This window comes from Schistocerca piceifrons, chromosome 9, assembly GCF_021461385.2.
Source record: "Schistocerca piceifrons isolate TAMUIC-IGC-003096 chromosome 9, iqSchPice1.1, whole genome shotgun sequence".
NCBI lineage: Eukaryota > Metazoa > Arthropoda > Insecta > Orthoptera > Acrididae > Schistocerca > Schistocerca piceifrons.
In genome coordinates, this window is record NC_060146.1 from 82,180,354 (window position 1) to 82,241,301 (window position 60,948).

General features: G+C 45.0%; 1 protein-coding gene across 1 annotated transcript; it reads right to left on the minus strand.

The window, feature by feature from the left end:
• Positions 1-20,319: 20,319 nt before the first annotated feature.
• LOC124717100 (ankyrin-1-like) lies at positions 20,320-60,514 on the minus strand. Its single transcript, XM_047243806.1, has 3 exons — positions 60,442-60,514; positions 39,058-39,655; positions 20,320-20,897 (listed from the first exon to the last, which is right to left on the minus strand). Exons 2-3 carry the CDS (start codon positions 39,642-39,644, stop codon positions 20,384-20,386), a joined length of 1,101 nt encoding a protein of 366 aa, XP_047099762.1. The 5' UTR covers positions 39,645-39,655; positions 60,442-60,514; the 3' UTR covers positions 20,320-20,383.
• Positions 60,515-60,948: the final 434 nt, after the last annotated feature.

Here is a 60,948-nt window from a genome sequence, read left to right on the forward strand (position 1 = left end):
TAGAATCACCGTAGTTAAGAAACTGAAGATGCGGCAGGACAATGGAATATATCACATAAATCTTCATTCGTCAAGAGGAGGGTGTCAAAACAGGTTTTCCAGAGATGGACATGTTTCATTACGCATGTGTTGGTAGTCCTCTGCTGATTGTGGTATGGAGAGGTTTCCTGTTAAAGACCGCGGGTAGATAGCGCTCTGGGTGACACACAGAATTGTATACAAGTGGAATGCAGGTTATACCACACAACGGACATTCAGAGCAAATTCACCGCAACTGCAAAATACACTCCTGGAAATTGAAATAAGAACACCGTGAATTCATTGTCCCAGGAAGGGGAAACTTTATTGACACATTCCTGGGGTCAGATACATCGCATGATCACACTGACAGAACCACAGGCACATAGACACAGGCAACAGAGCATGCACAATGTCGGCACTAGTACAGTGTATATCCACCTTTCGCAGCAATGCAGGCTGCTATTCTCCCATGGAGACGATCGTAGAGATGCTGGATGTAGTCCTGTGGAACGGCTTGCCATGCCATTTCCACCTGGCGCCTCAGTTGGACCAGCGTTCGTGCTGGACGTGCAGACCGCGTGAGACGACGCTTCATCCAGTCCCAAACATGCTCAATGGGGGACAGATCCGGAGATCTTGCTGGCCAGGGTAGTTGACTTACACCTTCTAGAGCACGTTGGGTGGCACGGGATACATGCGGACGTGCATTGTCCTGTTGGAACAGCAAGTTCCCTTGCCGGTCTAGGAATGGTAGAACGATGGGTTCGATGACGGTTTGGATGTACCGTGCACTATTCAGTGTCCCCTCGACGATCACCAGTGGTGTACGGCCAGTGTAGGAGATCGCTCCCCACACCATGATGCCGGGTGTTGGCTCTGTGTGCCTCGGTCGTATGCAGTCCTGATTGTGGCGCTCACCTGCACGGCGCCAAACACGCATACGACCATCATTGGCACCAAGGCAGAAGCGACTCTCGTCGCTGAAGACGACACGTCTCCATTCGTCCCTCCATTCACGCCTGTCGCGACACCACTGGAGGCGGGCTGCACGATGTTGGGGCGTGAGCGGAAGACGGCCTAACGGTGTGCGGGACCGTAGCCTAGCTTCATGGAGACGGTTGCGAATGGTCCTCGCCGATACCCCAGGAGCAACAGTGTCCCTAATTTGCTGGGAAGTGGCGGTGCGGTCCCCTACGGCACTGCGTAGGATCCTACGGTCTTGGCGTGCATCCGTGCGTCGCTGCGGTCCGGTCCCAGGTCGACGGGCACGTGCACCTTCCGCCGACCACTGGCGACAACATCGATATACTGTGGAGACCTCACGCCCCACGTGTTGAGCAATTCGGCGGTACGTCCACCCGGCCTCCCACATGCCCACTATACGCCCTCGCTCAAAGTCCGTCAACTGCACATACGGTTCACGTCCACGCTTTCGCGGCATGCTACCAGTGTTAAAGACTGCGATGGAGCTCCGTATGCCACGGCAAACTGGCTGACACTGACGGCGGCGGTGCACAAATGCTGCGCAGCTAGCGCCATTCGACGGCCAACACCGCGGTTCCTGGTGTGTCCGCTGTGCCGTGCGTGTGATCATTGCTTGTACAGCTCTCTCGCAGTGTCCGGAGCAAGTATGGTGTGTCTGACACACCGGTGTCAATGTGTTCTTTTTTCCATTTCCAGGAGTGTATGTAGTTGGAAGACTGGATGGATTTGAATACAGTGCTGTACTATACCATCTGACCAAAAAAATAGTCCATTTGAGCTAGGTGTTCACAGCTGTACTAGATTAAAAAGCAGTTTTAGAATATGTGGCGAGAAGTGATATCATGATCGCTTGGGTAGAAGTGACATAAAATCACTTACAATTGTGAAAATTGATGGAAAATACATAAAAATTGAGGGCAATACGCTGAAATGTGAGTCTGTCCACTAGTAAGCTGTTTATTACCACATAATAATTGACTGCTACCACTTGTTTGAGATAGAGAAAGTCTTGGTGGGAGCAACACCTTCCGCAGCTGGCGAGCACAAAAACCATGTTTGCATACAAGCTGCAATATAAGGAATCAATCGAAACGGAACACCGAAACATCTGCCATCCCATCACTGTGGAAGATGAGATTAAATACAGAAATCATCACCTATGGACAGCTGTTTGGAAACGCTCAACAAAGCAACAAACTATTATACACTGGTGGCCACCGTAAATGCAACACCAAGAAAGACAAGAGGTAGCACAACAAAATTTATTTTGTAGATAACATGTTGACCAAGTATCAAATGATTACGTTTACAGACGTCTGTGACATGTGGTTCCTGCCAGAATCAGTAGCCAGAGTAGCCGCCATTGTTGGAGATCACCGCTGCCACACGTCTCGACATTGAGTCAAAGAGACGTTGGGTGTGTTCCTGGGGTACATCAGCCCAAGCAGCTTCCACACGTTGCCAAAGATCATCTGGTGTGGCAGCTAGGGATGTAATCTGGGTCACTCGTTGAGCAACCATGGACCACATGTTTTCTATCGGCGAAAGATCCGGAGAGCGAGCCGGCCAGGGAAGCAAGTCAATCTGGTTGTTGACGAAGAACCTTTGGACAATGCGCGCCACGTGTGGTCGCGCATTGTCCTGTTGAAATATGGCTGTGGCCGAGCCCTTAAGGTAAGGAAGGACAACTGGCTCCAGCACCTCGGATATGTAGCGCCGGCTATTTAAAGTACCGGCAATGCGTACTAGAGGCGTGCGAGAGTAATATCCAATACCGCCCCATACCATAATACCCGGTGCAAGACCAGTGTGGCGGTGCATAATGCAGCTGTCCAGCATCCTCTCTCCACGGTGTCTCCACACTCGAATCCGACCATCGTGGTGCTGCAGACAGAAGCGTGCCTCGTCAGTAAAGACAACGTCATTCCATTCTGCGGTCCACATCCGTCTGTCATCACACCATTGGCGACGGAGACGTCTGTGGTTCTGCGTCAAAAAATGGTTCAAATGGCTCTGAGCACTATGCGACTCAACTTCTGAGGTCATCAGTCGCCCAGAACTCAGAACTAATTAAACCTAAGGACACCACACACATTCATGCCCGAGGCAGGATTCGAACCTGCGACCGTAGCGGTCACGCGGTTCCAGACTGAAGCGCCTTTAACCGCACGGCCACACCGGCCGGTGGTTCTGCGTCAATGGCAGATGAAGCAATGGACGTCTTGCGGACAGACCACTCTGCTGTAAACGGCGTCGAATGGTACGCGCAGACACTGGATGATGCGTTACAGACGCAATGTGCTGTGCTATGGTTCGGGATGTCACTGAGCGATCCGTCACTGCCATGCGCACAATTTGCCTATCAGCACGTGCAGTGGTGCACCGAGGTGAATGCGATCGACCACGTCGGTCCGTCGTACCCTCCTGCATCCAACGGTGACATATCCGCATTACAGTTGTTTGGTTTCGTCCAACACGACTAGCGATTTCTCTGTATGATAATCCACAATCTCGGTAAGCCACTATCCTTCCTCTGTCGAACTCGGATACTTGACCAAACGATGTTCGCTGTTGTCTACGAGGCGTAACTGATCGTCTTGTGAAACAACCACAAGGTAAACACACGTGCCGAACGTACACTCGTCGAAATCGCCAAGCCTTAAATGGCGCTATGAGGTGGCGCCACAGGCGCGCGTGATGGGCGTCTGCGCTGAAATTCTAATCAGTTGCATATCTCATCGCTGCAAACCCATGGTGTAAATTTCACTTGATTCGGATGCTTTCTTCAGGGTGTTGCATTTACGGTAGCCAGCAGTGTAGTTCCCACATGGTGTGATGTCTTCCACATTTTTTGTCAACAAGAAACACTGGCTCTGAGTTTTATTTCAACATTTCTGTGTGTTGTGGGAGCAGCATCTGCATAGTTTGCACCATGTGATGTCCAGCTTTCTGTGAGAGCCAATGGATCGAAATGTGTTAATATCAGTTTAGTATGCAACACAGATCTCGAAGTCATGGTGGAAAAACAAAACGTATGGCGGTATACAAAGCTGCTGTCATTCACTACTTGGATGTGTAACAGCAGAAAAAAACAATGTATCAAACTACTTATTAAAACAGCACAGGGACCCGCTCTTGTGATTGATAGTCTGTGGCATATGGTCCTCCTACAGTATGGCTGACGAAATGTTACACTGGTCTGAGCAAGCAACTTCAATCATTGGCCACCTGCTCCAATGGATTATTAATAGGATCGCCACATATGTTCAATGTCAGCACACTGCTAGTACATGTTCCCGATATATCAGAAAAGAAGGATGCAGTAATATCTAGCAGGTTGTGGTAGCCGAGCTTTTATAGTTCGTAGTTTGTTGGATGGTTCAACATGACAAGGATGGAGAGTATGTTTGGGTGACAGTTATGAATGCACCCTGAGGGATGCAGATCTCCTTTGGACTGTAGTACCTGTATGTAATTTGGAGATGCACTACAATGCAGTAGCCAAATTCTCATCGTTCTTCCAGTTCCCGTATTATGTGGAGTCTTCCTAATTTTCCCAAAAAGAAACACCACTGTAACTGCTTGTGCTGTGTTTTGTTCAAATGGTTCAAATGGCTCTGAGCACTATGGGACTTAACATCTATGGTCATCAGTCCCCTAGAACTTAGAACTACTTAAACCTAACTAACCTAAGGACAGCACACAACACCCAGCCATCACGAGACAGAGAAAATCCCTGACCCCGACGGGAATCGAACCCGGGAACCCGGGCGTGGGAAGCGAGAACGCTACCGCACGACCACGAGATGCGGGCCTGTGTTTTGTACTTCCTCGTGTTGCAGGAGAAAGCTTCATTTGGGCTTACACATTGTACACAGCTGGCAGAGCTATAACAACATGTTCCCATTTCTACTAAATGATAAAAAACGCGTCCTGTCGCATTATCTCAGCTCACCTTGTTTCTCTACGGGATGGAAAACGTGGTGGATACAGTGCCCTCCAACTTCTGCGAAGTTCTGACGTAAATTTAAACGATCACATGAACAAAGCTGTGCGGAGGGTGAGGCAGAGACATTTACAAGGTGCAGAGAGACTGTCCAAACCCATTCTGAAGTTTTGCTGTATGCTTTCCTTAGCAGATACGTTCGAAAAGGTGACTCGTTTTGGGATATCAGAGTGCCACGAATACGATTCGCCAGTGGCTGTAATCATTAAAAGATATCTCCATGGGACCCAACGCAGGTATGCGGTTGGATGGAGTGAAATGATTCCAAATCGCAGACAGCATTTGCACCAGAAAGCGTAATACTATAGAGCTGAAAAGCCAGTGTATTGGTCATAGGATTTTATTCATTTGATAGTTGATATTATCTTCCTCCAGTACAGGCAAAAAACTTTACACAGGTCTGTGGAAGCGACTTCTATCACTGGCCGCCTGCTCAAGTGGACCAATGCATATATATTTAATGGTATCAGCACACATTGTTGATGCCAACACAAAGTCGGTATTTGTTTCCCGATATATCGGAAGAGAGGGAAGCAGTAATACAGAGTTCTCTACCAGGTGATGTTAGCAAAGCTTTTGTAGTTCGTAGTTTTATTCAGTTATGTGTTGCAAGAATAACGAGGAGAGAGACATTGCACTGTCAACAAAGACTCGGACGCCATCACACTGTCGTATTTCTGGCGTGGTAGTCACAGAAATACGATAAACGACATTAGGTCATGTACAGGAGGGATATTTATAGTCAGTCATTCGATATCGATGAAATGTAGGTGCTATGCTTCAGAATTTCTTTGTACAGTCCATGCATACTCTGCATGGTTTTAATTTCCTCCTGTGCGTTTGTGTTATTTTTCTCATTGTGATAGCCGTCTACCTGTCAGACCTCTAAGTGATTGAATATTGCTGTCGGAAAATGATTGGATTTTGAGAGAATTACCAGGGGTCTGTAACATGGCTGGGAGTATTTCTCTTACTTGTCGAAATCAGGTGCATTCAAATGCTGTGTATCGACAGCGGGAAGATTCGTGAGAATGCAGCAGTTAAGCGATACCGAGGCATCCAGAAGCTACAGAAGCTACATTAGTAACTAGATATTTCAACAAAGTATTATTTATTCGCAAATTAAAGAACAATGAAAGCGTTGAAAGAAAATGGTTGTTGTACTCGCCTTCCAAAAACTCTGTGCTTTTCATGCTACTTATTTATCCCCTCTGATGTAAATCTATGCTCTCCGAGTGGATGTAATGATTGGAAGCACATTAATCACATAATTTTAACACATCAAAATAGCCCAGAAGATAGGCAATCTATGATCACTTACCTGGCACGAAGTAAAGCAGCTGGTGGATAGATACAGAATTATTATCTCAACATCAAAAAGATGTGGATTACAGGAAAAATGTTCTTAAACAGATTGTAGGTGTTGTAAAAGTTTTGCCATCGAGAGGGCTTGCGTTTCGCGGTGACAATAAAATCCTAGGATCTCCCAACAATGGAAATTATGTGGGATGTGTGGAAATATTGAATGAATTCGATCCATTTCTTGCAGATCACCTACAAAAGTTGGGGAGTCCTGGAAAAGGTAACACTTGTTATTTATCAGCGAGTATCTGTAATGAGTTTATTGATCAATAGGAAAACAGGCCCTAAAAACTGTAACTGAACTTAAATTACTGAAATATTTTTCCATTAGCGTTGACAGTACCCCCTATCTGCCTCATGTTGAACAGCTAACTTTTATAATTCGATACATAAAAGAAAGCATTCCTGTTGAAAGGTTCTTGATATTTATACCTATTAAAGGCCATAAATCTGAGTATTTAACGGAAGCCAACTTGAATTTTTCAGAAAATCATGATATTCACGTAAAAGTTTGATGAGGACAAAGCTATGGCAATGCTTTATGTATAGTGGTCTACAAGCAGGCCTCAAGGAGAAATGTGAATTTGGCACCTTTGTTCCGTGTGCATTAAAATGCAAGGAGACCACATTGAAAAATTAAAAAAAGTTTCAGTGATGTAAGTACTTTTTTCTATTCCGTTCCGAGAACTTTTTAAACCACCCTCGTAAAAGAACTTTCCATATTTTTGTCGCCCCCTGCAAGGAGCACGTGCCTCAATGGTTAACCACGTGTGGCGTTGTTCCCGATGGGAGGAACAGGCCCCACGTGAAGCGGCTTAAGCCGGGTTCACACTCACACACACACACACACACACACACACACACACACACACACAACCACAAAACTAATGTGGCGTCACAACTCATGTCTGTCAGTAATGGCATAGTGAGCTACCGTTCACATAGGCCACCACTCTACGTAGCTAAACAACTTTCGATATGGCGTCAATTGAAATCTTGTGGGCGGGAATGAATTTTATAGAGTAGGTTGAGGTTTTAGAGCTGTGAAAAAGTTAAATAGAAAGAAGACAAAATCCAAATCTTGGGTCCGAAAAAAAGATTTATCACAGGGACAAATGATAAAGCATTAGTAAAAGAAGTAACACTCGGAGGCGAAAATGCTGTCTGCAATGGCAAAAAACCAAAAGCTCTTACGAGCTTTTAGAATCTTGTTGTATTCGTCGATGTAGGCATTTCTAATAACTAATTTTTAGTTTTAACAGTTGACACATCACACTCTACAGCTACACTACTGGCCATTAAAATTGCTACACCGAGAAGAAATGCAGATGATACACAGGTATTCATTGGACAAATATATTACATTTTCACGCAGTCTGGTTGCTTTGAGCCTGATAAATCAGTACCCAGAACTACCACCTCTGGCCGTGATAACGGCCTTGATACGCCTGGGCATTGAGTCAGACAGAGCTTGGATGGCGTGTACAGGTACACCTGCCTATGCAGCTTCAACACGATACCACAGTTCATCAAGAGTAGTGACTGGCGTATTGTGACGAGGCAGTTGCTCGGCCGCCATTGACCAGACGTTTACAGTTGGTGAGAGATCTGGAGAATCTGCTGGTCAGGGCAGCAGTCGAATATTTTCTGTATCCAGAATGGCCCGTACAGGACACGCAACATGCGGTCGTGCATTAACATGCTGAAATGTAGGGTTTCGCAGGGATCGAATGAAGGGTAGAACCACGGGTCATAACACATCTGGAATGTAACGTCGAACTGTTCAAAGTGCCGTCAATGCGAACAAGAGGTGACCGAGACGTGTAACCAATGGCATCCCATTCCATCACGCCAGTTGATACGCCAGCATGGCGATGACGAACACATGCTTCCAATGTGCGTTCAACGCGATGTCGCCAAACACGGATGCGACCATCACGGTACTGTAAACAGAACCTGGATTCATCCGAAAAAATGACGTTTTGCCATTCGCGCACCCAGGTTCGTCGTTGAGTACACCATCGCAGGCGCTCCTGTCTGTGATGCAGCGTCAAGGTTAACCGCAGCCGTGGTCTCCGAGCTGATAGTCCACGCTGCTGCAAACGTCGTCGAACTGTTCGTGCAGATGATTGTTGTCTTGCAAACGTCCCCATCTGTTGACTCAGGGATCGAGACGTGGCTGCACGATCCGTTACAGCCATGCGGATAAGATGCCTGTTATCTCGACTTCTAGTGATACGAGGCCGTTGGGATCCAGCACGGCGTTCCGTATTACACTCCAGAACCCACCGATTCCATATTGGTCATTGGATCTCGACCAACCCTAGAAGCAATGTCACGATACGATAAACCGCAATCGCGATAGGCTACAATCCGACCTTTATCAAAGTCAGAAACGTGATGGTAAGCATTTCTCCTCCTTACACGAGTCATCACAACAACGTTTCACCAGGCAAGGCCGGTCAATTGCTGTTTGTGTATGAGAAATCGGTTGGAAACTTTCCACATGTCAGCACGTTGTAGGTGTCGCCACCGGCGCCAACCTTGTGTGAATGCTCTGGAAAGCTAATCATCTGCATATCACAGCATCTTCTTCCTGTCGGTTAAATTTCGCGCCTGTAGCACGTCATCTTCGAGGTGTAGTAATTTTAATGGCCAGTAGTGTATTTGCTGCATAGAATCCATAATTTATACTGTGCTTGGTCTCAGAAGTTACAAAGTATATACGACTCGCTTTTTGATTTACAACTATTAAATTTATTTATTTACTTATCCAAAAATCTTTTTAGATTGTGGGATACGTCAGTGGTTTTTGCACACACACACACACACACACACACACACACACACACATTGTTGCTGCAGAAAATCGAACACAGGTTGAAGTTGTTGTAGTTCTAGAAGCTTCGAAAGTGTACCTGCCGACTACTGTTTCACTTTGTTCGGCAATAAAGGGAAAACACACTGAAATCGAATGGAGTGCAGCATCAATTACTGCACGATAACTCCGACAGAATGATTGTACAACCGAGTTCAACATTTTGTGGCAAGACAAAAATTGCATCTCTTAAGGTACGCCACCAAAATCTCGGAGTTCACGCACGCAACTGCGGTATGCCACTATACTCTGTTCATCATAAGAATAAATCTGATGTAAACAAACACAAACGCGACGATTGGTCAGAAGCCGTAGCACACGCACCCTGGTGTTGTTACGCTCTTGGAAGTAGGTCCTATTTATGTACTACATAAATTATCACCAATCTACGTTAGATGAAACTTTAAGATATTGAAATGTATTAACAGCCATCAACGTGTTTCTTCATTACGCTTTAGTTGTGTAGCTTTTATTTAAAAAATCGTGTACAGTCACAGCCTCTGCACTCTTACGCTCTGATTGTCGCGCTGTTGATGTGCAGGACGAAAATGGCTGAGGCTGCTTCGTGTTCCGCAATGAAACACACGTATGGAACAAGGTTAAAAAGTGCCGAGAAATAGGCTGTTCTAAATGTTTTTCAAAAATTTTCAGAGATAATCGGCTTTGAAGTTTTCCGAGAGAATGTGTTAGATTCAGCTGAGACACATATACCAACAGCCGAACCAGTAACATAATAGCATGAGAATTTACCATGGTTAATGGTTTGCCAATTCAAATCTCGTCTGACTCATTGTCTTTTCTCATTTAATTTGTTTCACCTACATCTCGTAATTGTAAAATTCACCATCATCTTTTGTGATTTATGAACGTCTTCTTGTTCCTAATTACATACTGCACGCGAAATTCCTGTTTTCATTTCAAATACAAGTTCTTAGTTATCTATGTTTTATGAAATACTGTTAATAAAAGTTGCTTAAATTTAGGAGACATAACAATTTAATTTCTTAAGGCAAAAATGAAAAACCAAATATTCTTTACGTTTTATACTACAGATGTAGATAAGTGTCGTAGAAAATGTGGTGTCACCGCCAGACAACACGCTTGCTAGGTGGTAGCCTTTAAATCGGCCGCGGTCCGTTAGTATACGTCGGACCCGCGTGTCGCCACTATCAGTGATTGCAGACCGAGCGCCGCCACACGGCAGGTCTAATCTAGAGAGACTCCCTAGCACTCGCCCCAGTTGTACAGCCGACTTTGCTAGCGATGGTTCACTGATGACATACGCTCTCATTTTCAGAGACGACAGTTTAGCATAGCCTTCAACTACGTCATTTGCTACGAGCTAGCAAGGCGCCCTATTCAGTTACTATAAGAACTATCTTCAAGAATGTATTCTGAATAGATAATATTGTGAATCATGAGCGACGTTCATCATTAATGGGTTAAAGTTAAGTATCAAATTAACTACGTCCGCTTTCTGAATTCTCATCCCTTGTCATGTTCCAGACCTCACGTCAGTATAGCTCTTCCCTACTCACGCCAGCCTGCGTGAGCTAAAACGCGTGCATTTCGACCTCCACTAGTAACACGGTGTTGGCTCTTCTGCTAACACAAAAGAAACACAACAAACAATCATTTTCACAGCATCGAACACACCATACAAATACTGCATTTTTACAATTGCCACTGTACCATTACAACTGAACCCAGCCAAGTTACGGGATTTGGGTGGGATGTAGAATGGTACGTCATAAAGGAACAAGAGAAAATGCGGCGCCTGGGTGGCTTCGTGGATTCTGTTGTTGATAGGCTCGTCATGAATGTAGTAGGTGACACTTCCAGAACTGAAATGTATTTCTCGAATTCAGATAAGGAAGGAGCTAAGAGACTACCAGACGACTGCCTCTAATTAATACCTTCAGTGGCTTCAGTATTCAACAGTACGGTGAAATCCTTACAGTATGCTTTTTCATCACACACAGCTCATTCAGAAAAACTACCCTGTGTATAAGTTAGAAATTTTCATCACTCTTGTTTGTAGTTAAAACACTATGTCAGGTAAAAACGAGAGTATTTTATGCTTTCCGTCTGGTCACCTAAGAAGCTCGCGGTAGTGCTGGAGTTTTGCCGAATATTATTCCATTCCTTTAAAAATTGAACGACATTCGAAGCTATATTGTTTATCTGCTCGTCTCTTTTTGCGTCTCAACTGCAACAGGTTACTTGGATCACTGGCTGGCCAGTGCTGTCCCAAGTTTAATGCGCTGGTAAAGCTGTTGTCCCGTATTATCGCACATTCTATAAGTGTAACACAGCATAAAACGTATCCATATAATTTACTTGATTGTACTGGTCACAGTTTGGCTTCTACTCCACGTGAAATGAAATCCGATGAGGTTCAAGCAAACGTGGAAGAATACATGGCGTAATGTTTACATCAGGTTTATTATTACGATGAACAGAGTTTACAAGCAGGAATCAAGGAGAGATGTCAATTTGCCACCCTTGTGCCATGTCCAGGACATTCGCTAAAGTTGGTAGGTGTCCAAGCTGCTGGGTGTGTATCAGAGGCAACGAAGTTTTTTGAAATGGTTCAGAAAGTGTACAACTTTTTGTCGAGCTCTACCCACCAATAGAATATACTGACAGAACATTTAGGTTAAAAAAAAGTCGTTAAAAGTCTTTCACAAACCAGATGGTCAGCCCGAGCTAATGCAGTAAGCGCCTTGCATGAAGGTAATGAACAAATTATAGAAATGTTGATGACCATCGCAGAAGATACAGAACAGGCAAGAGAAACTAGAGGCGAAGCTCTTAGTCTGTCCGGAGAAATGGGAAAGCTGGAATTTATTATACTAACCGAAATTTGGAGTTTTGTATCGGAAAGAATAGACAAAACAAGTAATTGTCTTCAGAAAGAAACAATAATACTGCACGTTGCAACTAGTTTGTTCCTTCACTTGATGATTTTATCATTAACCTCAGGGATAAATTTGATGACTTCGTATCGTCCGCCAAAGAAAGAAACCCGGAATCTGATTACAAGGACGTATCTCAAAAAACAGAACGTAGGAAATCACGCCATAGTTTTTTTTATGGCTCTGCACTGTCGGGTCAACTGTATGGAAAAGAGAAATTCAAAGTAGAAAACTTTCTCCCATAATTGATATCCTGAGCCTTCATCTGAAACGGCGATTGAGTTCATGTGAGAACATTAGTCAACGTTTTGCTTTATTTATTCATCTGAAAACTCTGAATTCCGAAGAGCTGAGACAAAGTTGCAAAACATTTGCTGAAATTTATTATGAAGCCATTAATGAGGTAGAAATGGAAACGTATTGTCTGCATTTAACAGAATACTTCAAATTGTTCTTAGTAAAAATGGGGAACTAATAGTGTATCGGAAATATATCACCTTTTGAAAGAAAACAAAATTGAAGATACATTCCAAAGTATAGAAACCGCATAGAGAATCTTTTTAAGCATGATGTTAACCAACTGCAGTGCGGAATGGTCCTGTTCCAAATAGGAAAGAATAAAAAGTGAATTAAGAAGTATAATGCTTCAAGAGAGATTAACCAGTTTATCGCTGATGTCCGCAGAACGTGATATGTTCAAAAATGTACGTTTTAAAAGTGATTAACGATTTTTCCCATCTCAAATCTAGAAGGATACCTCTTCAGTCAACATAGATTTTTAAACACTAACCTGTGAATGCTAAAAGTATTACTTTGTGGATTATATTATATTATCTATTCATTTAATGTGACTGTCAGCAAATGACTGTCTTTGTGTATTCTAACAAAATAGTGCTCTGTCAAGGCCATAGGCAGCCCATTATCCTAATGTGTTCAAGGCTTCCAAACGGTTCAAGATCGCCCTGGGTGGCTACTAATCATTCCCTTTCCTATTCCACTTGTCAATAACGCGAGGGAAAAAGACTGCCTACATGTCTCCCAATAACTTCTCGGATCTTATCTTTGTGGTCCTTATGCGAAATGTACGTTGGTGGCAGTAGAATCCTTCTGCGGTCAGCTTCAAATGTCAGTTCTCAATAGCGTTCCCTTCAGGGTTTCCGATTGGAGTTCTCGGATCATCCGCCCACTAGTTTGGCGGGAGGTAATAGGGACACTTCTATAGAACTGTATTGTGAGGGAAACCCAGATCTGCAGACTCACATACGTCTGGGATGTGGCTGCCAGAAGACAGGTATTTTGTTATTGCTCGTGTGTCAGCCTTCTCGGGATATTGCCAAAACACATCTCAGAATGTTTCAGTTTACTGGAGGGATGAGGGGAAGCATATTTTTCAACATCCCAGTATTTACCACATCGACATTTAAGCACCGAGTCCTTCTGGGAAGGAAAGGACAACTTTTGCGTATCTGGTATCATTAACAGCTATCCGGCAAGGCGAGCGGTACAGCCCTGAGCCCATATCTACCCCATCGAAATTTAAGCGCCGAGTCCTTGGAGCCGGCCGGAGTGGCCGAGTGGTTCTAGGCGCTTCAGTCTGGAACCGCGCGACCGCTGCAGTCGCAGGTTCGAATCCTGCCTTGGGCATGGATGTGTGTGATGTCCTTAGGTTAGTTAAGTTTAAGTAGTTCTAAGTTCTAGGGGACTGATGACCTGAGAAGTTGAGTCCCATAGTGCTCAGAGCCATTTGAACCAGTCCTTGGAAGGACAGTACAACTTTTACGGATCTGGAATCATTAATAGCTATCCGGCACGGCGAGCGGTACAGTTCTGACGCTCAGGAGGAGGTTCACGCCCTGGTGGTTTGTAAGCAATCTGGCGGTGGGAAGGATAGTGAAGCGTCCTGCTGCCTCTCGCCCCCCATAGACCGACAGGTCTCAGCAGAATTACTTTCAGAGCAGAATACCAGAATGCTAAGTGACTTACTTGCTCCAGCATGTCAGGACAACCGAGAGATAAAATGCAAATGGCGTTGGCTGCCGTCAGCCGACTGTTACCAACCATACTGGCATCAGAGTAAATGTTTACCCAACCTGTGGGAAACCTGCAAAGACATCTCGGGAGAATCTGTAATAGTTACCTGGTGAGTGTAATTCGATTGCAAGAAAAAATTACCTTGCGAAGGATCTCTCACGATCAAATGCAACACCTGCTGTGTTGGATCGCGCCATCTGCGTGTAACCTGTAAACAATAGTTTGAGTTTTATTGTATGTACTTTATTTTCAGCCTGGTTACACATTTGCGTTCGGAGAAGTGCATGGCGGTTACCCACCCCCTCACTGCAACATCTGTGGAAAGTTTTGTGTGTCACTTCGTGTGTTAAACTTCTGGCAGATGCGGTGTTTTCCGCAGTGAGATTCTCAAATTGATCAAATCACTTGTTTCTGTGATTGTTAAATTTCATTGACAAAGCACATTATAAATATCTTTAAGGAAAGACGAAGATAACAGAAGGGATCAACAACAATAGAATATTAATTATTCAATTTTCTTAATGTCTGTTTTGAACTGTGCTAAAAAATGATAACATCGTTGCATTTTCACTTGCATTTTATTAAATTTAGATGAAACTCATTACAAATGAGAAATATCTTTACAAAAAGGCAAATATGATATTAGGGCAGAGCAACAATGATGGTTTGAACACTTTGGCCGCTGTCGGAACAAAAAATTTCTATGTGCTTCAAATGGAGTCGTTTTGACTTATTTTTCTACAGTATTTTGTCAGTGTCTTTACTGTGCAGGGATTACACCTTTACCTCTCGATCCCAGATCGTTTTTCTCCGTTGTTGCTTTCGTCTTCTGCTGCTTCTTCTTCGCAATATTTTAGCCTCAGCTGAAGATCCCTGTAAATTTCTGTGGTGTCTAAGGTTCTTCACCCCAAGTGAAGTAGAGCTAATGCGTGATACAGTTGTTTGAGAAATCCTTTTCTTCTGATCGTTGCAAAAAATGTAACCATTGGGCCAAAAGCACAAGTATTTTGCAAATTTGTATGAAGCAGGTAACTTAGTGTTGTGTGATTCCCCATTCGGTACTTTTATAAAATGTTACAATGAATGGCTTGCGTTTCTCCGGTCTCAGGACCTACTGAGTTGTCTGTATGCAGAGTTGGTGCCAGGCTCACACATTTGCCATTTTTAGAAACATAGAACTGTTGACACCCCTTCCCCTACCGTTAGCAAACTCCAGAGGAATCTCGTGTTTGTTTTTCTTCATCGACACAAAAATAGAATTTTCCTTCCTAACTGTTCTGTCAGATGAATGGTACTAAACCAGTTTTCTGCTGTCACATTTCGAACTAACTGATAAAAAGTTTCACATAGTCATAGAACAACATCCAAAGGTACAGTGCTTATGTGGTGTAATCATTGTTTCTGGAAACCAGTGTATCTTTCCAATTTATACAGGTAAAATACTAGGGAATCAAGAGGAGCATATATATCAATTCCATATTTGTTTGGTTAGCGGAAACTGCACTTTGCTCGGATACTTGCAGTTTCTCATGTACCGCATCATCTGCTCGAAGCGAATAGGATTTCTGGCAGTTGTGAACAAACACAGGAAATATTTCCCGAATAGCTATAATCTTGTCCAATTGTCTCCTTTCATCGCGAGTCACACTATTGTAAAATGTAAGACACTGCAAAATGAAGTAGAAGTGCTTTTTATTCATTACAAGGCGAAATTTTTCAATGCCGCCCACATCGATTCCTCACCGATCCTCTAAGCTTTGTCTGTTAATTTTCTTAATACCAGCTGACAGCAGAAGACAGCTGAAACTTTCAGTTCACTGACATCTACTGGTTCCATGCCTCTCTCACACACCGAAATGAAGATTTGACACTCTCAATATACTGATCTGCATACAAAACTATGTATAATTGACAAACCGATGTATCTACGGGTCGGTTCCTGCAGTCCAAAGGCGTTCTCGCTGCATTCGGCACACCTATAGGCCCAAGTAACTTTCGAATAACATTCTAGGTCCTGAAACATAGTATCTTCGGTAGTGGTACTTTATTTATTCCATTTTGCCTCTGTTTCAGTATAATAATGCTCGTTATCGTCAAGTACTTCTTCGTTATCTTCTCTGCCGTCTTCCTCTGTTCCTGCATCTTCTTACCGAACATAGGATGGTACGGTGCGGCGTGGCGTGGAAATGCGGGGGATCTTGAGGATCATTACAACTGAAAAACGTGGTAAACTCTTTTAAGCTTCTCTGGAGGTACCTTTTCAGCTCTTGTATCTATTGTGTCAGCGTTCCTGGTCTGAATGAGTTGTTCAAGAGGTTTTTAAGGTGAAGGTTCTCAGCTAGGGCCAAAAGTGATCTGATCAGTCAGTATTTTCTCCGTGTTCATTGGGAAGCGTAGAGATTGATTGATCGACGATACAAGTGAAATGCGCATGGGAGCTATAGCTTTTAATGTTCAGCTTTCGGAATTGGAAGTTATTGCTAACGTCTTACAAGGTACGAAAGCGGAGGACCACTCGCGAGTTTCGTTCGCCGAGACGCCTGCTCCATACGGTGTTTTCGATCACTGAGACACCAGTACTGAGGGTGTTATGGAGCCTGAACTTGGTCTGTTTTAATGTAAGCCTCTTATCAGTTAAGTGAAGGCCTTCCGACTAGAAATCCTAATCTCGAAAAGAAATATTGTTACTGTTGTGGTGTGCCAGGACATTTTGCTCCACAATTGCAAGCAGGGTGGAAGAAATCAGTGAGCAAGCAACGCATAAGAGGGTAGGGTGCCACTCTTTGCGTGTCTCACCATGAGCTTGTAATCAGGTCAGGGTGGAAATAAACAGTCCGCTTCCCTTTGTGTGTGTCTTGCTAAACCACGAACCATCTGTGCCTTACCAGAGTTGGGAACTAGCGTTTCTTATTAAATTACACTTGTTGCCTGAGACACGGGTCAATCTGTAAATTTCCTAAATTGCATATCGATGCTCAGGCGCGCAGAACAGTAAATGGTGAGCCGTTGTCCTTAGTTGGTTCATTAGGGGGCAGCTGTGCAACTGTCAGTTTCTCCTGACCTTTGAACCTTATTGTTGCCAAAGGGTTGAGTATTAACTTCCTGTTGGGCTGTGATTTTATTCAGAAGACTTGTATAATCTTGGATTGTGCTAGTAGGTAATTTTGTTTTAAGTTACGTCTGGCACAAAAATTTAGGTTGTGTGGGTCTTCAAACTTACCACGTGTGTCTAGTATAGTTATTGAAACTGGGGAGTTTGATATTGCTCATTTGTCAGTGAAGAGGGCTCAAGATTTGCTCCTCATGTTCAGAGAATTTCCTGACGTGTTAATTGATAAAATGGGCGTGACTACTAGGTAGAATATTGCATCCATCTTTTGGATGAGAGCGCGGTACGAAAGACACCTTACAGGTTAAATCCTCCCAATATGAGGAGTTTGCGTCAATTTGTTGAGAATTTGTTAAAATCTCCAAATGTGCGTGAATTCCTAAGAGACCAAAGCGCTGAGGCCATCGGTCCCTAGACTTAGACAATACTTAAACTAACTTAAAGTAACTTATGCTAAGAACAACACAGACACCCTAGCACGAGGAAGGACTCGGACCTCCGGCAGGAGTGACAGCGCAATCCGCAACATGGCGCCTCAAACCGCGCTGCCGATCCGCGCGGCTGTTGACATGTTGCGCGATGGAGTAACTAGGCCATCCACTTTGCTATACGCATCTCCTACCTTCTTAATGGCAAATGGGAATGGTTTAACTACAGACTGGAAGTAGGCTACTTTCCACCAAATCACTATTTTGGAATAGTCCTCCTACTCTTGTTGCATAGTTTTTACCCATTTTCAAATAACTTCCCGGTGATTCAGCCAGGTAACACTTTCAGCAACCGCCGATATTTCGGTGGGAGAACACCCCCGCCATTTTCAAGGCAACTGCAACGGACAGGCGACGTACATGCAAATTTAAAACCTCGGTTCTCTGACTGATGCAGGAAAGATAACACACACAGTGAACACTAGTGTCACCAAAGATGACCAAAGTCAGAGCTATCGATAGTGAGACTATGTTCTGGCGCTACAGTCTGGAACCGCGCGACCGCTGCGGTCGCAGGTTCGAATCCTGCCTTGGGCATGGATGTGTGTGATGTCCATAGGTTAGTTAAGTTTAAGTAGTTCTAAGTTCTAGGGGACTTATGACCTCAGCAGTTGAGTCCCATAGTGCTCAGAGCCATTTGAACCATTTGTCCCTCTGTTTTTTGACAAGGGAGAGAGGCAGATTCCAAACAGAGTCTAAACAAAAACCCCCATCCCTGTCAACGAGGTTGCTTGGTAATTTAATCTCAACTGCCTCTTTAATAACACTGTCCCAATAGCTGGACGTGCATGTCAATATCTCAGTGTTATATAACAACATGGGGAGTCCAATATCCAAGCAATGTTCAGCAATAGCAGATCTACTTGGCTGCTGTAATCGTGTGTGCCGTTTATGCTCAGTACGTTGGTCCTCCACGATCCTGATAGTTTGACCAATATGTGCCACGCCGCAGCTACAAGGAATGCGATATACACCCGCCTTACGCAGACCAAGATAATCCTTAACAGAACTCAAAAGCACTCTAAAATTCTGCTTTCATTCACCATTCTGCCAGATACGTATCCGGATTTCGTGTGTAACGTTGTGAAATGTGCGTAGCTGTCCTGTGTTCGTAGTTGATAGACCCTCTTCTGTGTGTCACCCTGGGGACGAACACATTTCTCGCAATGAGGGACCAGTTCGTTGGTACCGACACTGTAGAATGTCAGTTTGTTGATGCTGCCACAACCTCAACTCTGCTTGCAGCACTTCATCACTATTAAAATTAGGGCTCGACGGTGTTCTTTAAATTTTGGAAGCAGATGAAAATCTGAGTTCTCAAGTGAGGACAGGATAGAAAATTATCTGTGACAGTGAATGCAAGGTGTCGAATTGTAAGAGGTATCGCTTTGGTCAGGTGTGGTTTGGCAATGTGGACGAACTCTTTTGAAGCTATTACATCGCACTGTTTCTCACGCTCCTATATAGTTACTTACTATCACGTCACAAACTACAATTCAGAGCCCTGTATTGGTAGAGAGCAGCAAATATGTGGATGTGAAGACGAAAGAGGTAGAATATTAATAACATGTTTTATTGAAAAAGCTTTGAGTGTTTACAAAAAAGTTCGGAGGCATTACTTTACAGCACACTCTCATAACTTTGCCATTACACAGTTTGTAATCCAGGCAGAGCTATAAACATAAGGTGTTTTACTTACTTTGGAAAAGTCCAACGTTCTTTCTGTATGGTGACTGCTTCAGAGTGAAGCAGCGTTCACATATCTACTGACTTGTTCAGTTTTTTTTACTTTATTTCTTACAGCAAACCCTACTTCAGTTTAACAGTTCCTGCAAGCTGTAGTTCAGCAGACTGCTGGCAGAGGCAGTGGTGGCGCCTGTCCAGCCAGAGTCGCTGTGTAACGGGTTGTGTGGTGGCCCCTGCAGATGCTCTACTCACACGACTATAGCAGGGAAATATACTGCAGATGGACAGAAGGGAAATGCGGGAGGAGCGAAGATCTACTTCAGGCAGTTTGTGGTAATGCATCTCATAACCTCAGCGCGACATCTTTGTGCGAAATGTATGATTACAGGTTGTTCTATGATTTTTTAAATTAATAATTAACTAATAATATGGTTTCAGATGATAGGCACATACCATGATGCTAATGTTACTACCAAAGTCACATTGTAATAAAGTCATCTGTGCTGCTGACAGATGAGTAAGCTCAGTTTTAGATCTGAAGTGAAGATACATTCTAACTGTAGAAGCTATAGGCTGGTAATAGGGGTATGGTCAAACAGAGAGTGGTTTCACATAGCATGAACCATGCTCCTATCAAGTACTTTTTAACAACCAAATATTCTAGAAAATTAGTGTCTATTAGTCATCAGTTTTTTCGATTTCTGGTGGGTTTGCATGATAGGAAGCTTACCCCTCGTTACTTACATTAGTTTACAGATATCTAACTTTACCGCTATTGTAGTAATGTTAATGCTGTGATTTTTAGTACTACATAAAGATGGATACACACAATGATGTCAAAATTATTTTTGTGTTTTCTTTATTTTCAAAACGTGCAGCAGTGATACAGTGAAGTCCTCTTCATTTTACTCGAGAGACGTTTGTCGGGCTGCGCCTCAGCGCGTCTATCGCCTGCTGGTGGCCGTGCTGCCTGGCAATGTCTAGCGGCGTCAGTCCCCCGATAGTTAACGCCCCCCTGTCGGCCCCGGCCTCCAGTAGCGCAGTGACGGCCTCCACGTGGTCCCTCCACGCGGCGCAGTGCAGCGGCGACCACCCGGTTGAGCTCCTACCGTTGAGGTCAGCCGACGCCGCCACCAGCAGCCGCACCACGGCCGCGTGGCCGCCCCTCGCAGCCCAGTGAAGGGGCATGTCCTCATTGTTGCTGCACCTCGCGTCCAGAGGCGCCCCAGTCTTCAGGAGGCACCTCGCCGCCTCCAGGTGCCCCTTGTCCGCCGCCCAGTGCAAGGCGGTGTTCCTCTGCTCGTCCTTGGCCGCCACATTCGCTCCAGCTGCCAACAACGCCCACAGCTCCTCTACTGCACCTCGCTTAGCCGCCTGGATCAGCCTCGTGTCCTTCTCCTCTTGAGAAAGGCTCCTGCAGAAGATGCAGAAATTCTCACATTTTTGTGCACACACACACACACACACACACACACACACACACACACACACACTCACTTCCAATAATGGAGACTATAATTGAAAGGAAACTGTGACAATTTCTAAAAACAAATGAATCTGACCATCTGTGGCAAATGAATCTATAATTCTCTCCCTCCTGTGACACAAAACAGCAGAAGAATGTACAGTGGGCTCAGCGTCTCAGAATCTTCATTCACTCTCCATTACAAATTCTTAGACTCCATTTCTCAATAGCTTCATCCATCACATCACATCAATTCATGGCAATAAGTACCTTTGACCTCAGGACACTACTGTTAAGCAGTCATTTCCCTCCACTGAAAGAGATGCTTCATGCAGCACGACTGATCCTATGCAGCAGTCCATTATGACTAGGTCTAGAAATTAAGACGTAATTTTTAAGCACTTGCTTAGCTATGGTTACAACGCATGAACATCCTACTTACTTAGCACACAAATGGTCATGATTGAACTTATGAACAAGTCTATATCTAATCTGTAACATGTTAAGACAGTCGACCTAGGTACGTTCTGCTCAGGATAACATATACGCCCTTTTCCTAAGCTATACCTTTTATTTCACGTTACTAGTAAATTTAAGATCAGGAGTTAAGTTTGCATCTTGTCCCAACAAGTAACTAGCGCACAGTTTATGTGCAGGAGCAAGGTATTGTGTCCGCCCAGGCGGGCCTCATGACGCTATGGTCAGTTCCAGTACAGCACTTGTGGCTGTCACATCATGGTCGCAAAGTAGGGCCGATGCAGTTTCAGTTAAGTTTTTACAGTCTTACGATAATTTATGGATTTGTAGTTTTATCTTTATGTTCACTATGGACAAACGGTAGTTACTTTTATCCTGAAAAAGGTTGGATTATACCAACTGAAACCTAGGTAAATTCTAGGTAAACGGTGCAACTGAGGCTGTTGGTCATTAAAATTAATATTTATACAGTTGCTGACAGGGCTGCGAAATGTTGAAAATATTTAAGTTCTTACTTTGGTGCCTACTTGTGGCTCCACATTCACAACCACTTTCTACAGCTGCTGATGACTTTGGCACATTAACAACCTCGCCATTTCTTGCACGACCGTTCCTAGTCACATTACATTCTAACCTTCGTCAAAGTTGGTTATGTCATTCGATTTTCCCATTCGTGGCCCACATCGTCGCTAGAGCGATCCACCAATAAGTATAATGTGAAGTAGGTATAAATTGAATGAAAATACGCCAAAATGAAGGGAAGTTGAGTGAGAATGAGAGAGCACTTCCATGTCTGCTTCGTGCAGGAAATTTCTTGTACACGGGAACGAGTGTACAACAGCAAGAGGAATTCGACATAGAAGTACTGGGAACCAGGGAAATAGCAAATTTCGCCAAAAGCGATAAGAAATCTGGAATAGTATGTTTAACGTGTATCACTACCAAATGCATAGTATTAAATTTATATACATCAGATCACAAACCCAGTATGATACCAGAGTTATCAGCAATCACCTTACAGATCTTTATAAAGTGTCTGGACATATGATTACAATAAAATTCATGTCATCCTTAGCTAAAGAGCATGTATTATCAGCTGGGGGACTGCAATATACAACTACAGAATAGACCGTGTGTTTGAAGCCGTGCAAAACTATTTAAGTGTTTTAAACTGCAACAAACAGTATTTACAATGTGTTTCTTTGTACTCGCTATGAATCACAACCTTGCAGTGTCAGCTAACAAATACCTTACAGAAAAGTTGCTGCATGGTTTTAACAACATTCTCCTGTATGTCTATTGAAGTAATAGTTGACTGTCTTCAATGCTGTCCTGCAAAAGAGAGCCATCTGCATCTAAATTGATATGAATCTGCATTAAGGGATGATAGGTTTGTAACGAGGTATGATTCGATGGTAGACTAGATTTGTTTTGGTGATTCTCTTTGGTTGCATCAGTTGTTTGGTATAACCTGTGTTCGACTCTAATGTTCTGTGTGCAACTTACAGCAGCATCCACCTGCAACCATTAACAGCAGACCTCCCCAAACCACTGTCAACAGAGGACTTCAAGCGCATGCATGATGAATCATGTCGACTAAACCGATGGAAAATCTATTTTGGCTGCCTCCTCTAGACAAACTAAGAGGTATGCGAAATACTCCATTTCCCTGCCACATCTTGGATATAAACTGAGTCTTCTGTTTCATAACTGCAGTGATTCTACGTCAGTGACAGTGGTTTGTGTGATACTGCAGTCCATGTGCATACTAACGAAAGGAAATATTGCCTCTATTAGGTTGTATTGTGCTTTATTAATATCATGCTATTAACTACCTTCGGCCATGAGATATTATCGAGCACATTTGCTGTGTCATGTTTTATGTATCATGCTCATCGCACAGCAAATGTGTTGGATAATGACTCATGGCCGAAATTAACTAATAGCACGATTTTAAAAAACACAATACAGACTACAACAGATAATGTATTATCTTAGAGACTATGGATCCCTGCAGAAGCAAGATCTCCCTATGTGTGCATTTCCTTGACAGATGATGTGTGTGGAAGAGACTATTCTGTTCACAGAGTTAGTGGAGCATGGCATGTAATTTCACATGGCTAACACTGCTGCTACACATTCATCTATTTCCTCATAAGATGTCATTGTTTCATCCACTTTCAGCTGGTGACAATCATTTTATAGGACTAATGGAAGCATAATTTCAGGGACTGTAATCATGGTAACAGTGGGCACTATATATATATATATATATATATATATATATATATATATATATATATATATCAGGGAAGCTAAATAGTGCATGTATCACAAAGAATGGGTGTTTCTTTTTTCCTATGGCGTAGAAGGTAGTAGTTTTATCGTCTTAAAATTTCTCACCATAGTGAGGTAGGGTGAATTTATGTCATGTGTTGAAAATATATTTCCAGCGTTGCAGTATTAACAGCGTTGCACTCCACACAACTAAAACATCGAAAACTACACTGTTCCATTATTATAGCATGCTCAAGTTCAGAACTGTGTAGCCATAGGAATGTGTGTTTACGTTCTATGATCATTTCTCTCTTTCCAGTACCTTCTTCATATGGAATCCAAACACTACAACAGTACTATAGAACTGATACCACAAGTAATGTATGTAAACTACTTCAAACTCCTTCCATCTGCTGCTCCATCATGCATAAACCATATGTTTTTTCCTCTTTCCAAATATCCGTTATATCACAACAACAAACATGAACGTATCAAGCTCATATCTACTATACGCAAATGAGTGCTAACCTCCTCAGTATGCATGCAATTAGAGAGATCGTGTGTAGTTGGATGGGTGACGTAAGATTGGTACAGAACGGCAGTTACAGTACTGGCATGAGAATACCAATCTATATCATTAGTTGTACAAGATTGGAACACATGTTATACTCTTTCCAAAAGCAATATATTGCCCTGTATTGATTATGTGGAACTCAGCTTATACACAAGTTGTCGAATGTAGTGGGTATAATCTGGTCAGTTCCAAATTATATCAGAGAACATTTTGTAGGGAGAATTGGTTAGAGAGGAGGGGTAGAGGGAGAGAGAGGTAGAGGGAGAGAGAGGTAGAGGGGGAGAGAGGTAGAGGTAGAGGGGGAGAGAGGTAGAGGGAGAGAGAGGTAGAGGGAGAGGGAGAGAGAGAGAGGTAGAGGGAGAGAGAGGTAGAGGGGGAGAGAGGTAGAGGGAGAGAGAGGTAGAGGGAGAGGGAGAGAGAGAGAGGGAGAGGGAGAGGGAGAGGGAGAGAGAGAGAGGTAGAGGGAGGGAGAGAGAGGTAGAAGGAGAGAGAGAGAGGTAGAGGGAGAGAGAGAGAGGTAGAGGGAGAGGTAGAGGTAGAGGGAGAGAGGTAGGTAGAGGGAGAGAGGTAGGTAGAGGTAGAGAGAGAGAGGTAGAGGGAGAGGGAGAGAGAGAGAGAGAGAGAGAGAGAGAGAGAGAGAGAGAGAGAGAGAGAGAGAGAGGTAGAGAGAGAGAGAGGTAGAGAGGTAGAGACAGGTAGAGAGAGAGAGAGAGAGAGAGGGGTAGAGGGAGGGAGAGAGAGGTAGAGGGAGAGAGAGAGAGGTAGAGGGAGAGAGAGAGAGGTAGAGGGAGAGAGAGAGAGGTAGAGGGAGAGGTAGAGGTAGAGGGAGAGAGGTAGGTAGAGGTAGAGAGAGAGAGGGAGAGGGAGAGGGAGAGAGAGAGAGGTAGAGAGAGAGAGACAGGTAGAGAGAGAGAGAGAGAGAGAGAGAGAGAGAGAGAGAGAGAGAGAGAGAGAGGTAGAGAGATAGAGGTAGAGAGAGAGAGAGAGAGGTAGAGAGAGAGAGAGAGAGAGAGAGGTAGGGAGAGAGGTAGGGAGAGAGAGAGAGAGAGAGAGAGAGAGAGAGAGAGAGAGAGAGAGAGAGAGAGAGGGAGAGGTAGGGAGAGAGGTAGGGAGAGAGAGAGAGAGAGAGAGAGAGAGAGAGAGAGAGAGAGAGAGAGAGGGGGGTAGGGAGAGAGAGAGAGAGAGAGGGGGAGGTAGGGAGAGAGAGAGAGAGGGGGAGGTAGGGAGAGAGAGGGAGAGGTAGGGAGAGAGAGAGAGAGAGAGAGGGAGGGAGGGAGGGAGGGAGGGTGGGAGAGGGAGCGCATCTAGAGTTTCGCTTAGAATCCTTAGCCAACAGGCAAACAATGGGGCAGCACGCTTCGGAATAGAGCACCGTGTGCTGATATGGATATGATTCGTTTGTTGAGGTGGTAATCATCAAAGGCGTTTGTGAGCTCATTCAATTTCCGACCTTATCCTACCCCATTGCGAGAATACTCCATGCAGTAGGAAATGGTTCATCGTAATAAAATCTTACCCAGTTTATAAAGTGATATGTCTAAGGAACGTAGTCTCTGCACCTCCTCTCTGCTGCCGGCTATCTCCCACGCTACGAAACACTATTCGTGTCATGTGATGTTGGCAACGTAACAGGGTTCACAGTATGGCCACATGCATATAGCACTCGCAAAGTACGGGTGGTATTCATTTAACAATGATACAGAAACTGAGAATGATGCTGCAGTGTCACTGGCCGAGATCACAAGATCGAAGCAATGAGACGTTTTGTTGACGTGAGAAGTCTTCAAGAGCAGTGGTTTAGAACACGAGCAATTGGGTAAATGCGGTGAAACTACGGAAAAACTTGGTAAAATTGAGATACTGATGGAAAATAAGTAAAATCGAGGAAACATAAGACAAAAATGTGGATGAATGGGAATAGTTACATGTTCTTTTGTATATTTGAAAATCATTCTATTTCATTCCTCGCTCTGTTCTGGTGTCTCTGAGTAACGGAAGTGCACTGAGGGTTCCCAACAACACGATGCAGGTCAGTAGTGGTCTCCAACGTACACACCGTCCACTGAACCATGGATCTTCCAGTAATACTGTAAGGACGGAGTGTGGATGGGAATATACACCAATAGCCACTATCTTATCACATCAGTGTATGACGATGCAGCACTCGTTGTGGAATCTGGAGATCAACACATGTATTTACGACTTCCCAATAGAATACGTACAGTCTGTTGTCGATTCCCATTGACTGGAAGACCTATATGTTAAATCTTCTCGTGGAAGTGGCAAAATGGAGACATCTCGTGGGAATGGTACATCTGTGGATCTCAGGTGATGTTTTCCTATAAGTTAACTGGATACCTCTAAGATACTCTTTTTACATTATGTGTTAAGAAGTGACGACTTTTTAATTACAATTACGCCCTTTATTCTTCGACAAATGTGATAACGATGATGTGGTGGGAAGGTTTTGCTACTGGGAAACTATGGTAGGTCGTGCGAAATGACACCCTGCTTTTGAGTGGGCGTGTATGGAGACATACCACAATTTTTTGGACTCTGTAAGCCTATAAATGATAATCACGCGATTTTCCGGGAATGTTGTGTCGTTGGAACGTAAAGTTACTGTGGTTAGTGCTCCGACATATCACCAGACGTGTGTGGGAAGTATTCAGACTACTATTCCAGCTGTAAGGGGAGGACAGATTTGACGTGGGGAATTGTGATTTCAACACTTTTTTTATGGCTTTAGAGCGCAAAACTGCTACTGTCATTAGCGCCCGGTCTGTGACTTAGGAAAGGGTAAAAAAATGAAACTGGAAACCAGCATCAATGGGAACGAAACTCAAAAAATTGGGGAAACTAAAAACAGAAGGAAAGCTTAAAAAACCACTATAGAAGGGGGGATGTTTGTCCCTAAAAAGAACTTCAAATGACTGACGTCATCTCACTGGCACTAATAAACTCAAGAACGCGATCGGCTGAGCGCGTGTCATCTGCTAAAATGGAAGATATATCAGGCGACAACTGTAGATGGGCGCGTAACGGAGTAAAATTGGGGCACTCAAGTAAAAGGCGTCTGACCATCCATAGCTGAGAGCAGTGGGGACAGAGTGGGGGAGGATCACCACTTAAAAGATGTCGATGGCTAAAAAGACAGTGCCCTATCCGGAGCCTAGTTAAAATTATCTCCTCCAGACAACGAGTTCGGGAGGAAGAGGTCCAAGCACAGGGAAGAGCTTTCACGTCCCGCAATTTATTATTGGGAAGTGTCGGCCAATGTGCGTGCCATAAAAGAGCAACACGACGACATAAAACACTCCACAGATCGGCGAAGGGAATCATGCGAATGGCTGACTGAAGAAGAGAGATTGCAGCCTTGGCCGCTATATCTGCTGCCTCAGTTCCCCAGAGACCAACATGTCCTGGGATCCAGAGGAACGGCACAGAGACGCCGAGCAAGTGGAGGCAGTCCTGAATCCGGTGGACCAGAGGGTGGACAGGGTAGAGAGCTTGGAGACTGAGGAGTGAGCTGAGCGAATCTGAGCAGATAACATTCTGTATCTGCTAATGTCGACGGATGTATTGGACAGCCTGGAGAACAGTGTAAAGCTCCGCAGTAAAAACCGAGCACTGGTCGGGAAGCCAAAATCGATTGGGGGTGTCGCCAACAATATAGGTACTCCCAACTCCAAACGATGTTTTGGAGCCATCAGTGTAAATAAATGTGGCATGCTTCATTTGTGCAAACAGAGCAGCAAATGCCCGACGATAAACAAGAGAAGGGGTACCATCCTTAGGAAACTGACAAAGGTCATGGAGCAGGCAGGTCCGGGTCCGGAGCCAAGGCGGTGCTGTACCCCAAGTAGTCAAGAAAGTGTTAGGAAAGGGGAATGAAAGAGAATGGAGCAGTTGACGGAAGCAGACTCCCGGTGGTAGTAGGGAGGAAGGGTGGCCTGCATACCCTAAATCCAAGGAGGCGTCGAAAAAAATGTCATGGGCCGGATTTGCAGGTGTGGAAGACAGATGGCTAGCATAACGACTCAGAAGGACAGCTCGCCGAATGGACAGCGGAGGTTCAGCAGTCTCAGCATAAAGGCTTTCCACAGGGCTGGTATAAAAAGCTCCAGACACTAAACATAATCCTCGGTGGTGGACAGAGTCGAGACGCCGAAGAGCAGACGGCCGAGCAGAGGAGTAAACTATGCTTCCATAGTCCAATTTCGAGCGCACTAAGGTGCGAGAGAGGCGGAGAAGGACCACTCGGTCCGCTCCCCAGGAGGTATCATTCAGGACACGGAGGGTGTTGAGGGATCGCAGACAGCGAGCCAAGATAGGAAACGTGGGAGGACCAGCACAGTTTTCTGTCAAACAGAAAACCCAAGAATTTTGCGACGTCCGCGAACGGAAGGTTGACAGGGCCTAGATGTAAGGAAGGTGGAAGAAACTCTGTACGACGCCAAAAATTAACACAAACGGTCTTAATGGGAGAAAAGCGGAAGCCAGTTTCGATGCTCCAAGAGTGGAGGTGATCGAGACAACCTTGAAGATGTTCAAGAAGGCTGGTCCGTTGAGAGCTGTAGTAGATCGCAAAATCGTCCACAAAGAGGGAGCCCGAGACATCAGGCAGGAGACAATCCATAATTGGATTTATGGCAATGGCAAACAGTACAACACTTAGCACGGAGCCCTGGGGTACCCCGTTTTCTTGGGAGAATGTACGGGAGATAGTAGTGTTCACCCGCACTTTAAATGTGCGCTCTGCCATAAACTCACGAAGAAAAAGGGGCACCCGTCCTCGAAAGCCCCAAGAGAACAGTGTGCGGAGGATGCCTGTCCTCCAACAGGTATCGTATGCTCTCTCCAGATCAAAATATATTGCTACTGTTTGGCGTTTCCGGAGAAAATTGTTCATGATATAAGTGGAGAGAGCAACAAGATGGTCAACTGCAGAACGATGCTTTCGGAAACCGCATTGGGCAGGTGTTAAAAGGTTTCGGGACTCCAGCCACCAGGCCAAACAGCAATTCACCATACGCTCCAAAACCTTACATACACTACTCGTGAGAGAATGGGGCGATAGCTAGGGGGGAGATGTTTGTCCTTTCCAGGTTTCGGAACAGGAACGACGATAGCTTCCCGCCATCGTCTGGGGAAAGTACTGTCGGTCCAAATTCGATTACAAAGGCGAAGTGGGTAACACAGACTATTGTATGATAAATGCAGCAACAAAATGGTTCAAATGGCTTTGAGCACTATGGGACTTAACATCTGAGGTCATCAGTCCCCTAGAACTTAGAACTACTTAAACCAAACTAACCTAAGGACATCACACACATCCATGCCCGAGGCAGGATTCGAACCTGCGACCTAGCGGTCGCGCGGTTCCAGACTGAAGCGCCTTTAACCGCGTGGCCACACTGGCCGGCAATGCAGCAACATTTCGATGTGGATACCATCCGGTCCTGGGGCGGAAGACGAGAAGAAGAGTATGCGTTGGTGTTCCTGCATAGAGGAAACACTTTCGCGATTTTGAGAGGAGAAAGCTAGAGGTCGCACTTCCGCTGCACGTTTCTTCGGGAGAAAAGCTGGTGGGTAATTTGAAGAGCTCGAAAACTCAGCAAAGTGTTGACCCAAGGAGTTAGGAATTTCGACTGGGTCCACTAATTTATCATGCGCGACAGTGAGCCCAGAGACTGGGGAGAAACCAGATAACCTGACTCCAAACTTCCGAGGAGGGAGTGAAGGTGTTAAATGAGCTAGTAAAGAAGTCCCAACTTGCCTTCTTGCTACCGCGGATGGCGCGACGGCATCGCGCACGGAACTGCTTATAGCGGTTACAGTTGGCCAAAGTAGGATGGTGCCGGAAAAGTGATGAGCACGTCGCCACTCACATATTGCGTCTCGGCATGCCTCGTTCCACCAAGGAACTGGGGGACGCCGGGGCAATTCGGAGGTGCGAGGTATTGAATGTTCCGCAGCTGTAAGCATAACTTCTGTAATATGGGTGATCTCATCGTCGACGCTAGGAAAGTGACGGTCATCGAATGTCGCTAGAGACGAAAAGAGTGTCCAATCGGCTTAGGCAAATTTCCAGCGTCTCGGGCGCATATTCTCGGGCGCATATATGGCAGTTGTGGCTGCAATCTAAGGACACGTGGGAAGTGGTCACTGGAGTGTGTATGAGCAAGAGCGAACCATTCGAAGCGCCGAGCTAGCGGAACAGTACCGACCGAAAGGTCCAAATGAGAGAAATTTGTCGTGGAGGCAGACAAAAATGTAGGGTCCCCAGTGTTGAGGCAAACAAGATCCGCTTGGTGGAAGATGTCTATCAGTAGAGAGCTGCGCGGACAAGGATGCAGAGATCCCCAAAACGGGTGGTGGGCATTGAAGTCCCCAACCAGCAAATGGGGAGGCGGAAGCTGACCAAGAAGATGAAGGAGATCAGCTCTTGCCATTGGTGTGGGCGATGGAATGTATACAGTACAAAGAGAAAAGGTGTATCCAGAAAGGGAAAGACGGAAAGTGACAGCTTGGAAGGAACTGTTTAAGGAGATTGGGTCATAATGGACAGTGTCATGGAGAAGAATCATGAGTCCTCCATGTGCTGTAGTGCCTTCAACAAAGGGGAGATCAAATCGGACTGTCTGAAAATGGGGGAAAACATAGTAATCGTGGGGACGCAGCTTTGTTTCCTGAAGACAGAAGATGACCGGTGAGTAGGATCGTAAGAGGATCGACAATTCGTCCCAATTGGCTCGAACGCCACGGATATTCCAATGGACATTGGGTGGACAGAAAAGGGAAGAATGTGACCAAGGTTGCCCACAACTCAACGACTGCTCAGACCTTGCGACTGTCAGTGTGGAACAGCTATCAGCTGAAGGCAGAAGATCCCCATCCATAGGTTGTCCGGGAGCAGCTCCTGCCACCAGCGATCGGCCGGTTGATCGGCCGCCAGCAGTGCGCCTCGGCGACACACAAGACAGCCGAGGGCGGCTACCACCAGGTGGTGTTGTAGAGGAGACACGCCGTGGCGGAGAAGGAGAGGAGCTAGGTTTATTATTAGCCTAGCCGGCCGGAGTGGCCGAGCGGTTCTAGGCGCTACAGTCTGGAACCGCGCGACCGCAATGGTCGCAGGTTCGAATCCTGCCTCGGGCATGGATGTGTGTGATGTCCTTAGTTAGGTTTAAGTACTTCTAAGTTCTAGGGGACTTATGATCTCAGCAGTTGAGTCCCATAGTGCTCAGAGCCATTTTATTATTAGCCTTCTTGGAAACTGGACGTTGAGATGAAGGAGGAACCGAAGGTTGTGAAGGTGGGGTACGTAAAAAATCTTCACGAGTAGGCTCTTTTTTGGAACTCCCGATGAAGGGTGAGCCATAGAGTTAGCAGGCGAGAATGGGGACGTTGAACGGGCGATCTTTGCGCTGGCCAAGCTGACTACCATGGCACTAAAGGTGAGATCACAAGTCTGCGTGGCCGCCTCCTTTGTTGGCCGAGGAGAGGCAAGGACAGTGCTGCGTTTTCCTGTCTGAGGCACAGTGGGCTTTCGACTGGCGAATAATTTTCGAGCAGCAAAGGTCGACACCTTTTCCTTCACTCTGATTTCCTGAATGAGCTTTTCGTCTTTAAAAATGGGGCAATCTCGAGAGGAAGCAGCGTGGTCACCCATACAGTTGATGCAATGAGGGGATGGAGGTAGACAAGCTCCCTCATGGGCATCCTTGCCACATGTAACACATTTGGCCGGATTGGATCAGGACAGGCTGGTATGATTGAACCGCTGACACCGATAGCAACGTGTAGGGTTTGGGATGAAAGGGCAATCGGAAATTCTCATAGCCCGCTTTTATGCTCGATGGAAGTTGAACTTTGTCAAATGTCAAGAAGACAGTTCGGGTTGGAACGATGTTTTTGTCAACCCTTATCATGACGCGATGAACAGCCGTTACGCCCTGGTCAGGCAGGTAGTTTTGAATTTCGTCGTCGGACAATCCGTCGAGGGAGCATGTATAAACGACCCCATGAGATGAATTTAGGGTGCGGTGTGCTTCCACCCGGACAGGGAAGGTGTGTAGCAGTGAAACACGCAGCAATTTTTGTGCCTGGAGGGCACTGACTGTTTCTAACAACAAGGTGCCATTTCGTAATCGGAAACAATAATTTACAGTACCTGCAATTGCGTCGACACCTTTCTGAATAATGAGAGGGTTGACTGTGGAGAAGTCTTGACCTTCGTCAGACCGAGAAACAACAAGGAGCTGTGGCAACGATGGAAGAACTGTCTGTGGCTGAGGCTCATTGAACTTACGCTTGTGAGCAGACATAGTAGATGATGAGGAAACCATTGCAGAAGTATCCCCCATGATTACCAGCGTCTCCGATGGCGCGCTCCTTCTTTGTAGGGGCCCTCTCTGAGGGCACTCCCGCCTTAGGTTATTGTTCACACCTCAGGTCACACCTCCCGAGGAACGGACGGAGGGACCAATTGGCACTTTCGGAAGGTGTCAGCTCGGGTAATCACCCCTCCCTGGGCCTGGCTGTTACCAGAGGGTACGTACGTGTCCTACCTGTACTCCCGGGGCGGGGTATTACGCGTTACCCCGTCACCGGCTACGCATGGGAATGCATGGGTCAGCCTTCAGACACGCACTGGGAGGAAAAAAGAGAAAGGGACGAACAAAGGAAAGGAAAGGAAAGTAAAGAGGTCTCAAACTCCACAGCGAAGAAAAGGGTAAAGAAGAGATAAGGAAAAAGGAAGGACAAAGACTTGCCAGCAGAGAAAGCATAGAAGAGAAAGCATAGAAGAGAGGCCGATGTACAGTTTCGAGCGTCCGTCTCCGGGCGTAGGCACTAAACATACTCCCAGAGGGGGAGAAAGGGAAGGGAAGAGGCGGAGGTGGGGGGGGGGAAGATGGGGGATGGGGAAGGATGCGGAAAAGGAAAGTATGTAGCCCGGAAAGGAAGGAGGGCCACACTAGCTTGGGGTCCCGTGCTCGCTACGCACGTATCCACAAAAGAGTTGTGGACCCCCTGGGGGATTTCAGCACATTGACGGGTATGTCCAACCATGAAGGGTGATAGATTTGTTTTGTAAATACCTACACAATATATCAGTGCAGGGGTACAAGTGAATCTGCTATAGTGTAAAATCATGGATATGCAGAACGTTCTCTCATCAGCTCCCCTATGCAGATCCTTACATGTTCTTTGTCTACACCAACCAATGCTGGTGATGTCTTTTGAACCCTTTTGTCTGCGAAAGCGCTGTTGATTGCCTCATAGTGCCAGCCACCTGTGCTTTTCAACACTTGTTTGAGAGAGTCTTTGTGGGATGCAATACCTTCTGGAAGTACGATGGAAAATACCTGGAGCCTATTCTCCAATATGGTTGGTTGGCAGCCCTGCATAGCAAATAATTTCCTACAGTAGAGCAGAATCTAGACACTTCGGTGGCGTGAGAGTGGGCATACCATAATTTTATTGGTCGTTATAGACGCACAAACGATAATTGCATTGCTTTTCTGAAATGTGTATGTGTTGTAGTGGAAAGTAAATGTGGTCTGTGTTGCAAAATGTGCAAAGAAAATGGTGTGGGTGGGTAGTGTACAGACAATGTCCCGCAATAAGAGAGGTATAGATTTGATGTGGAAAATTCGATCCCAAAGAATCTATAGCCATAAGGGATGTGAGAGATTTTATGTGGAAAATTATGTCCATCATCAAGGAGGATAGAGGTTTGCTTGGGGAACTGAAATTACCTCACGAGGAGGTATTTCAGATTCTTCGCTTATTGCTGTCACCATACTTGTAATTACAATGATAAATATGTGACTGGTTTCCTGGAATGACTCTGCTCGGTGTCCTGGCATGTGGCAGAAGGAGCCGGTGGGTAGAATGGATGGACATTTGTGGCTTAAGACGCGAGCCACTGCTGAGCCTCCCAAAGTGGTCAGAAGCGTTATGAGGCTGCAGTTGACCTAAGCATGCCGCTCTCTGGGCGGGCGATAGCGAACAAACACTCAGCATGTGTTGCGATAGCGTTTGTTGCGAGGTGTCTCCTATTTCAGCATAAAAGTATCACAAACATCGTCATTTAGGCGTGTAACATTTTGCTGCTGATATCGGTTTCGAGATCGATAAATTAATTCACGATTCATGAAGCTTTACTCATCGATAGAGCTCAGAAAGTAAATATTCTTCTAGTACCGAAGTCTGAAGTGGTCGCAAATTGTTGCAGGTACCATGACAATAAGCAGACTAGGCTGGAAACAGAACCATTAACGCACACCTTTGTGTCAGAGGAACCAATACTGTCTTTGTACTGCAGTTTGCAGATTGACACCTGCCTGCGGAGGGCTCCCACCCAGCACATGCGGGTGCAGTTGCCTTGTGACCGTTGCCTGTGGTGGATGAGCGACCAATCTCAAAGGTCAAGTGATTTCGGCGGTGGGTTATATCTAGCGCTACCACTACATGTGGTGCATGTGCTTCGGTTTTTGGGATCTGTGTCTTTGTGATATATGTTGGGGTGTCTGGAGGTCGACATCTACGTGCAGCATGCAGAATCATGATTTTGTATGGTGAGGGAAATGAACTGGGCTTACTATAGCGATGTAGCAATATGGTATATGGTGGTACAATCGTTTGTGGTGATATAGTCTAGTTGGAGACCGATTTCACACAAGCACAAGCTTCCCTCGACAGTAGCAGAGCAGCGTGATTGTCTTTGGCAGTAGTTTCCGTATTTCATGATCTGTAGGTCACTTTTTCATCATTTAACTATCAGTGCAATATGATGGCCTTACGTTTTTCGATGTGTACAAAACGTTTTCCGCTGAAATTCTCGTAATTTGTCCATCTTTAGAAAGTGGCAGACTGTATGCACCCATAGCAGCAGCAATATGGTTGGTTAAATTCAATAAGCAATCAGGATGCTTCAATCACAAGAAGTTCCATGATGTCAAAAAGTCAGAAGACATTCTTCGTGGGGAGAGGGGGGGGGGGGGGGGCATGACAGTCCTTACAGAATGGTGTAAACAAGACAGGGTCAGAACAAGGCAACAACACAAAGTTCCATGGACGTCAGAGAGTCCCGTGAAGTCTTCTTGTTCGAGTCCAGGAAGACCAGGCTGCCCTGGTTTGGACAGGTGGGATGCTATCTCACACCTGCCATTGTGGCTTCAGAGCATCTCCAGACCAGCAGTCGTAGGATATCGAAAAGTCACCTAATATTCCAGCCATTTTTCTCGTCTGTAGGCCAGTGCTTCGAATTCTAGGAGAATCTTTTGACATCTGATCTGCTGTGTCTACTTTTTTCTTTTTTTTTTCTTCGTTTCTTCGAGACCTGTTGTGGAGTTTTGAAATATGTCACGAACTTTTAGATACACAATTGTTCAGATTTTCCCATATGTGCTTAGACATCAGAGTGGGTTTCCCACTGTAGAACTGTGCTTCGAAAAGTGAGGAATATACAAATTAAGAGCCTTAACGGCCCTAACTCCAGCAGCAAACTAAGCCTGCTCAGAATTTCAGAAGAATTATGAAAACTACAGTAGCTGTAAAACTGAACTTTTTCTCTCTGTTACAGTGCCTCCAAACAAGCAGCTGAAACTCGAAAAGTGGTGGCGGAAGTTTGCAGAAAGTGGAGGAGGGGGCAATGCAGTACACAGAAAGTAAATAAAGTACAACAACCTAACCTACCTCTCCAGCAGTTGAGCACATATGGACAATTTCCCTCCATTTACAAGGTGGGGTGGCTGTGGAGGGAGGTGAGCGATGCCATAAGAGTGGGAGGAGGGGTAGCTTAGTGGAGGCTGCCCAATTGAGAGGTGTTTCTCGCCAAAATGTAAAATTTCCTCCCATTTCCAGGTTGTGGCGTGGCAATGTGGCGCGCGGAAAAACTGCCGCCAGTTTGAATAAATTATCTGTTCCATGACAGACTTTGTCTTACTACTCCTGCTATTTATGTTTTGATTTCTGGACGACACAAAAATATTAACTAACAACAGAGTCCACAGCAATACCATTAGGCCTCTACAATCTTTTAAAACCGTGAATGTATTGCAGTTTATCACTAAATAAAGTTTCGTACCCACCCATATCATCTACATTACATACTGTGCCATAACCAAGTTTTTAGTTTTTGTTGTTTTCTGCTTGCAGCAAGAAAATTATATCTACAGTTACTTTGTTGTGCAAAACTAGTCTTCGAAAGTTTGTAATGGTTTTTATGCGTGTATACAGTTAATGATTAAAGTAGTTTTTAGTCTGTCACAACCTGAGATTTTTTGTGTAACATCTCTTTTCCAGCTCCCTAACCGTCTAGGGCCCAACTATGTCACTTCCTTTAACATTTACGACGTTATTCCTATTGGTACCAAGTGTAATAACACTCTTTCTCGACACATGTTGCGCTCTCCAACCAAGTTTTCTTATTATCTTCACCGAGAAAGTTTTCACTCCCTTTTTAAGGGTTCTTCTAGTTTGCTTTATTTCCTCCTCCAATGGATCCCTTAACGCTATCTGATAACCTATTGTTGTTGAGTCCAGAAAGTTTTCGCCGGTTTCTTATTGGCGAAGCTATAGTACTGCGCTGCATTGTGGCAGCTACATTGTGAATGGTGCGTCTCCTCTAATTCCACTGACTAGTACACTCCTGGAAATTGAAATAAGAACACCGTGAATTCATTGTCCCAGGAAGGGGAAACTTTATTGACACATTCCTGGGGTCAGATACATCACATGATCACACTGACAGAACCACAGGCACATAGACACAGGCAACAGAGCATGCACAATGTCGGCACTAGTACAGTGTATATCCACCTTTCGCAGCAATGCAGGCTGCTATTCTCCCATGGAGACGATCGTAGAGATGCTGGATGTAGTCCTGTGGAACGGCTTGCCATGCCATTTCCACCTGGCGCCTCAGTTGGACCAGCGTTCGTGCTGGACGTGCAGACCGCGTGAGACGACGCTTCATCCAGTCCCAAACATGCTCAATGGGGGACAGATCCGGAGATCTTGCTGGCCAGGGTAGTTGACTTACACCTTCTAGAGCACGTTGGGTGGCACGGGATACATGCGGACGTGCATTGTCCTGTTGGAACTGCAAGTTCCCTTGCCGGTCTAGGAATGGTAGAACGATGGGTTCGATGACGGTTTGGATGTACCGTGCACTATTCAGTGTCCCCTCGACGATCACCAGTGGTGTACGGCCAGTGTAGGAGATCGCTCCCCACACCATGATGCCGGGTGTTGGCCCTGTGTGCCTCGGTCGTATGCAGTCCTGATTGTGGCGCTCACCTGCACGGCGCCAAACACGCATACGACCATCATTGGCACCAAGGCAGAAGCGACTCTCATCGCTGAAGACGACACGTCTCCATTTGTCCCTCCATTCACGCCTGCCGCGACACCACTGGAGGCGGGCTGCACGATGTTGGGGCGTGAGCGGAAGACGGCCTAACGGTGTGCGGGACCGTAGCCCAGCTTCATGGAGACGGTTGCGAATGGTCCTCGCCGATACCCCAGGAGCAACAGTGTCCCTAATTTGCTGGGAAGTGGCGGTGCGGTCCCCTACGGCACTGCGTAGGATCCTACGGTCTTGGCGTGCATCCGTGCGTCGCTGCGGTCCGGTCCCAGGTCGACGGGCACGTGCACCTTCCGCCGACCACTGGCGACAACATCGATGTACTGTGGAGACCTCACGCCCCACGTGTTGAGCAATTCGGCGGTACGTCCACCCGGCCTCCCGCATGCCCACAATACGCCCTCGCTCAAAGTCCGTCAACTGCACATACGGTTCACGTCCACGCTGTCGCGGCATGCTACCAGTGTTAAAGACTGCGATGGAGCTCCGTATGCCACGGCAAACTGGCTGACACTGACGGCGGCGGTGCACAAATGCTGCGCAGCTAGCGCCATTCGACGGCCAACACCGCGGTTCCTGGTGTGTCCGCTGTGCCGTGCGTGTGATCATTGCTTGTACAGCCCTCTCGCAGTGTCCGGAGCAAGTATGGTGGGTCTGACACACCGGTGTCAATGTGTTCTTTTTTCCATTTCCAGGAGTGTAGATACAATGCACTCCTAAGCTTGTGAGACGTTGAGTGTCAGTATCCTGCAGTGAGTTCATCAATACCACGGCAAGCCAGCCCACATATGCCGGCCCTGGTGGGATGTTTGTGAAATCTGGCACTGGGAGGTGCCAGGCAATTGACTTGTGGAGGGGCCCACCTGTCAGCTCTGAGCTGTCGCCTTGGCCGCTGAATGTGTCCTGCAACACGTGACCATGGGGCTGATGCTGGTGTAACGGTATGGTTTACTACATCTGATAGTTGTAACAGGTCAGCATTCACAGCATGGCAGCATCAGATATGGAAAATTATGGATATCTAGCTGCCTTCTTTGAACTGTGCTGCATAATACAGATTTCCTGGTGCTCTTTTATTACTTCCCTTTATCAGTAATGATCAGGCAGAGTAAGATCCAAGTACTCGCCTACCTGTCTGCAAACAGCACTCTTTACTGTGTCTGCTTCAACACTGAGCTGCACATAGTTGAGCTCTCAGCAAGAATGTCTCCTCCTGAGTGCAAAGTCAACACATACTTTGTACAGAAGCTTGACGCCAAAGCCAAAACCTAAATAACGTGTTACACACACACACACACACACACACACACACACACACACACACACACACACACACAGAGAGAGAGAGAGAGAGAGAGAGAGAGAGAGAGAGCGCCTTGGGATAGATGGTTTTCTGTTGTGCTTACCTGGTTTCAGTCGGTGGCTCCCTGAGCAGCCGTCTCACTTCGGCAACGTCTTGCGGCTGCTCGAGCTCTGCATCGGCCCAGCCCTGAGTGGAGAACACCTGGGGGTGTGCTTTTATGAAGGCGATGGTAGCCAGGGCGAGGTTGGTGCAGGAGTACCTCGCGGCCACCACAGCGGCGGCCGCCGCATTCTCCACATCCAGCTGCGCGATCAGCTGCTGCTCGCACGCCGCTTTCAGCCCCAAAACGCCGTATTTGTCTGCGGCTGCCAGCAGCTGGGAGACCAAGCTGGGCAGCCGGGGGGCCAAGCTGGGCAGCTGGGGCGCCCGGAGGGTATAGAGGTAGGCCACCAGCAGGCTCAGCTCAGGGCCCCCCGTGTCCGTAATGGTCACCTCGCTGCTCCTGGCCTCCAGGGTGTCGTGCCGAAACATGGCGGCAAACACAGGGCTCCTGGCCGCCAGGACCGCCCTGTGCACCACCAGCCTCGTCTGGCCCGACACCAGCTCCACGAGGCCTCCGCTGCCTCCAGCTTCCAGCATGGCGGCCAGGTCCACAGTCGCGGTCTCCTCCACATCGGTAACAGTATCCATTGCCGACGACTCTGAAACACAGCACCACTGAGATGGCTTTTGCCGCTTCACAGCACCTCCATCACTCGTATGTTGTACAGGCAGAAGCTTTAAACTTCCTGGCAGATTAAAACTGTGTGCCCGACCGAGACTCGAACTCAGGACCTTTGCCTTTCGCGGGCAAGTGCTCTACCATCTGAGCTACCGAAGCACGACCCACGCCCGGTACTCACAGCTTTACTTCTGCCAGTACCTCGTCTCCTACCTCCCAAACTTTACAGAACCTCTCCTGCGAACCTTGCAGAACTAGCACTCCTGAAAGAAAGGATACTCCGGAGATATGGCTTAGCCACAGCCTGGGGGATGTTTCCAGAATGAGATTTTCACTCTGCAGCGGAGTGTGCGCTGATATGAAACTTCCTGGCAGATTAAAACTGTGTGCCCGACCGAGGCTCGGTAGCTCAGATGGTAGAGCACTTGCCTGCGAAAGGCAAAGGTCCCGAGTTCGAGTCTCGGTCGGGCACACAGTTTTAATCTGCCAGGAAGTTTCACATCAGCGCACACTCCACTGCAGAGTGAAAATCTCATTCAGGCAGAAGCTTGTCGAGCAACAGTTTGTAAAAGGTAGCCTGCTACGGGTGAATCAGAAGCCCGTGATATCCTTGCCGTGTTGAACAGCAGCAGGTCTCCATTAGGACAATGGTAATAGTTTCAGCACCCTCATTATGCACAACATGTCTACAGAATGGGCAGAGACCTCATTTCTTTAACTTCCAGTGTCACTTGAACATGAAATGTTTCAAAATGGTGATATAGCACATTACTGGCAAGGCCAGAAGATCTATGTTGGTATTTCGCTAAACGACTTACCATCCTACCGAGCGGGGTGGTTAGCACACTGGACTCGCTTTCGGGAGGACGACGGTTCATACCCGCGTCCGGCCATCCTGATTTAGGTTTTCCGTGATTTGCCTACATCGCTTCAGGCTAATGCTGGGATGCTTTCCGTGAAATGGCACGGCCAACTTTCTTCACCATTCTTCCCTAGTCCGATGCAACTGATGATGCCACTGTTCGGTCCCCTCTCCCACATCAACCAACCAACCAATTTATCATCCTAATCACTCGTGATATTTAGGGAAAAAACGATACATTACTCCTGGAATCGGTTGTAGTCTGTTCATAACACACAGCACTACATACCAATGAGGCAAAACATTATGACCACATGCTTAATAGCTGGGTTGTCCATGTTTGGAACGAAGTACGTCACTGATTCTGCATATCAGGGATCTGGCAGTTGGTTGGTATGTTTGTGGAGATACGTAGCATTAGATGTCTACGCACAGGTCGTGTAATTCGTGTAAATAACGGGCCGCTGATTTTCGTGCATGGTGATGGCGCCCGGTAGCGACCCAGACGGGTTTCACAGGGCTTACATCAGGCGAATTTGGTCGCTGAGACAAACGTGAGTTCATTACAATTCTCCTCAAACCACTGTAGCACGGTTCTGGCTCCGAGACACGGAAAATTATACTTCTGAAAAATGATATCACTGTTGGATATCAAGCATGGAGGGGTGCACAATGATGATGATTTGGGTTGAGGGGGCTCGACATCATGGACATCAATGCCCTGACGAAAAGTCAGCAAGAAAATCTTATGGATGGGGACGAAGGCTGTCCCCACATGCGGAGCACTTTATAACGTATTACAGTCCGCCGCCCTTTCCCACCAATATAGTGGATGAGGCATGCCAGTTCACACAGTTTCACCACCGTTGTAACACTGGAATCGCTATCAGCGATGATGGCGGGCAGGTCTCCAGCGAGACTGAGGGCTGTCCTAATATCCGTTTACGGGATATACGTAGCCACAATATGCTGAACTGAAAGCAGCACGCCACAAACTTCACAGAGTACTGTCCGAAAGAACGGACACCATATCCATATAAGTACATAGTTCTGGCAATACCGGCCATCACCTTCTTCTTCTATTCGGATGCACACGTAATCCCCGAACTCTTACGGGACTTGGTAAGAACGTCTTCCACGAGTAATGAGTTTGGTGGGGTGGGACACTACGAATGTAGTGTGTGGACATACAAGGTGAGAATGTGGGTCTCGCGGGAGGCGTGCGCGAGATCTCCCTACAGTCGCACTGTGCTCTCAGTGGCTCAGATGGATAGAGCGTCCGCCATTCAACAAATGGTCAAAACAAACCATTAACTTGCACCACGATCACTGAATGAAAAATGGAGCGCCACAGTGATCCCAAACAGTTCGTATCCTCACGATCGAAGGCAAACTTCTTGGGAGTTACGAACCGTGCAGGACGTTCAGCTAGGATCCACTCTTAAACAATGCGTATATCGCATTGGTGTAACGGACTGATGAGAACTGGTGGAATGAGATGGCAGGCAACCGAATGCGGAAGAGTTCGTTGTGCAGCTTATCGTGAAACTGGCGTAGCTGCAGATACTGCGATAAAAAGGCACGGAAAACACAAACATCCGGACGGCGAGCTTGTCCAGTGGTTTCAGGTGGTGTGAACTGCAACGTCACACTTCACTTTTCAGGAGGGATAGTTTGCTCTAAAGATGTATGATTTTTATACGCAGACCGGGAATCAAGAGAAAGCAACTTATTTTGACCAGCTATCGGTCAAAGGCAGCTCTTATACCACATTTGTAGCTCTCTTACGCCCATTTTCCCACTCTTGCTAGCTGTGACGTAAATATCCCCTATTGCCCTTGCAAGATCACGCACACGAGAAAAAATATTAGGGGGCAGGGCAGCTCAACCTTCTCCCAACACAATGAATAATTTTCCAGCGAATTTACTTGCCATCCAGCTTAGCAGTCGGCGCAACTGAATGCGAATGTGTTAAGGCATTGCTATTAACTGATCTTGATACAACTCTCTTGGTACCTCTAATTTCCAGGGTTCCTTTCATATGCATGTCCTCTTCAAATTCCGCTTGATGGGAGTTAAAAACAAATTTCTTACTGAACGATGGGATAAGTTTGTTTATGTCGTCTACAAATTTTCTGGCCGATTCCACAGTTTGCTGCGCATCTTCAACTTGACACTTCGCTTGAAGCTTCGTCATCTTACGTCTTCGAGTTCGCTGTTTGAAGTTATGCAACCGTCCACTGCTTCCCTACGAACCACCATAATCTGTGGCGAGCGCCAATCCGCTGTTTTTTTCTTATGCACTATACGGTCATATCACTTATTACACGAAATCTGTTCATAAATGTGGTTTTACTATGGTGCGGATGATCTTCCACGCACTTTTTTATGTTTAGATGTTTAGAACCCTCTCCTTGGACAACGATTGTCCTTCATTACATTTGACTGGAGTCGAGATTTGTGGCTCCCTATTCGACAACGATGACGAACTGCATGCCTCGACATCCTTTTCTTTAAAATTACAGGAAAGTTCGTGCAGGGTGACAATTACTGAACTATAACGTAAATTAGCTACAAACTACGGCGGGCACATGTTATTCAACATGTAAACGTCACTACCGATATTCAGATTTAGTTTATGACATGTTCGATATGCCTGCCATCGTTGGCGACAATGTGGCGCAGACGAATAACGAAATTCTGGACGATTCGCTGAAGTGTCGGGAACATCGATGCTGTCGATCTCCTGAATGGCTGTTTTCAGCTCAGCAGTGGTTTTGGTGTTATTTCTGAAAACTTTGTCTTTAATACAGCCTCTCAAAAATGACTGGCATTTGTTCAGATCCGGAGAATATGGCGCCAATTGAGGCCTATGCCAGTGGCCTCTGGGTACACCGGAGCCAGAATGCAGTCCCTAAAGCGCTCCTTCAGGATCTCAATCTCCTGCTTCGATGGGGTCGAGCTCCGCCTTGCATGAACCACATCTCGTCCAAATCAATTTGGATAATAGGGATGAAATCATCTTAAAAAAACCTTCACGTACAGTTTGAAAGTTATGGTGCCATCAAGGAATGTCTCAAAGGTTATTCCGTGAATGGACATTGCACACCATATATTCACCCGTTGAGGGTGAAGAGACTTCCCGATAGCGAAATGCAGATTCTCAGCCCCCAAACGCGCCAGTTTTGCTTATGAACGAACCCTGCCAAATGAAAGTGGGCTTCGTCGCTAAACCAAACATTTCATTACCGTTCAACAAATGTTTTTGCTGATTTTTTTTTTTACCAAGAAGTAATGAAAATAAATAAGAGGGTCAGTATTGCACATTTCTAAAATTCATTTTTATACTCAGTTTGCTCTCGGCTAATGCTCATCGCAAATAGTACTGCAACTCCTTTTGGTTCCTTGCTTTGGTTTCATTGACACCATTGTCGCGTGTCTACTTACACATCTATAAGTTAGGCGGAATGGGGTCATATTCTTAAGGCTTTTTACTGATGATAGTGTTCCTCGTCATCTCCGCCTCCAATTTCTACCTCGTTCCCTTATAGAGAAATGTATGTTTACTTTGTTGTCCTCGAGTAGTCCTAAAAATTAATCTTAAAACTTTCATCCATTCACTGAAGATGGTCATGAAACAGATATTTACTATCGTGTCTCTCGTTCAGGAAGTAGTTGCTGACTGCAGTTATTAGTGCTGATACGTGCTGGTTTGTGACACGTGCAAATCATTTTTCACTGTTAGCGTAGAGCACCATTATCAGTTCTGTGAAACTCGAAATGTCTCGCACTATATCCCTGGGTTGGTAAGGCTCCAATCTGCAAGAGAACTTGCCCTTTTAATTGGACTCTAAAAATATTCACGACATTTCCTTGCAATCGGAAGTTAAGCGTATTTCTTGCTACAAGGAAATTAGCGAGATTCGCCACACAGTGTAGAATGAAGTTTCACCAAGGCGTTCATTTCAGAGCTTTCTGTTTTGTATCCAAATTGCGGTAATTGTTACTAACATTCATCATCAGGGCGGACGTGTTCACATTTTCACTTTTGTTCGTGGTTAATACACAACTAAATCACAACAGCTGTCACGTTGTTCCTTACTGAATGTTCTCGCCACTCTTGTCCATTCAAAAGTTTCTGAGTAAGATTATGTGGACACGCATCGCAGCTTGCGAGATGCGATTATCAGTGACTGGTGTAACGGTGCTTGGCTTTACCTAATACGAAAAGCGTGATTTCTTCCAGTCAATTATGTTGCAGGCCAGGCGTGCTGTACAGTACAATGCAAATCACTTATTTATAGTCCTCTTATCTTTGTTGTTGTTGTTGTGGTCTTCAGTCCTGAGACTGGTTTGATGCAGCTCTCCATTATACTCTATCCTGTGCAAGATTCTTCATCTCCCAGTATCTACTGCAGCCTACATCCTTCTGAATCTGCTTAGTGTATTCATCTCTTATCTTACGATGAAATAATTATTCTACACGAGAATCATGACATAGGAAATAAATGTAATGTCAATCAGAGGAGAGCGAATAGTGGTTGGAGTTCACAAAATGTTGTTGTTGTTGTTGTTGTCTTCAGTCCAGATACTGGTTTAATACAGCTCTCCATGCTACTCTACCCTGTTCAAGCTTCTTCATCCCCGAGAAACTACTGCAATCTACATCCTTCTGCGTCTGCGTGGTGTATTCATCTTTTGGTCTCCGTCTACGATTTTTACCCTCCACGCTTCCCTCCAGCACTTAACTCGTGATCCCTTGATGCCTTAGAACGTGTGCTACCAACCGACCCCTTCTATCCAGGGTGTACCACAAATTCCTCTTCTCCGCAATTCTATTCAGTACCTCCTCATTAGTTATGTGACCTACCCATCTAATCCTCAGGATTCTTCGGTAGCACCACATTTCGAAAGCTTCTATTCTCTTTTTGTCTAAAGTATTTACCGTCCCTGTTTCACTTTCATACATAGCTACACTCCATACAAATACTTTCAGAAAGGACTTCCTAACACTTAGGTCTATACTCGATGTTAACAAATTTCTCTTCTTCAGAAACGCTTTCCTTGCCATTGCCAGTCTACATTTTACATCCTCTTTACTTCGACCATTGTGAATTATTTTGCTCCCCAAATAGCAAAACTCATCTACTTCTTTTAGTGTCTCATTTCCTAATCTAATTCCCTCAGCATCACCTGATTTAATCAGACTACATTCCATTATCCTCGTTTTACTCTTGTTCATGTTCACCTTACATCCTTTCAAGACACTGTCACAAAAATGTATACAAAAAGTGTCACGGAATAGCAGTAATTGTCCCTGCCCTCTGGGGTGGAGCCGGTGTTTTCATGTCGCTAGTGCACAACCTAAAATGACAGACCCCCGTTCTTTGAGAAAACCACCCCTACGCTTACGTAGCCACAACTCAAACGTTGGGCATAGAAGGTGCCGCTGTTGTAACGACCGAGGTATGTGTTGGATTACTAAGGGCATTCGTTTTCTTTTTGTGTTTCTTCCGTTTACAAATTTGTAGGATTAGTAGTGTTAAAAAGGTAATTACATCAACAAGGAATAATAACAACGGAGGCGAATAATTTTCTCAGACGACCTAGATTAAAAAAAAATTAAAAATTTAATCCTGGTCGCATTATAGAGGCTCTTTCTCTCATTCCGTCACACGTTTTCCATGTCGTTCGCACAACTACACGGATGCTGCTTTTCATATAAGGATTCCGCCGAAAGCATCTAACGAATGCAATCTTTGTGCAACCATACCGTTCCATCCGAAGATTCGAAGGTAAACAAACTTAATTTACATTTAAAAACATTTCTTTCGCAAATTTATTTTGATGCATACCACGCTTAAAATAACATTGCACTGCAACAAAAAAGACCGCTGCTAAAAGTAAATCAAGAATTGTGCTGTGCATCGCTACTGCATCCGTACGGCTAAGCAATTCCCGCGGGGTCTCCACAAGCACAAAGCAATTTTGATGTCTCGATATGAAGTTCGTAACTTAGTGACAAAAATAAACGTCATATAGATTACACTTTGGTGTGCAGTTTGGCAATATTATTTCTGCCGTGCAAGTCAGTTGACCGTCATCTATTAAAATGCTGTCTTCCTTGACGGTTTTACACTGAAGCGCCAAAGAAACTGGTATAGGCATGCTTATTCAAATACAGAGAGATGCAAACAAGCAGAATACGGCGCAGCGGTCGGCAAGTGCGCCAGACACTTGTGTAGCGATGAAGTGGGCATTTTCCCGTATGACCGTTTGAAGAATATACCGTGAATATCAGGAAATTCCGGAAAAAGAATCTGCAAGAACGGGACCAACGACGACTGAAGAGAGTCGTTCAGCGTGACAGAAGTGAAACACTTCTAAAAATTGCTGCAAATTTCAGTTCTGGGCCATTAAAATGTGTCAGCGTGCGAACCATTCAACGAAACATCATCGTATACCCTTCATGACTGCGCTACAAACAGCTTTTCCGCCTCACCTAAGCCATTTAACACCGACATTGGACTGTTGATGACTGGAAACATGTTGTCTGGTCGGACGAGTCTCGTTTCAAATTGTATGGAGCAGATGAACGTTCACGATTATGGAGACAACCTGATGAATCCAAAGACCTTGGATGTCAGCAGTGGACTGTTCAAGCTGGTGGATTACTGTAATGGTGTGGGGCGTGTGCAGTTGGAGTGATATGGGACACCTGATACGTCTAGATACGACTGACAAGTGACACGTATGTAAGCATCCTGTCTGATCACCTGCATCCATTCGTGTCCATTGTGCAATCCGACGGATTTGGGAAATTCAAGCAGGACAATGCGACACGCCACGCGTCCAAAATTGCTACAGAGTGGCTCTAGCAACACTCTTCTGAGTCTAGACACTTACTCTGGCCACCAAACTCTCCAGACATGAACATAATTGACCATATCTGGGATGCCTTGCAACGTGCTGTTCAGAAAAGATCTCCACCTCCTCACACTCTTACGGATTTATGGACAGCCCTGCAGGATTCATGGTGTCAATTCCATCCAGCACTACTTCAGACATTAGTCGAGTCCATGCCACGTCGGCCGGCCGCTGTGGTCGAGCGGTTCTAGGCGCTTCAGTCCGGAACCACGCGGCTGCTACGGTCGCAAGTTCGAATCCTGCCTCGGGCATGGATGCGTGTGGCGTCCTTAGGTTAGTTTTAAGTAGTTTTATGTCTAGGGGACTGATGACCTCAGATGTCAAGTCCCATAGTGCTTAGATCCATTTGAACCATACCACATCGTGCTGCGGTACTTCAACGTGCTCGCGGGGAGGGGGGGGGGGGGGGGGTCCTACATGATAGACTGGTGTAACAGTTTCTTTGGTTCTTCATTGTAACTGAATTCTGATAAAGTCTGGAACAAGCTGCTGTAGAGCGCAAAGCTAACCTACCGACAGATTATGGTGCGAATGTCTGTGATGGCTACGTTCATTTGTCAAAGTTGGCTGTGCAAGGTGAGCCACCTGACATATTCCTGAGATATAAGAGGAGATGAAAACCAGACGGACGTCAGATACAGCACGAAAACTGCCTAGCTATCGTCCAGTGTCTTCTATGCTTGCCAGGGTCGTACACCCCTACGGAACGAGTATTTCTGTTGATAAATACCATGTGCCCGTAGGAAAAATTGTCACAAAGTTCAAAAACTACGTGCAACGTCCATTGCAAAACTGAATACTGGCAGAAATGAAAACCACAATTACTTAAAAAGTCACACATTTCAGAAATAGGAATTTGAAACTAAATAAATAATTCACTAACATACGCTTCTAACCTAATTTCAGCGTAACCACCCCCCCTCCCCCCCCCCTCAGTCACTTATCCTCCATCCTCTCCCATACCGACAGGAATGTCACACATTGACTTTTAATAAAGCTGGCGAAAGAGACACAGAAGATAAACCACAAGTTTCTTCTGGTCATTAACAAGAACACTCAAGTGCAAGAGGCCTGATATTCTGCAAATGCGAAATAAACTGAGAACAGCCGATGCCGAAAGCAGTCTACTGCGGAATCAGATCGCAGACGGAAACCATAAAGCAGCCCATCATTCTAAACAGAGAAAGAAGTGGAAAATTATAGCTTCCACAATGCTGAGAAATTTCAAGTGAAATTAACTCACGAATGCGTTTCCGAGCAGCACAATCACAAAAATTAAGTCTCCTAAAACATGGAGGTATTGTTGAAGCATATGGTGTTGTGAAATACTTTCGAAAACACAATATCGAAACTTAGTAAACATTCCGATGAACATTAACGCATATACAGATGCTGTGGTAGCCACGCATACTATTTTTGGAAAGATCAAAACAAACTCTTCAGTGCATCGAATTTGGACAAAGTTGAAGGTTCAAGAAAAATTGCTATTAAGACTCTTCTAAAAATTAATGCCTACGTTAAGGGAATTAACTTGGAACGATCGTAAGAACAAACTTGTGAGTCATGCTCCACTATTTTTATTTGTTGATCTGCTGCACAACTGGATTCAGCTGTCGTGTGCGAGAGCCCATCGCAATTCCTGTAGATGTTGATTTGCGTGATTATTCAGCAAAAGCAAGCCGGAACGGGAAATAATGAATTAACTTCTACTGGCAGTCAATCAAACACACTTCGTCTGGATATGTCTCGATATTAGGAAAAGCTAATTTACTTCCTCTATACCGCATCGAATTGACTAACCCGACGGGAAATGGGTATCTTCAGACGCCTTTCATCTAAGAAAATGTGGAAAAATACTTTTGCTATAAAATTGGTATATTTATTGACGATGAGATGATCTGTTACAAACACACTCATGTTTAGGAAAAACACAACACGTTGAATGACTAGAGATAGGACGTTCATATTCACAGGACATGTACATTAGTGCGTTCTGCAGAAATGATTAGAGTTTCAGTCACATCTGTTCGACAGGTGTCCTGTTGCCTAGTACCCACAAGGTCCGCCATGGGCCTTGATGACTTGTCCCGTGTGTTACAGTATCAACGCGCTTAAGGCACCAACAGCCTCCATCCAGGCTACATTCACCTGGTACCAAAGTTCATCTGTGGTGGCCGGTACCCATCATTTGATCATATCCCACTCATTTTTGATTGGCGACAAGTCTGCTGATCCGGCGGGCCAGGGTAAAAGGCTGACTGCAGCTACACGTGGTCGTGCATTGTCTTGTTGAAAAATGGCGTATAGGGTGTTGTCAGAAAGGGTGTGGCTACAGGTCGCAGGACGTCATTCAGGTAGGTCACACGGGTCACAGTGCCCTGGACACACACCAACTGTAATTTGTGGATGTACCCAATAGCAGCCCACACCGTAAGGCCTTGAGCTGGCGCCGTATGCCTTGTGCGTCTGCTGTCACTGTGATGCCGTTCCTCCGTTCTGCGGCGAACCAAAATTCGGCCATCTCAGTCAAACAAACAGAACATGGATTAATTCGAAAACACTATCTGATGCCATTCCTGTCCCCAGTGACGTCGTTCCAGACGCCATTGCCATATAGCAAGTCTCTGCATATTCGTCAAATGTAGTCGGACTGTCACCGCTGATAGTTTACGATGTGTTACACTGTTCCACTGTTGCGCCAGAGTCGAGGAAGATGCACATCTGTCCTGCAATTCCATTCGGATGAGGTGTCGGTCCTCGGAGGTGGTCTGGGTGGTGCGACCTGAACCATCTCGTCGTCTTCTACGGCCTTTTGTTAGCCATTCTGCTCACATCCGTTGCACTGCCGAAACACTTGGTCCCACACGAGCAACAATTTCCCGGATGAATGCATCACATTTCCTCATGGCAGTAATGGACCCTCTTTTAAACTCAATGGTTTGACGGTGCGGTTCGTGTGTACGTCTTCGAGGCATCCTGCACGTCTGCTCAAGTCGCACTAATCCATTACCTTCGCTTTGCAGCGACAACGAGAGCGGCAGGCACATTTTACAGGTAGGTGGTGTTGCGAAACTATATAGATGTTAACCTCGAACCTGTGGGCCAACATGGTTCAAATGCTGATACTTTCTGCAGGACATACTAATGTACTTATCCTGTGAATCTCAACGTCCTGTCTCTAGTCGTTCAAATGTTCTGTTTTTCCGAAGATAGTGCATTGTCGATTAGTCTACCAACAGGATATATCCGCAGAATTTGCTGGTTTGAAAGTTTTCCCACAAGTTAGTCCCCACTCTCTTGGATTCGACATCTGTTCAACGAATGATATCAACCCTGCAGTTAGCCGACCGCTCCGCAACCAATGACGCAAAATTGTTCCGGGAAACAAAAGCTGTAGGGTTTGAAAGTGGTCACTCAACGGAATCATTCACAACGGGAATGAACAATCTAAATGGTTCAAATGGCTCTGAGCACTATGGGACTTAACATCTGTGGTCATCAGTCCCCTAGAACTTAGAACTACTTAAACCTAACTAACCTAAGGACATCACACACATCCATGCCCGAGGCAGGATTTGAACCTGCGACCGTAGCAGTACCGATGAACAATCTGGTGGGCCTCTTTAAATCTTCTTAAAAGTACTTCGCATAAAAACTCAAGGACTCGTAACGTTATTAAAATCCAGAAACATTCCTGCCGTTAAAAGTAATCCCATTGGTTCTGAAAGAAGTCTCCAGTCCCTAAGCATAACTATTCAAAGTGTCTTAAGGAAATCTGAACGCTTGTGGAAAAGAGGATTCAGCTACGTCCTGGCAGCAAGATTAAGTCCACTTCAACGCCATTTCGCAATCGTTAGATCTTAGTAAAGACTTCCTCAATTTGCAAGTGAGCCTGTAAATCTTTCACCTTCCGGTGGGAACTATGAAAGTAATTGTTAATGTTCGGTGAAATGTTTCGATAAGAGAAACATTTCAAGTGAAAGAACAAAGGAGATCTGGAATTGGAAAACATATTTAAGAAAGCGCCACCTGTTCCAGATATCTCGACATAAGCTCAAAACGTCTCACATCAGATATAAGCAGTCTAGTTATGCTTGATTCGTTAAAAAATTCCAGGAAGCGTAAGTGCTTAAGCGTAAGAAAGAGAATCAGAATGCGAGAATAGCGTCATAACAAATGGCACCTTAGCTTCGATTGAAACGAACTACAACCAGGAACTTCTACGAATGATTCGCAAACAGAAGGTGACGAAAACGCAGTTCGAATTTACAGAGCAGACTCGCCCTCAGAGTCGCTTGCACATGTGCGGAGAATGACTGAATAGCGGATGGGCCTCTATGTGTGTGCCGCGAACTTGCGAGTGAGAGAGGCAGCTAAGGAATTGTAGAACAGGAAAAGAATACAGCTCGCATGACGAGAAACGACTTGAACTAAAACTATACCTGAATGAAAATCTATAAAATTTGTAATGCCAAACTTTTTCAACAACTAAAACTATACCTGAATGAAAATCTATAAAATTTGTAATGCCAAACTTTTTCAACATACAAATTATAATATCATTTGTCAAAGGTAATAGAAATATTGTAGTACCTGAAAACTTTGTGCAGCATACTCAGTTGTTATGCCTGCGAATTTTTCTGTGTAGCTATGAAACGTAGCTTTAAAATAATAGGTATACTTCAACGTTCTGCTATGTTAATAGTTTTATTCTTTATCACCAGCTGGAGGCAACACATACAGAAAGGTATTGAGATATAACACGATACCATGCTAAATGTTTCACTTTACGCACATAATGTATTATTGCGACGTACAGTGATGAGCCAAAATAAATGTTTCATAATTTGTTTGTCCGTCTTTGGAACGAAATACATCACTGATTCTGCGTGTTGGGAAGGGAGTGATACAGGGTTGTAGCCTATCCCCGATGTTACTCAATCTGTATACTGAACAAGCAATAAAGGAAACAAAAGAAAAGTTCGGTGTAGGTATTAAAGTCCATGGAGAAGAAATAAAAACTTTGAGGTTCGCCGATGACATTGTAATTCTGTCAGAGACAGCAAAGGACTTGGAAGAGCAGCTAAACGGAATGGACAGTGTCTTGAAAGGAGGGTATAAGATGAACATCAACAAAAGCAAAACGAGGATAATGGAATGTAGTTGAATTAACTCGGGTGATGCTGAGGGAATTAGATTAGGAAATGAGACACTTAAAGTAGTAAAGGAGTTTTACTATTTGGGGAGAAAAATAACTAATGATGATGGAAGTTTTCTTTTTTTTTTTTTTTTTTTTGTCATCAGTCTACTGACTGGTTTGATGCGGCCCGCCACGAATTCCTTTCCTGTGCTAACCTCTTCATCTCAGAGTAGCACTTGCAACCTACGTCCTCAATTATTTGCTTGACGTATTCCAATCTCTGTCTTCCGCTACAGTTTTTGCCCTCTACAGCTCCCTCTAGTACCATGGAAGTCATTCCCTCATGTCTTAGCAGATGTCCTATCATCCTGTCCCTTCTCCTTATCAGTGTTTTCCACATATTCCTTTCCTCTCCGATTGTGCGTAGAACCTCCTCATTCCTTACCTTATCATTCCACCTAATTTTCAACATTCGTCTATAGCACCACATCTCAAATGCTTCGATTCTCTTCTGTTCCGGTTTTCCCACAGTCCATGTTTCACTACCATACAATGCTGTACTCCAGACGTACGTCCTCAGAAATTTCTTCCTCAAATTAAGGCCGGTATTTGATATTAGTAGACTTCTCTTAGCCAGAAATGCCTTTTTTTGCCATAGCGAGTCTGCTTTTGATGTCCTCCTTGCTCCGTCCGTCATTGGTTATTTTACTGCCTAGGTAGCAGCATTCCTTAACTTCATTGACTTCGTGACCATCAATCCTGATGTTAAGTTTCTCGCTGTTCTCATTTCTACTACTTCTCATTACCTTCGTCTTCCTCCGATTTACTCTCAAACCATACTGTGTGCTCATTAGACGGTTCATTCCGTTCAGCAGATCATTTAATTCTTCTTCACTTTCACTCAGGATAGCAATGTCATCAGCGAATCGTATCATTGATATCCTTTCACCTTGTATTTTAATTCCACTCCTGAACCTTTCTTTTATTTCCATCATTGCTTCCTCAATGTACAGATTGAAGAGTAGGGGCGAAAGGCTACAGCCTTGTCTTACACCCTTCTTAATACTAGCACTTCGTTCTTGATCGTCCACTCTTATTATTCCCTCTTGGTTGTTGTACATATTGTATATGACCCGTCTCTCCCTATAGCTTACTCCTACTTTTTTCAGAATCTCGAACAGCTTGCACCATTTTATATTGTCGAACGCTTTTTTCAGGTCGACAAATCCTATGAAAGTGTCTTGGTTTTTCTTTAGCCTTGCTTCCATTATTAGCCGTAACGTCAGAATTGCCTCTCTCGTCTCTTTACTTTTCCTAAAGCCAAACTGATCGTCACCTAGCGCATTCTCAATTTTCTTTTCCATTCTTCTGTATATTATTCTTGTAAGCAGCTTCGATGCATGAGCTGTTAAGCTGATTGTGCGATAATTCTCGCACTTGTCAGCTCTTGCCGTCTTCGGAATTGTGTGGATGATGCTTTTCCGAAAGTCAAATGGTGTGTCGCCAGACTCATATATTCTACACACCAACGTGAATAGTCGTTTTGTTGCCACTCCCCCCATGATTTTAGAAATTCTGATGGAATGTTATCAATCCCTTCTGCCTTATTTGACCGGAAGTCCTCCAAAGCTCTTTTAAATTCCGATTCTAAAACTGGATCCCCTATCTCTTCGAAATCGACTCCTGTTTCTTCTTCTATCAAATCAGACAAATCTTCACCCTCATAGAGGCTTTCAATGTATTCTTTCCACCTATCTGCTCTCTCCTCTGCATTTAACAGTGGAATTCCTGTTGCACTCTTAATGTTACCACCGTTGTTTTTAATGTCACCAAAGGTTGTTTTGACTTTCCTGTATGCTGAGTCTGTCCTTCCGACAATCATATCTTTTTCGATGTCTTTACATTTTTCCTGCAGCCATTTCGTCTTAGCTTCCCGGCACTTCCTATTTATTTCATTCCTCAGCGACTTGTATTTCTGTATTCCTGATTTTCTCGGAACATGTTTGTACTTCCTCCTTTCATCAATCAACTAAAGTATTTCTTCTGTTCCCATGGTTTCCTCGCAGCTACCTTCTTTGTACCTACGTTTTCCTTCCCAACTTCTGTGATGGCCCTTTTTAGAGATGTCCATTCCTCTTCAACTGTACTGCCTACTGCGCTATTCCTTATTGCTGTATCTATAGCGTTAGAGAACGTCAAACGTATCTCGTCATTCCTTAGTACTTCCGTATCCCACTTCTTTGCGTATTGATTCTTCCTGACTAATGTATTGAACTTCAGCCTACTCTTCATCACTACTATATTGTGATCTGAGTCTATATCTGCTCCTGAGTATGCCTTACAATCCAGTATCTGATTTCGGAATCTCTGTCTGACCATGATGTAATCTAATTGAAATCTTCCCATATCTCCCGGCCTTTTCCAAGTATACCTCCTCCTCTTGTGATTCTTGAACAGGGTATTCGCTATTACTAGCTGAAACTTGTTACAGAACTCGATTAGTCTTTCTCCTCTTTCATTCCTCGTCCCAAGCCCATATACTCCTGTAACCTTTTCTTCTACTCCTTCCCCTACAACTGCATTCTAGTCGCCCATGACTATTAGATTTTCGTCCCCCTTTACATACTGCATTACCCTTTCAATATCCTCATATACTTTCTCTATCTGTTCATCTTCAGCTTGCGACGTCGGCCTGTATACCTGAACTATCGTTGTCGGTGTTGGTGTGCTGTAGATTCTGATTAGAACAACCTGGTCACTGAACTGTTCACAGTAACACACCCTCTGCCCTACCTTCCTATTCATAACGAATCCTACACCTGTTATACCATTTTCTGCTGCTGTTGATATTACCCGATACTCACCTGACCAGAAATCCTTGTCTTCCTTCCACTTCACTTCACTGACCCCTACTATATCTAGATTGAGCCTTTGCATTTCCCTTTTCAGATTTTCTAGTTTCCCTACCACCTTCAAGCTTCTGACATTCCACGCCCCGACTCGTAGAACGTTATCCTGTCGTTGATTATTCAATCTTTTTCTCATGGTAACCTCCCCATTGGCAGTCCCCTCCCGGAGATCCGAATGGGGGACTATTCCGGAATCTTTTGCCAATCGAGAGATCATCATGACACTTCTTCAATTACGGGCCACATGTCCTGTGGATACACGTTACGTGTCTTTAATGCAGTGGTTTCCATTGCCTTCTGCATCCTCATGTCGTTGACCATTGCTGATTCTTCCGCCTTTAGGGGCAATTTCCCACCCCTAGGACAAGAGAGTGCCCTGAACCTCTATCCGCTCCTCCGCCCTCTTTGACAAGGCCGTTGGCAGAATGAGGATGACTTCTTATGCCGGAAGTCTTCGGCCGCGAATGCTGATTATTTATCAAAATTTAGGCAGTGGTGGGGATCGAACCCGGGACCGAAGACGTTTTGATTATGAATCAAAGACGCTACCCCCTTTTTTTCCTTTGTTTTCTCATTTTGTTCGTTGTTGATCGTTGGGATTGCTCGTTGCGGACATCACATGACATCTATTACAGTTCGTTTTGTTGATCCTCCCACACAGTTTTTTATTACAGAGGCCAACCAGCTCTCTGACCGAACACGCTGAGCTACCGTGCCGGCTACCTAGACCACAGATATACCTTGTATGGATATGATGGAAGTAGAGAGGATATAAAATGTAGAATGTCAATGGCAAGGAAAGCGTTTCTGAAGAAGAGAAATTTGTTAAAATCGAGAATAGATTTAAGTGTCAGGAAGTCGTTTCTGAAAGTATTTGTATGGAGTATAGCCATGTATGGAAGTAAATGTGGACGATAAATAGTTTAGACAAGAAGAGAATAGAAGCTTTCGAAATGTGGTGCTACAGAAGAATGCTGAAGATTACATGGGTAGATCACATAACTAATGAGGTATTGAATAGAATTGGGGAGAAGAGGGGCTTGTGGCACAACTTGACTAAAAGAAAGGATCGGTTGGTAGGACATGTTCTGAGGCATCAAGGGATCACCAATTTAGTATTGGAGGGCAGCGTGGAGGGTAAAAATCGTAGAGGGAGACCAAGAGACGAATACACTAAGCAGATTCAGTAGGATGTAGGCTGCAGTAGGTACTGGGAGATGAAGAAGCTTGCACAGGATAGAGTAGCATGGAGAGCTGCATCAAACAAGTATCTGGACTGAATACGACAACAACAACAACAACAACAGGCATCCAAAAGTGTATTGGTAGATTTGTGTAGGTTTGTGGCAGCAAATGTCTACGTACAGTTCATGTAATTCGCTTAAGTGGTGGGCCACTGATGTCCGTACGCGGCGATGGCGCCCGGTATCAACCCATATGGATTCCATAGGATTTACATCAGGCGAATTTGGTCTTCGAGACATCAACCTGAGTCTTGCTATAATGCTCCTCAAAGCACTGTGGCAAGTTTCTGGCTCTGAGACACGGACAACGGTACTGCCGAACGATGACATGGCCATTGGGGAAGACATCAAACATGAAGCGATGCAGGTGGTTCGCAGCTGTCAGCGTGTCTTAGATTACTACCACAGGTCACACGCAAGCGCAGGAGAATGTCTCCCACAGCATAACACAGCTCTCACCATCCTGCGTCCGTGGCGCACTGCGCGTTTCGAGCCGCCGTTCACCTCGATGACGGCGTTTGTGGAGACGACGAACGACCTCTTGTAGCAAAAATGTGATTCACTAGAAGACCCGACACGTTTCCATTGATCTGCGGTCTAATTCCGATGTTCTTGATAATTCTTCCGGGTTATATGGCCGTGGTCCATGGAATACATCTATTCTTAACGTTTCGTCCAATACTACGTTGGACATCCTCAGAGGTATGGCTGGTCCTGTTGAGTCCTGAGTAGTGGACCCTTTTTTGAACTAAAGTAAGTGCTTTGAAGTCCTTGTGCAGATCATTTTTGTTCCTGGTATTGTATGTATGAACTGAGTTGTTTGTTGGAAAAAGATATATTATTTAGGGCAAATTTCATTAAGGAGTAAATATACCGAGAGGCAGTAGTTAGTATACCCAGTTCTTTGAAGAGGTTTCTGCAGGACGTCCGTGAATTTACTCCACAAATAATACGTATTACACGCTTTTGGACTCTGAAAACTATTGTTTGACTTTAAGATTTGTGGTGTCGCCGCCAGACACCACACTTGCTAGGTGGTAGCCTTTAAATCGGTTGCGGTCCGTTAGTATACGTCGGACCCGCGTGTCGCCACTATCGGTGATTGCAGACCGAGCGCCGCCACACGGCAGGTCTAGAGAGACTTCCTAGCACTCGCCCCAGTTGTACAGCCGACTTTGCTAGCAATGGTTCACTGACAAAATACGTTCTCATTTGCCGAGACGATAGTTAGCATAGCCTTCAGCTACGTCATTTGCTACGACCTAGCAAGGCGTCATTATCAGTTGCTATTGATATTGTAAAGAATGTACAGACAAGAGCTACGTTCAACATCAATGGATTAAAGTTAAGTATTCCACCAGTTACATCCTTTTTTTCTAGTCTAACTACCTTGTCCTGTTCCAGACCTCACGCCAGCCTGCGTGAGCTTAAACGCGTGCCTTTCGGCTTCCTCCAAACCCTGTGGGTTGGCTCCTGCCAATCCACAACAAGATTTACCCCAAAATATTATACCATATGACATTATGGAATGAAAGTAGGCAAAATATGCAAGCTTTTTCATTTTTATGTTGCCTATGTCTGCTAACACTCGAATTGCAAATACAGATTTGTTAAGGAGTTTTTGCAGTTCTGTGATGTGCTCCTCCCAACTGAATTTGTTATCAAGTTGTAATCCCAGGAATTTAAGACTGTCAACCTTGTATGTATGGTTCCTTTTTTCCCCCCCACTTCTTTTCCGCACGTGCACACGATGCAATTGCGGTACGTGCAACTGCTGCGGTTAATAACAAGTTGTTGTCAGCCATCTTGAACTATGACGAAAAATTTGATGACAGTGTAATACCCCTTCTAGCGCTACGTCAAAGATCTTTGTCAAATATATTTGACGGAATATTTGATCACATCTTTGATCAAATCTTTGACAAAAAAATTTGATAGTGTAATACCGGCCTAAGAGACAATTGAAAGAACAGCGAAATACTGCAACAAATTATGTATGCGTACACAAAATGGCGACAGTAAACGAAGTCCCTAACTTCTTTATTCTACAAAAATCATAAAGCGTTATTTTTATTCTAGTCTATTGCATATCTAGTAGAAAAGTCAAACCTAAACACATAATACAACAATGTTTACATTGCGGTGGAGCGTGTTGCTAAATAAATAAATAACCACCTAGACTTGCAGTCTTCAGACGAATGCACGGTGTGTTGCGCTGGAAGCATCGTGGCCATCCAACACTGCTCCATAGTTGCGGCAGCGTCGCTGTTGCACATCTCCCCGCGGTTCCTTCTCTCTCCCCCCCCCCCCCCCCCCTCCCAGCGCCGACACTCTGCGCCAGTCGTGTCGCGAACGTAATTCATAGGAAGTCAATGTTAAGGCCAAGCGTTTCAGTTAATCTAAATCTGATTCAGTAAATCATACAAGATTTTTTGAAATAAAATCAAACGTTTTGTGAAATGATTTGTCTAAAACTTTGAAATAAAAAATATTAGAGACATTTGATGCACCTTATTTTATGTTCATGATTTCGAGTATCATTCAAAGCCACGACGAATGTTTCTCAGATATATGTATTTGTTGTGCACCAATAATTTCACATACTATTTGACCCTTTTGTTTTTAAGTTTCATTCAGCAAGCATGATCTTACTGACACCTCATTTTCTTTCCTAACGTCTTCTGTTCTCGAAAATCCTAACTTTGGTACTTGAACAGTGTATCTCTTTATGTGCAAAACACCTAGGCCTACAACAGATGAACTTTGACAGTTCATTTACATAGCTTACAGCAGCTTTTCATGAAATATTTCAATTTCTCCTCAACTCAGTACTTAAGTTTTCCTTAATTGCCCTGATTACATTCAAGCAATTAAATATTTTCATGCATAAGGAGACCTCACGCTGGTCATTTTGATACTTCGTTTGCCTGTTTCTGTGTGTTTGGACAAGAAAATTCGAACAAAACCTCGTGGTGTACTTTATAGGGAGTCTGTTTTCGTTCTGCTCACACGTTTGACAAAAACACATCGAGTGTTAATCATACGATAAAAGAGTCCTCTCTGCGTGCTGGCAGTTCCAAGGATACGTCGTTTCGCAACCTTGAACCGTTTAAGAGATACGGCGATTCTTTTCACGACCACTCGATTCCCGATGCGCAGGAAAGGATTCGGACGTAATGCGAGATATACCGACCAGTATCTCGAGAATGAAAACAGGTATCATTCCGCTCTCAACTTTATAGACAATTTAGATATACTGGTTACATTTCATATGCAGTAAGCTATGGCCTAAAATGGGTTACATTTCATATGCAGTAAGGTATGGCCTAAAATGGACTACACGGCAAGTCTACGTAATCTGATTTTACCTCTGTAAACTCTCAAAAATGCCGTGCAGCCATGTACTCGGTTTCGTGCAGTACAGTAACTGTGACGAACAACGAAAATAATTTCAAACCTTTATCGAATAAAATATATCAAGCTGCAAGGTGCGGAAGAATCAAAATTTTTCACCGAATAGTTTAGACAGCAATCGCTCGCTATCTGTTTGGCTCTGAGGCGGTCTGACGTTGCTGGACTCGCCTCTACAGCTACACTGCGAATAATTTCGGTATTTCACTTCATAGTTTAACATCTTGATAAAGTCTGCAATTACAACGAAAGAAGCTGGCTCGGCGCTCCTACCTGCTATATTCTCACGCACGGCTGCACAGCTGAGGAGCTGAAACACACAGTAGTCTCGTCCGCCACGTGTCTTCTCTGCCACGCCCGGCGAGCAACTGTTCGGGGCCGCCGCTCAGACGTCGTGTCACTCCGAATGATGGCGGAGAAGGCCGAATGCGAGCGAATGCTGTATTCCGAGTGAGTCATTGGAGCCTTCATTGCTATACTTACATCGGCGTTTCGCCGTAACGACACAGTTGCAATACGGTTGCGTCATCATGGATAATACATTAATTTTGGACCATATTGTTAAGGATTTTACTTTCCCTTCGAGGATTACAACTCCTTTTAACTGGAAACGAGTACCTTCTTTGAATATTTTTAGAATTTTTTTTGACGTGAAAACTTGCCCTGCAGGCAGTCCCTACTCCACTCTGTTGCAAAACTGGAGCATTCATTTTTGTTGCGATTATGCACGACATACTCTTACATTACATGTCGTGTCGTGGACTTTTGTGTTAAACGTAC

Excerpts from the sequence above, each read along its gene's own strand:
- LOC124717100 (XM_047243806.1), bottom strand. The coding sequence starts at position 39,644 with ATGGATACTGTTACCGATGTGGAGGAGACCGCGACTGTGGACCTGGCC. Across the intron at positions 20,898-39,057 it reads GAGCCACCGACTGAAACCAG|GAGCCTTTCTCAAGAGGAGA; the intron begins GTAAGCACAACA and ends CATCTTCTGCAG.